General features: G+C 24.7%; 3 protein-coding genes across 3 annotated transcripts; 1 reads left to right on the top strand and 2 right to left on the bottom strand.

Annotated features, from left to right (window-relative positions):
- Positions 1–23,695: 23,695 nt before the first annotated feature.
- Positions 23,696–27,714, top strand: BP01DRAFT_387611 (inositol polyphosphate kinase VIP1; the record flags this gene model as incomplete). The annotated part of the gene is made up of 3 exons (XM_025577752.1): positions 23,696–26,138; positions 26,198–27,545; positions 27,606–27,714. The coding sequence occupies 3 exons, from the start codon at positions 23,696–23,698 to the stop codon at positions 27,712–27,714; spliced, it is 3,900 nt and encodes a 1,299-aa protein (XP_025426136.1).
- A 7,512-nt stretch (positions 27,715–35,226) lies between these two features.
- Positions 35,227–44,784, bottom strand: BP01DRAFT_387610 (uncharacterized protein; the record flags this gene model as incomplete). Its single annotated transcript, XM_025577751.1, has 2 exons — positions 35,227–35,367; positions 44,686–44,784. 2 exons carry the CDS (start codon positions 44,782–44,784, stop codon positions 35,227–35,229), a joined length of 240 nt encoding a protein of 79 aa, XP_025426135.1.
- A 5,485-nt stretch (positions 44,785–50,269) lies between these two features.
- Positions 50,270–50,431, bottom strand: BP01DRAFT_308960 (uncharacterized protein; the record flags this gene model as incomplete). The annotated part of the gene is made up of 1 exon (XM_025572361.1): positions 50,270–50,431. A coding segment is annotated over one exon (162 nt), but the record flags the coding sequence as incomplete, so codon positions are not given.
- Positions 50,432–65,225: the final 14,794 nt, after the last annotated feature.

Below are 65,225 nucleotides of genomic sequence, written 5' to 3'. Positions count from 1 at the left end.
CAGACTTACTTATAGGACTATTCACAGGGCTATTCATAAGACTATTTGTAGGGCTATTCACAGGACTATTTACAAGCTATTCGCAGGACTGTTCGTAGGGCTGTTTATAGAATGGTTGGCAGGGTGGTTAGTAGGGTAGTTAGCAGAATGATTAGTATAATAATTAGTAGAATAATTAATAGAGTAGTTTAGAACTAAAAGTAGAATAGCTGTACTTATAGTATATATAAATAATTACAGAAGAAAAGTAAATCTATTTATTCTATAAAAGAAGCTATAAATTAGATAAAAATTTAGTAAAATTTAGAAAATAACTATTAGAACTTATACTTATTTTTTCTATATAGAGATATATTTTAACTAAAGTATATTCTTTTATTAAAGAAAAAGAGTAAATTATTAATATAGTATTTAATTCTAAAAAAAAAAAATATTTTTTTGGAATAACTTTCCTAAACTAGAATAGAAAATTCTAAAAATAGATCTAGAAATTTAATAAATAGTTAGATTTTTAAATCATTAAAAAGTCTTAAAAAATATTAAGAATTAATTAAGTTATTAATTTTTAAACTTTAAATGCCAAAAATTGATATTTTCGTATGGTATATAATATTTTACAAAAATTATTAAGAAGTCTATAAAATATAGTATATATATAATTTTAAAAGATTACTAAAGTATTAATTAATCTAAATAATATAATTGTATACTTAAAATAATTATATTTTATATAAAATATTATCTTCTATTTATATTTTCTCTTTAATATAGATTTAGTAGTAGATATCTTTAATATTAATTTTAAAAAAGTATTTACTTCTGGAAATTCTATCTAGAATCTTTAAAATAAGTAGTAAAAAATAATAACTCTTAATAAAAATCTTATTACAATCTTTACAGTTTATATAAAGATATAAACTACTATTTTTTATAAATAAATAAAATAAAGATTCTAATAGAGCTCTTAGAGAGTTAAATATATTTTAATTTAAGATTCTTATTAGTATAACTATATAGAATCTTAAGCTAAGTTCTAGATAGAAAATATATTAGATTACATAAAACTATTTTACTAGTCTTAAGATTAATAATATAGTTTACAGAATTATAAAATAATAGTTATTAGAAAAAATCTATAGAAAATATATTTTCAAACGCTTAAAGCTTAATTAGTATTAAATTAGAATTTTAAAATAAACTATAAGATTTATTCTTAAATAACTAGATATTCTTAGAAAGCTTAATAATAATATATATTATAACTTAATTCTAGATTACTCTAGTAAACTAAGTAATAGAAAGAAGTAAAATCAATAATATACTAAACTACTGTTAATAATTAGAAGATAATAAATTAATATATAAATTCTAAAGTATAGTAATCAATAAAAGAATTAGATTCTTTTTAAATTAAAAATCTTAGTTAATCTCTATATAATACTATTTAAAAGTATAGATATTCTCTTTTAAATTAGTAGTAGTAATGGAGATCTTCTATATATAAATAGAAACTATAGTCTAATTAATAGTTTCAATTCTAAGAGCGATAACTAGAGTATATGAGAAATGATTTATCTTAGTAAACTAGTAGTTAGTAATATTTATTTTAATATAATTATTAAGATATATAAAGATTTTAAATTATTTTAGATATAGATAAAAATATAAAAGTAATATATAATCTCTACTATAAATAAAGAAATTAAAATTATAAAGACTATTTTAACTTCTTTATTTTTTTCTTTAATTTTAGAAAAATAAATAGATTTTAGTTAATTACATCTTCTTATTTTTAATAAAGTAATAATTTATAGAAAATTAAGTACTTTTATATATAAAATAATATAATTAGTTATTATTTTTTTTAATAGAACCTTTCTTAAAATTTTAAGTATTATTTATAGTTAATTTATTATTATAATCTTAAAACTATTTTTATAGCTTATAGTTATTAAATTAGTTATTATTTTATTTATACTTTTCTCTATTATTTTAAATATTATAATAAAAAGTAGTAAGAGCTACTAATCTATTCTATTCTTCAAATAAATAAAAAATATATTTCTAAATATAGTAATTTAATTTTAGAAGTTTAGTAAAGTATAATAGAATTCTTTTTTGTTAGTTTAATAAAGAAAATACTATTTTAAAATATTAAGATAAGTATAAAACTCTCTTAGATTCTAGTTATATTATTAGTATATTTATCTAGATTAAATTATTATATTAGACTAGAGTATTAGAGTATTTTAGATTAAAATAAGAATCTAGTTTTTAAATTAAGATTATAATTTTTTTAAAAAGTTATTTTTCTTTCAAAATCTTATCAATAATAAATTAGTATTATTTCCATCTATATACTAAATTCATATAATTAGTACTAGTAATAATCTTATATTTATTTAATAAATATTTTCTAGAGACTTTTTAAAATAAATATTTTAAATTAATAATCTATTTCTAATACTTCTAAAGATTAAAATCTAATATAAAGTAAAAAATATTAATAAACTTAATTTTCTTCTTATTTTTATTTAATTTAGATAATAATTAGTAGTATCTTAATAAGATTTTACTAGAGAAATAATTTTTGTAGAAATAAATTATTTTTTATTATAGATTATTAGTTTATTTTAATTGATATATATAGTTTTTAAGTTATTAAATCTTTTCAATAGTAAAAATAATATTTAATAATAATTTTGGATTAATTTAATTATTAATTATTTCTAGTTCTTTACTATCTTAATATAGTAGTATTTTTCTTAGATAATTAAGAAAAAAGAATTAGAATATAATAGAATCTACTTATTAGAATAGAAAATCTATTAACTAGATAAGAAATTAACTACTAAATACTATAGATTTATTTAATAATGAGAAAAATAATCTATATCTATAAAATAGACTAATTCTTAAGAAATTAGTAGTCTTCTATAGAGGAATTAGTATCTTATAGATATTAGGAAGATATAGGTTTTCTATTAATGACCTCACAACTCCCATAACCACTATAGTATGTCATCCCGATGACCTTACTCCTGATAGTAGTTGTTCTATCACAGTAGGGTGGTTGGTAGGGTGGTTCGTAGGGTGGTTCGTAGGGTGGTTTGTAGGGTGGTTTATAGGATGGTTTGTAGAATGGTTTGTAGAGTAGTTTATAGAGTGGTTTATAGAATAATTAATAGAGTAATTTGTAGAGTAATTTGTAGAATAATTTATAGAGTAGTTTATAGAATAATTTATATATATAAATAGAATATTAAGTCATATAATCTAGGGCTTAAAATATAGAAATTCAGGTAGAGTAGAACTACTAAGTCAGCTTGATAAAAGTAAAGTTAAACTATTTATATGAAAAAATACTAAAATTTATATTTTAAAAATCTATATAAATAAAAAAAAGGGATTTTAGGCTAAAAATAGTTTTAGACTATAGTAAAAAATCTAGTCTATTTATAAAACTTTTAATTTTCTTAAAATATCAAAAATTAAGTCTATAAAGCTTATATATATGATTTTTCTCTTTTTTCTAAACATCTTATCTATTTAGACAAGTAGAGCTATAAATATATCATAGAATAAAAGACAGAATTCTCCGCAATAGACAAGCCTATTTTTAGAAAATTATATAAAGAATTGACTGGGAAATCGACTTTTTAATTAAATTAAAACATTTTCGTATATAAGAGTAGTGATAGTTCATTATGTTGAGGGCAACATGTCTTTTCTTGCCAGGGGCAAATGTGGCTATTGCCAGTCTGTGGGTCGTTCCTGCTATAAGGGCTAAGATGGTTAAATAGCATGATGAACAAATAGCCTTGCAAGGCCAAAGGTGCCAGTTGATTGCCTTAAGGTATTGTTGCTAATCTGTCTAATCTGCAAGTCACCCGCTCCTCTAAATAGGAGGTCGTGGTCTGCTTGCTTAGTTATTATATAACTAGTATCTAAAATCTGTTATATAGATTTCTCTTTATAACTACTTATAAAGATTAGAAGAATGAATTTTGTTCTTATAACTATTCTTTTCTCTTTATAGGAAAATATTACTTCTTATAATAGTACTATTAAAATCTTCTCTTTATAAATATTACTTATAGAAAATTAGAATAGTAGAAATGATAGCTTTACTTCTTATCTTTATACATAGTATATTATATTATCTATTCCTCTAGTATATACTCTACTATCTACTAAACTACTTTTTTATAATACTCTAGATCTATTTTTCTTTTATAATTAAAATAATTCCTTTCTAGTAAATAGTATTAAAGCTTTCTTAATTTATCTATTTAGGCTATTTAATCTATTTTAAAGTTAAGACTAATAAAGCTAATCTTATAAAATAAAAATTTTCTATCATATAAAAAGACTCTCTCTTCTCTTATTAAGATTTTTTTAAGCTTTTCTCTCTCTCTCTTAATATAAGTCTACTTATATAATATTCTTCTCTTTAGTACTATAAGCTACTAGTAGAGTACTCTTATAAGCTTTAATACTCTTATAAGTTTTAGTACTCTTATAAGCTTTAGTACTCTTATAAACTTTAGTACTCTTATAAGCTTTAGTATCTTTATAAGCTTTAATATTTTAACTAATTTAATCTTCTTTATTAGAGCTTCTATAAATAATAACTTTCTTTCATTATAATATATATATCTTTTCTTCTTTTTCTTATAAAGATATTTTTAATATACTTTTATAACTATTTTTAATTATAAGTTATCTATTTCTACTACTAATATAGCTATCTCTACTTTAATCTAGGTAGATATTATAATTCTTTTCTTTTAGGCTTAGCTAATAGTAGTTAATATAGTATAAGCCCCCCCCCCCCTCTACTAAGGGGGTTGAAGAGACTACTCCTATCTCTATAACTATTACTACTACTACTTCTACTTCTGCTTCTATAAGTACTACTACTGCTCCTTTTATAACTACTACTACTACTACTACTACTACTACTACTACTACTACTACTACTACTACTACAATACATAGTCAAAAGTCTCGGGACACCCGCCTTCCGCATCAAAATACGCCTCTCTTCAAAACTCAATTATTCTACTATTTCTTTCTATATACAAAAGCTCTTTGGTGTTGAGGTTCTACAGCCTTAGTACTTTGTATAATAGTCCTTCGCTTTACAAACAGCTGTAATATATTATAGTATTAATAGAATAAGATTATCTAATACTATTTATAGTATACTATTCTAATACTTATAAAAAACTTTATTAAAGGTCTCTTTATTTTCTTCTTTATATCTATTAAGTTAGAGACTTAGATAATACTTATAAAGAGTTCTTTTTAAGAGTATTTAGATATACTTAATTAGATTTAAATTAGATAAATACAGAGACTAATCTATAATTTAAATTCTATATAATTTAAACTAGTTTTTGACTTTATCTATATAATAAATTAGTATATTATCTTATTAAAATATTATTCTAGACTTATAGATCAATTATAGACTATTTTTAAGAGTCTAAATATAAGAAACTTATATATAACTATTATAAGATATATTTAGATTATATTCTATAACTATATGCATTATACAGCTACTAATCTATATTCTAGTCTAAAATCATTTAATAATATATCTTATTATAGTATTATAAATTAACTAATCTATATCTATAGTCTTTAATAACTATTTAGAATATATATCTAATATCTTTTAAAGTATTTTATTTAACTAAATATTTATCTAAAAAGATTATATTATTCTAAGTTAGTTTTTTAACTTATTATCTATAGAATTTATACTATACTTTAGTATCTTAGAATATTCTCTTTTTAGTTATATACTTTATATACTTTATAGTAATAAAGAATATATCTAATTATAGACTTAGAGATCTTAATATCTATATCTATATATATTATAGAAACCAAGGCTTTTTAGCTTATTTTTAGTAATTAATAAACTATTAAAAAGATATAATAATATATAGAATAGCTAAGTTTTTAAGATCTTCTACTATAAGATAAAGATTTAACTTAGTAGTAATTTTAAAAGTATTTATATATATAATAAATTATTAAATATAATGTACTAAATTTTTAAGTTAATTTAATTAGTAATTACTTTATCTCTAGCTTAAGAAGAATTATAGAGTATATTTTAGATAAAAGTTTATAAGAATAGCTATAATTTATACTAATTTCAGTACCAAAAGACCTTATATTAGTAGTTTAGTGAGTGGTTGAAGTTGTTGATATTTCTAACGCGTCGGGCGCGGAAGCGGAGTGTCCTGAGACTTTTGATTACTTATTGTACTACTACTACTACTACTACTACCACTACCACCGCTGCAACCACCACTGCCACTGCTCCTGGCCCTGGCCCTATAATTATTATTACTGTTACCCTCTGCCTATATACTACAATATATACAAGGGGAAATAGAGTAATAAACTTAATAATAGTAAATATTATAGTAGTCTCTATAGCTTTTATCTCTTCTACTCTCTGAATCTCCTTTATCTTCTATAGATATATCTAGGGCTTAATAGAATTAGCTAATACTCTATAAGTAGACTACTAATAAAGAGTAGACTATCTTTCTCTTTATTAAGTTATCTTTTATAGTCTAGTTTATAGATTATTTAAAGATAATATCTACTATAATACTTAGTCTTCTTTTCTAGTTAGATTTATAATTTCTATTAGATTATAAGTAGATCTAGATCTATAAGTCTATTGTATAGTCTATACTATATATTAGATAGTTAAATCCTAGATAGCTAGCTATCTAGAACTAGCTCTATAAGAGTATTCTTATATCTTAGACTAGCTAATAGTCTCTATCTAATTAGATATACAGATACTACTATAATCTTTTCTCTAAAAGAGTATTCTATAACTATATTAGTAGAGAAATAGACTAGAAGTATAATAATTATTTATATATAAATAATAAGTACTATTTTCTTATAGAATAAAACTATATCTTTATATATTCTAGCTTCTAATCTTTATAAGTAAATACTATAACCTATATTAAGTATAAAGAGTATATAATTATAGATAGTATATTATTTATATATAATTATTAAGTCAATATCTATCTAACTTAAATTTCTTATATATTTATAGATAATATAGATTTATAGTAGATTTTTATATATTCTTATTATTATAATAGCCTTTCTATTTTCTCAATATCTTAGTAATTCTCTTATAGTATTATAAGATTATTAGTATTTCTAGATAATATTTATAGTTATTAGTGTTAACATCATTGACGAGAGGATTCATGATGTTTATTCTTGATATTGATGATGGCAAGACGGAAGGAATCGAGGTGCGGAAGTTCTCCTACACGGGCGGTCTGGAAGGCGGGGAGTTGGGATAAATAGTAGAATATTGTTATAGATGATCTGAATATTATATATACTATACTTTGAGACAGACATTCCTGTTACTATATATATATAATACTAGAAGTATAAATAGGAGAATAATTAAATAGCTTATTACTAAATATATAAGATAATATATTCTAATAGAGTAAAATAGATAGATAAATAGAAGAATAAATAAATATATTAATATAATAATTATTTAAGATATTTAAAAGTATATATAAGATCTAGAGTATTAATATTAGATAAGTAAATATATATATTATCTTTAGAACTATATTTATATCAGTAGATAAGATATTAAAGAACTAGAGTATAATATTAACTATAATAAATAATATAGAATTTCAGAATATACTTAACTTTTTTAATATTATTATTATTAGAAAAAACTTTATTAACTACCTTAGATAGCTTAAACAGGATACAACTAAAGAATCTGGATTATTAATATAATAAGCTAATTCCAGCTGTATAATCAAGATAATAGGATATATTTTCTATAACTCAGAGAGATCTAGTTAATATATATATTAACTAATAACTTTAAGAATATAGAATAGACTAATATACTAAGATAAAAGCTTCTTCTTTATAGTAGAGAATATAGTATATCTATAATAAAAATAAAGATATACTATATTATCTTAAGTAAAAGATAGAGATTTATAATAGTAGTTATATAAATACTTTATATATATAATAGTAAACTTAAGGACTTTCTTAATATTAAAATAAAAGAAAAAGTCTTAATATCTTCTAAATTAATATCTTAAATAAAATATTTTCTAGAATATCTATAATATCTTTTATTTATAGTATCTTTAAATAGAATATCTTAAGTATAGAGGGAGATAACTATCTTAATATATAGATATAAATAAGTAGAATAATTAGAAGTAATAGACTAACTATCTCTAGACTTAGTATTATTAGAAACTAATATAGCTAGAATAGATATAGATATTATATCTAGAAGAGGAATATTAAAGACTATATATTTAGAAATAGTCTTATATAAAATTACTTTAGCTAGATACTATAGCTAATATAGTAAGATACTAAATATAAGATAATATAATATATCTTTTATAGTAGTAGAAGATAAAGAACTTATAGTAGGGATAATAAATAATAGAATTAATATTTATAAAGTATATTCTTATATAATTCTATAATAGAGTATGATTTTAACTATCTAAATTATATATTTACTTTAACTGTTAGTCTATAGATAGATAATAGTAGAATAGAACTATTTTATATTTAAGTAAGAAAAGAGACCTCTTTAAAAAGTACTTATAAAATAAAAATTATAATCTAAAATAAAATAGTATAGTATATTCTAATTATAAGACTTTATATACTTAATAAATATAATATTCTATTATATTACTTTCTAGAATAATTTATCTAGAATAAGTTTAATATATTTAATAAATTTATAAACTATAATAAGTAAGAAGTTAAAGATATTAGAACTATCTAGAAAAAGAGATATCAAGAAGTCTATAGTAATAGTATAAAAAGAAGTAATTAGAATAATTAGCTAGAGTAGACTATATAGCTTATAGTATTAAATATTATTATTTAAGTATACTAGATATCTTAGGATATATTTATAATTAATATCTTTCTTAGTATATAGAAAGACTATCTAGCTCTAGAGTATATTTCTTATATTCTTAGTATTAATTATTATTATAGATAATTTTAAAGATTTTATAAATATATATATATAGAATATATAGCTATACTTTCTTAGATATAAAAAGATTATTATTTATAGTATATATAGAATAAGTATTATCTAGATAATTATTCTTAAGATTTATAATAGTTTTACTAGTCTTTAAGTTATATATAATATTCTTAACTATATAGAGCAAGTTATCTTTTATAAAGTATAGAAGATAAGTATCTAGATTAGATTTAAAATTAGATATAATTTTCTTTATATAAGAATCTTTAGTATAGTTGTCTATAATATAGTATTTAAACTTATTACTAATTTTAAGAATATAAGTAGAATATATAAATATATTAATTAGAATATCTTTAAGATCTTATAATTATATCTAGAGAATATAGAGAATATCTTTTACTTAGAATAAGTAAAATAATATATTAGCTATTATATTTAATTCTCTGGAATAGTAGTAGATATAAATTTAATAACTCTAGACAAAATAAGATTTATAAATAAAATATAGATTTAATTATTTAACTAAGATAATATTAAATATAGTCTACTTAGAAATTCTAATAGTAGATATATAGTTAGTATAGATAACTATATCTAATCTTAATATCTTAATTATATATCTAATCTTCTATAATATATATACAAGATAAGATACTTCTAGCTTAGCTAGTAGTTCTTCTTAGTACTGGTAAGTATTCTAGATAGAAATATAATAGATAAAGATGGTTTAGATAATTTATTATAAATAAAATCAGATTTTAAATAATAGACTATAACTCTTATATCTTTATAGCTTATATTAATATTAATATAAAAATATTTATTAGTCTAGAAATAAGCTAGATATTTTATATTAGTAAACTTATCTTATAAGAGATAAAACAACTATAGTTTCTTAGATATAGAATTAATAATAGTAGTTTTAATATATATTTTTATCTTTTATTTTTATTCTTATATAGTCTTAATAGCTATATCCTATAGTCTTATAAGAGAACAGCTTTCTAAATATAATAATTTATATAGTAGTATAGCCAGCTAGTAAGTCTAAGAAAATATTCTAATTCTATAAAATTTATAGAGAATAATAGAGCTTAAATAGCTTTAATCTTTAACTCTAGTATACAGAGACTAAGTATATTAATATACTAACTAAGTAGAATTATAAATAGAAATCTAATATAAATCTTCTTTAATTTAAGCTTTAAATTTAAGTCTTTAAGATAAATAAAGATAGTAGATAGATACTTAAGATAATTATTAAAGATATTAGAATAGATAATTATATTATTAATATATATATAAGTAAATATATAAAATTCTTATAATATAAGATTTATCTATCTTTATATAAAAGAAATTAAATTAATAAAGTCTATAATCACTATATAGAAGATCTCTTAACCTCTATATATAATAATAGTAAGATAATTTCTATAATCTCTTCTAATAGACTATTAGTAGAAGTAAGTAATAAGATTAAAAATACTAATATAGTAATATTCTTAGACTATTTATAGTATATCTTCTTATATAGAAATAGAGTAAAGATTAGATTCTATTTTCTTATTAGTACTGTAGAGGTCTATAATAATATATTCTTTAAACTAACTATTAGTAATCTTCTATACTATAAAGATAAAATATAATAAAGATATATATCTAATAGTATATAATATCTTATCTATAATATCTTAATCTACTTTAGAAACTTAATATATAGAGTTTAGAAATATATTCTTTCTATTCTTTCTTTAAAGAGAAATAGAGCTAATATTCTTCTGGAATTTTAGTAATACTAATATTTAAGCTATTAGACAAGGCCTATATATTATATAATATAAGTATCTTTTCCAGAGCTTCCTTTATCTCAGGATTCTTAGTAAAGATAATAATACTGTTTACTAGTATATTTATAAGGTATTTAGATTGATTAGTAATATATAAAGGTGGCTGGGTCGACTTTGACTATCCTAAAGATGGTGGAACAGATAGTCGCAAATCAGACGGTATGTCGGAAGATGGTACACTACAAGACGGTCTGTCAATAGACGGTTCGGACGGTGTACCAGGAGACGGTACGTCTGGAGACGCATTCTTGGTTGGCGGCGACTCAGCGTCTGGGGAATCACCGCTACGCCGAAAAACCGACTGTTTCGAAACAGGGACTCGAGACGGTTCAGGTGTGATATAAGTAGCGCTTACTAGTGACGATTTAATCTTAGTATCAAGCATCTTAGGTGACTTATTGTCTTTGGTGATCAGGCTAGGAATAGGATACTCTAGGGACTGTGTTATAGGGACAAGAGATACAGAGGGCAATGAAGGTATTCCAGTTGGTGTGTGAAACAGAAGATATAGAGGATGGAACAGATAAATATATAGTCAAATGTAAGTATACTCAACCAAGTGATTTATTAGGCTTAACAAAATCATCTAGAAGACGCCAGAAATAGATATTACTATTCTAGTCTGTATAGAATTAATTAGTAGGGAGATAATTAATCTAGTCTAGAAACTTAATAAGAACTTTATAAAGAACAGACTAATCAATATTCTAAGCTTATAGATATAATTAATATCTTAAGAATAAAGATAATTGTATTAAAAATATAATATAATAAATATAAGATAATATATCTTTATTAAGATATCTTTTAAGTAAACTAGATAAGTCTTTATAGAACTAGATAATTTAATAAGCTAGTTCTAATATTAGTAATACTATAGAGACAAAAGTATAATTAGTTCAGAATTCTTAAATATAATATATATAATATTCAGAACACAATAAATAGATATAAGATAAAAAATAAAAAGACAATATAATTAGAGAGAATTGATTAAATAATAAAGATAATTAATAGTAATATATAGATAAGATAAGTAGATTAAGTAATTAATAAGATAGGTAGTAGAGAAGATAGAAGATTATAGTAACTAATAAGAACTATAGGCGCAAGACATAACTATAAGAGGATAGATAATATCAGGTTGGGGTATCTAAGATAGTTAAAATAAATAAGTAATATAGAAAGACAAAAAACAGTATTAAATCCTTAGAATATACATAAAAGGCATTTGAATATTAACTAAGAATATACTACTATATATTAATATTATTAATAAGAGGATTTATAATATTTATTTTTGATATTAATAATAGCAAGACAGAAGAAATTAAGATGCGGGAAGTTCTCCCACACAGGCGGTTTGGAAGGCGGGGAGTCGGGACGAACAGCAGAATATTGTTATAGACGATCTGAACATCACACTTAGAACTTCTATTCTCTTATAAGATATACTTTTATAAATCTATATTTTTTATAATATAGTATTTATAGAGTAGTAAGATATAGAATATATTATATATCTATTAATTAACTAGTAATTCTATATAGTAGATCTACTTATGTATTCTTTCTACTATATAAAATAATTCTTAGTAATATTAATATAATTTCTTATATAATCTTCTTTATAGTATATTCTTTATAAATAACTATATCTTCTAATCTACTATAAATATAGTAGCTCTATAACTTTTATTATAAAAATCTTTCTAATACTTATAAGTCTATTTTAGATTTATAGTTATCTAATCTTTTACTTCTCTAATTTTATAGATATAGTCTATTAATTCCTAAGTTAGATTATTTAGGATTTATAAATCTAAAGTAATTATCTATAGATATTATATAGTTATTATAAAGAATAGAGAGTATTTAGTAGATATTTATAAAGAGCTATTATATATAAACTCTATAAATAATAATATCTCTATCTACTTATTTTAATTAAAGTTAATATAGTTTTATAAATACTATTCTAATAATTATTTAATATTTCTATTTATCTATCTATGTATAGATAGTAGATAGTACTTAGCTTCTATTTAATTATAAGAATATAAATACAATCTAACTAAAAATTTCTTATAAAAACTAATTCTTAATTAATAATTATTCTTATAGATATACTATATAATCCAAAAATCTTCTTTAGGAAGAATATTATAAACTTTTTTTCTAAGATTTATTTTATAAGTAGAGATAAAGTATACTATTTTACTAAAATAATCTACTATAATTATAATACTATTATAAATCTTTTATAAGTTTATACTCTTATAAATACTTATAGATAGACTTATAATAAAGTCTATTATTACTTTATTCTATAGTCTTACTACTATAGATAGTAATTCTAGTAAACTCTATTCTTTCTAGAAACTACTTTTCTACTCTAATATACTCTATAATAATCTTAGTAGTTTTTATAATAAATTAATTAATAGATTCTTATAATATATATTTTCTTCTATAGTTTCTTTTACTACTCTTATATAGAATTCTAGCTATTCTAAATTCTTTATAGTATCTTATACTAGTAGTACTCTAGCTTTTATATAAATAATCACTTTTTTCTCTAATTCTAGAAGATTATTTAATTATTATAAAATTATCTTTCTAAGTTGCTTATAGTTTTTCTCTATAGTCTATTTATTATAGTTGGATTTTTATAATAATATATTTACAGGGTTCTATATCTCTAGTCTATACTTAAGAAAGAATTTCAATACTATAAGATATTAGATCTACTATACTTATTTTTATAATAACTTCTTATTTATTATAAAATACAAGAGACTTTTATAGTTTATAATTACTTCTACTAAATATTCTATATTCTCTAGTTAGTATTACTATTTCTTAAATAATTTTATAATTATAAGAAGTTCTTAGTTATAAATACTATAGTTATACTTTATAAATATTATCTTCTATAAATAGAATACTATTAGTTTTTACTAGTCTTTTTAATTCTTCTATAATAGTATTCTACTAATTATAAAGACTAATATATTAGTTTTAATTTATAAGAGTTCTTTTTTTCTAAAATATACTATTATTATATTCTTTATAAATACTTCTTTTAACTTTTAAAAGCTCTTATAAATTTCTTGAAATAGAAAATTATATCTAGTTTTTCTTTTCTTTTTCTTATATAGTATCTTTATTAGATTAGTTATTAGTATTATATTTATAAGTATTATTTAATAAATTATTTATACTAATTTATAAATTTAATAAACTTTAGTATATCCTTTTACTCTATAACTTAGATTAATTATAAATTATTATAATATATTTTAATTCTATATAAATATTCTTCTAGTTAATTAAGAATTCTAGAAAGTTGATTTTTATTACTATAAAGAAATACTTACTTAGTTTTATATATAATTCTATTTTTTTAAAATATATAATATCTTATAGATCTATATCTTATATATTTCTAGACTCTATAAATAAATTATAATACTATCTAGATAAATATTTATAAAATTATTAAGATATTCTATAAATAAGAAGTTTATAAAACTCTAAAACTCTATAGATATATTAATTAGTCTAAATAGTATAACTAGATACTTAAATAGTTTATACTTTATATAGAATATTATTTTCTATTTATACTCTTCTATAATCCTAATCTTATAATAGACTTTATAGAGATTTAACTATATAAACTAAAGAGCTTCTTTAAGTCAATTTATATACTTATTAGTTTATAGTAGTAGATAAATATTCTTTATTATCTACTTATTTAATTTATAGTAGTTTATATATACCTATAAGCTTCTATTCTTCTTTTTTATAAATAGAATTAGTATATCTACTAGTAATTTAGAATATTAGATCTATTCTTTTATAAATATCTCTTATAGATAGTTCTATAAGATCTTTTTTTTATAAATAATATCTTATATATCTATCTTAGTTTTAGTTAGAAATTCTTATAGAGATTAATTTCTAAGTCTACTCTTAGTTAATACTCTAGTAGTATTATAGCTTTCTCTTCTATAAAAACTCTTTTAAATTTATAATACTAATCTAGTATTATCTAGTTTATTATTCTATTATAAATCTTCTATATTATTACTAGATAAGGATTTATTTTATTTATATTCTATTATATAATAACTATAATATACTATTATTATAGAAGTATAGCTTATATTTATGGAATATAGTATATAGTTTTTACTACTTTAATTAAGATATTCTAAGAATAATCTCTTCTATCTTTAATATTATAATAATAAGATTTATTTATCTCTTACATTTACTATATATATCTTCTAGTTTAATAGTAAAGATTATAGTTTCTTTTAACTATATTCTTCTATTACTAATACTATTTATAAGTATCTTTATAGATATCATTAATTATTCTATTTACTTTACTAGTATTATAAATATTAGATTAGTCTTTATACTACTATCTACTACTACTTCTTTATCTAGAAGATATTTTTTATTTTTATATATTATTAGCTCTTCTCTTAGTTATAAACTAAAGTATATTATAAGCTCTATCTTTTCTAGAGTTAGTATTATAATTTAGTTAACTAGTTATCTTATAACTAGCTTTTATAATATATAATACTCTATAATATAACTATTCTTCTTATAGTTAAAGTAGATAAATAATTCTAATAATTTATTAGATCTCTATAAGAACTAATTATTTAGCTTAGATTCTAAGGATTTCTTTATAGTAGAAGTAGTATTATAATCTAGCTTATAAATCTAATCTAATAGAAGTATTAATCTTTAGTTCTTATAGTATAATTTATTCTCTTTAAACTCTTCTTTTAAATAGTTTCTCTATTATTTATACTATTAGTTTAGTATTAGATATAACTATATAATAAGTATAATAAGATTCTATTCTATTATAGAGAATATAGACTATTTATAGATCTTTTACTATATTATAGACTAGATGTAAGGGCTAAACCAACCCTTCCAACCTTTGTGAGTAGTCGCGAAGGGAAATCTATATAGTAGGCCTCAGGCACCAGTCACGTGATAGCTAAGTAAGTGAGTCGCGACCTCCCATTTAGGGGGTGGGTGACTCGCGGATTAGGCAGATTAGCAACAACACCTTAAGGCAATCAACTGGCATCTTCGGCCTCGCAAGGGCTATTCGTTCATCACGCTATTTCACCTTCTTAGCCCTTATACTAGAATAAGTTAAAGAATAGATATAATTATAGTATATTAAGATCTAATATCTTATAATCTAACTTAGTCTTTATCTTTTTCTATTTCTATAGATAGATAAACTCTGGTTTCTCTTTATAAAATTTTATATAAAGAATTTTTAATTAAATTTTTTATTTATAATTTATAGAATTGTGAGGTGCGCTGGGAACGTGATATACTGCGTGGAATGTAGGGGTATCGTATATATTGAACTAACCGCTGAGGTCTGCTGCGGCGGCCCTCAGCGGCCCCAGTAAGGGGTGTGCGTCACGTGCACGCACCGTCGCTGCGCGGCGACCCGGGTTGCGGCCTGAGGCCGCAGTTAGGCTGCGCGGCCTGACAAGAATCTTCTAATTAAATTTTATAGAATTTATAGAGATTTAACTATTCTTTTTTATAGTATAACTTAATTATCTTACTTCTCTATAGATTATTTAGAGTATAGTCTAGATAGACTACTATAATATATATGTTGGAGTTTCAGTTCTTTTCAAATAGAATTAATTAGGGCTTTATTTAACTTTCACTTTTCCATACAAACTGAGTATAGAAGTGAAGTCAAAGCAAGGTCAAAGTCAAAGATAATTAAAATCAAAAGAATCAAAGATAGAATAAATAAGGAAATAAACAAGCCACTAATTTTAATACATATCTGGTCAACTGGTTCAGGATGATTCGGGATGATCCTCAGGAAATCATTAAACAAATCAGGCTATTTAAGCAAAAATCCTTTGTTTATTGATTTTCTAATTAGGAAATCAAAATATTTAGAATACAGGGGTGAGAATCCAGGGTAAGAATGCAGAGATAAATTAGCCAGGGATGGATTAGACTAGAATAATAGTTCAAATAGCTTAATTCAGGAATTAGGGCTAGGGTTTAGTAGTCAGATAAGCTACTAGTCTAACATACCCCTATAGTTTTATAGAACTTAGTAGTTCTATCAAAATTAGAGTAAATAGACGGGTAAATATACTACTAAAATAGAAAAAAGATGAATAATCAAGTTCTTACTATATTAAGTTAATTAATAAATTACTAGTATTTCTAACTTTTAAACTACTTAGTTAGACTATCAGCTTTTATTTTATTAGTTGCAATCTAATAAATATTAATAGTCTTATTTAGAGCTTTCTATCTAAGCCAGTGATTTGCAATATCCATATACTTTAGACTAGTCTGAAAAGGAAAGATGGGACTAGTCAGGATTTAGACTATCTAGGTATTATTATATAATATAGAAAGGTAGTGTTTAGGGTTAAACCCTATCTGATTGAAAAATCATCTCTACCAAAGCAGTTGCTTAGCTACAGTAGTTAGGGCTAATAGTTCAGCCTTAGTGGTGGATAGGGTTACATGGTGTTGTTTCTTACTCAGCCAGTTAATAGATCCATTAAATAAGTAAATAATATACCCTATTAAGCTAGTACAATCTAAATTATTATCAAAGCTGATATTACTAGTTATATAGAAAACTGCCTGATTAGGACTAGGACTATATTCAATAGCTAGATTCTTTATTCCTTCTAAATAGGAAATCAAGTGATCCACTACCCTGAGATGTTTAGGACTTGGATTAGTCAGGTATTCTACAAGCAGTTAATATAATTTAGCTATATCAGGCCTAGTCTAAACTACAGAATATAAAACTAACCCTACTTTTTACTGAAATTCATAGATTTAATTAACTAAGGCCTTGAAAAGTGGGTTCTTAGTCAATTTCTTACTTAGAAGTAGAGACTTAGGGCTTTTAAGATATCCTAGATTAAATTTATTAATAATTTTATTAATATATATTAATTACTTAATCTATAGCTTCTAGTTTAGACAATCATATGATATCTGGATATTTAAAAATAATATAGATTCACTAAGGTCCTTTATATTAAATAATATTATTAATTTTTCCTTAAATTTATTGAATTTCTCTTGATTTAATTAGTAGAATATACAGATCATGTCATCCATAAATATTAATAAAATCAGATAATTATTAATATAGATATATTAATCCTCTTTAATAGAGCTGAGCCCTAGGGCTTCAAGCTTTACTCTAAGAGTCTTTTACCAAAGAAGAGATAATTATCTTAGACTATATAGAGTCTTCTATAATAGATAAACTATTTATTTATTTCCTAATCTGGGAAGGAGGCCTATATAGATCTTTTTCTTAATTAAGCTATTAAGAAAGGCGGTGACAGCATCTAATTAGTATATTTCCAGATCAAATACTATAATTAGGGCTAGGATAATCCTCAGGGATCTAGCTGCAAGTGTACTGGTACAGGTTTCTAACTAATTAGAAGTCTATAAATCTCCCTAAATATATATCCGGGCCTTAAATCCAGCCAGTTGATCTTTTTTATTGAATTTGTAGGTCTACACCTATTTTAGTAGTAGGACTTCCTTATCCTTTGTATTATAGGTTAAATATATAATCCAGGTACCTAAGGCAACTAATTAATTAAATTCCACCTTTGAAGCTTGAATAAATTAAAATAAATAGAGGTGACTCATTAATCCCCTCCAGTTGATAGATAGTAGTAGAAGCTGGGATTTATTAATATTAGGGATTTCCCCTTTATTAATACAATTGACTATTATTTAAATAGCTTAGAGAACTAGTCTCTTTTAGGAATAGTCTAGATTAGGTAATTCAGATCTCTATCTTTTTAATCCTCTGATTAGTTCTACATTAAGGAAATTAATTTTATTAAAAGCCTTTTGATTAATAGTGAAATTATTAATAAGAATTATGGGCGGTGAGGCAGGCGGTGAGTCTTTAGAAGTAGGAGGTATATTACCAAGGACTATATCCTCCAAGGATTCTGCATAGTTATATAATTCCTCTGGGTCATGGGGTCCCTCTGGGTCATGAGATCCCTCTGAATCATGGGATTCTTCTGGATTATATAATTTCAGCTCAGAGATATCCTCAATTTCTAAGTCATCCAATGAAGGTGGTTCTTGATCAATTAATTCAATATCTAACTATTCAATTTGGATTAAATTAATCACCTGGGTGAGCTGTTGTTTTATTAATATACTTTCTAATTCAGAAGTTTATTTATAGTTTGACCCTTCGTTAAACATAATATCACGTGCAGATATTACTCAGTTGAGGGTAGGAATCTATATTTACTAGATATTTAAAGCTCTATATTTAATAAGGAATCCAATAAGGGCTCTAGGCCCTAGTTTATCCCCTTTTGGTAGATTACTGATTTGGGTATAGACACATGATCTATACTTTCTTAAATAGAAAAGGTCTGGTTTCTCTGGTAATTATAAGAGTCATTGTAGAAGGCTTTTCCAGACAGTTCTATAGGGGGTTTCCTAATCGAGTTATTTATTTGACATCCTATTTAGGATATATATGGCTGTTTCCATGGTTTCAAGCTAAATAAATAGTGGCAGGCCTGAATTAATTAATAAATATCTTATTTTAGAAGTAATTAGAGCTCCAGCCCTCTCAGAAAAAGGATTCTACTCAGGCTGGTATATAGGCGAATAATTAATAATTATTCTCTTAGAGCTAGCCTAAATTAGAAAGATGTTGAGATTCCTATTCTAATCTAAATAAAATCACTTGGGCATGGTCTCATATTGATTAATTATATAAATAATTATATTAATAATTAACTATGAGATATCTGATTTGGAAGTTAGGGCTTGCCCTAAGTAAAATTTTAAATAGAAATAATAGAGATGACTAATATATCTCTATTTATTCTATATAGTAGTCATATGAATCAGGTCCTAATATAGGGTTTCAAAGGGCTTGGTGCCTGGGTTGATTTTCTGTCTTGAAATCTAATGATTTAATTGGCTGATTCGGCAGGTAGGGTATTTCTGGATTGGTTCTAACTTAATATTAGTTAATTGAATGCTCTAAGTCTTTTAACTAAGGTATCTTAGGGCTTCTTCTTTTAGATACTCTAATCTATTATACCATTCTTTCATGGTTCTATTCAAAATATAAGGCTTTTCGGATATTCTGATTAGCTGTTTAATCATTAAATTAAGGGTTATTAAGAATTTAACTAATTATTCCTATTAAATAAAATATAGCCTATGAATTAGCTTAATATAGTAGACTAGTATTCTATTAGCTGTTTCCAAAAGAGCATATTTTCTATTATAGAATAGTCCGGTTTCCTGGGCCTTCCAGCCTGACATGATATTATAGTAGAATCCAGAAACAAAGATAATATCCTTTAATTTAAAAATAATACTATTCCCCTTTGGGCAGGTAAAGTAGAATAGGACTGTTTCATATCTCTAAATAGTATTAGAGGTATTTCTAATATAGATATAATTATTATTAACTAGTCTGTAATTAATAAATAATTCTAATGAATTATACACATAATTATTAGATGTAGTATTAAATACCTATTATTTTAATAGATTTATTAATATATTTCCTAGTTTAGAAGTCTATTAATATATTAATAGAATAAATTTAGATAGATATTCCTCTATTTATTGATTTTTAAAGATTTCTAGAGTAATAGAGGTTATTTAATAAGCTTAGTAAGTTTTCTTATAGATATATCTGAATTTCGGGTTCTTACAGGCTTGCCGAAAGTGGTTTAGTACATCTAGATCAGATAACTATATTAAATTTCAGAGGTCTTTATTAATATATTAATAATTCTGAAAGTTATGGTTTCTATTATTCTTTCCTAACTTATAGAGGTAGGATTAGCTATATAATCTCTCCTTTCAGGGCTTTATTTATATATTTCTATTTTCGGTAGTTTATTTACTATCTTGTTCTAGTATATTACTTTAGTCCTGGAAGGTGGTGTAACTTACTCTATTTTACTTATTAATAGATTATCTGTTCTGATAATTTAACCAAATCCAGTCATGTGCCTTACAGATTAGTTCAAGGAATTTAGAGATTTCTTTCTAACTATTTTTAATTTTAATAAGCCTGGACTACTATATTAATATAAAGATACCTATTATTTTATAAATTAATTTAAGAAAGTTAAAAAGTACTCTAATTAGCTCCTTAATCTTACTAATTTAAAGCTCTACTACTTTAGAATAGATTAATTCCTATCAACTAATATAGCTCTTAATAGAACCCTTTGTTAAGGTCCTAAGGTAGTGATATTAATTTATAAGATCTTACTTCCTTAATTAATTAATTAGTACTAGGCGGTTTCGTAGGGCTTAAAGGATTTAATAGGGCTTTTCTAAATTAAGTATAGTATACTAATTTTGCTTACTTAATATAGAATTAATTAATAGACTTAATAAGGCTAGTTCTGAAGCAGTTTTATTAAATTCCTTAAGATTCTGATAGTAGTCCTGCTTGGCTTCCTAATATAGTAGATAGTCTGATTTATTTAAGTTGATTATTAAATTTACTAATGATTTTATCTGTTTCATACTAATAGCACTAGGCCGGATTGGGTAGGTAGGCTTGGTTTGCAGTTCTAGATTTACTAATTCCTATATTTCTTTATTGATTACGAATAGTCGAATTTAATTAATCTATAGAATCCAGTCATATGACTGATTTAATTATAGGATTCTATCAGATTACTAAATAATCTGATTGTTTATATTAAATAGAACTAACTGTAGTTGATTCAATTAACAGGGGGATTGAATAAATCAAAGTAAGAGGTCTTCCAGGCTTATAACTATTAGAGTTTCAGTTCTTTTTAAATAGAATTAATTAGGGCTTTATTTAACTTTTACTTTTCTATATAAACTAAGTATAGAAGTAAAGTCAAAGCAAGATTAAAGTCAAAGATAATTAAAATCAAAAGAATCAAAGATAGAATAAATAAGGAAATAAACAAGCCACTGATTTTAATATATATCTGGTCAACTGGTTCAGGATGATTCGGGATGATCCTCAGGAAATTATTAAATAAATCAGGCTATTTAAGTAAAAATCCTTTGTTTATTAATTTCCTAATTAGGAAATCAAAACATTCAGAATGCAGGGGTGAGAATCCAGGGTAAGAATGCAGGGGTAAATTAGCCAGGGATGGATTGGGCTAGAACAATGGTTCAAATGGCTCAATCCAGGAATCAGGGCTAGGGTTTGGTAGTCAGGTGAGCTGCCAGTCTGACAATATATCTTTTAATTTAAATTCTGATTATTTATTTTTATAGTTAATTTCTAATATATAATAAATATATAGTAGATAGTATAGTTATAGATACTATACTAGTTCTTATTTATAAATAGATTAATATATATATTAGTTCTCTTTATCTCTATGGTACTAGAATTAGAGTTATTTAAGATTCTTTATAGATACTTTTTTATATTACTAATTTCTAGTTATTCTTATAATTTTATAATCTATTTAAGTAAATATAAATATTTATAGAGTTTCTAGATTGGAATTTATTCTTTATAATTAAAATATAGTGCTCTATAATTAGATTAGAGTAGTTACTTCTAGTTTAGCTTTATATTCTATATCTAATTATTATTTACTAGACTAGGTTATAGAGTATTAAGTAATAAGATTATAAGAACTAAGATAGTAAAATAATATAATAAATAAATAGTCTTATAAGACTAAAGATACTAGTTGATTATCTTAAGATATTATTACTAATCTATCTAATCTGTGAGTCACCCACCCCCCTAAATAGGAGGTCGCAGTCTACTTACTTATCTATCACGTGATTGGTACCTGAGGCCTGCTATATAGATTTCCCTTCGCGACTACTCGCGAAGGTTGGAAGGGTTGGTTTAGCCCTTACACCTGCCCAGGGTGTTGTCTGTGGTGTTGGTGCTTACGGTTATAGCGGCTTCCTGTATCCTTGTCTCCATTAATGGAACAACTATCTTCCACATAACAAATCATCCATATCATTTACTCTATCTTAGTATAAATCTTCTTATTTTCTTTTTTAAAAAATAAAATACCATAGTACTTATTATAATAAATTAAATAATTTTTATTAGTTTTCTACTAGTTTTCTTATAGTAATTTATATAGAAGTCTTAATTCTTCTAGTTTTTCTAATAATAATAGAATCTCTTATAGAGGTTTAAAAGTAGGCTTTCTTGTATATAACCCGTGCCCGTCGGGCTGCTTACAATGGCGGGGATGCTTTATCTCAGCGTACCAATCCGTCAAGTCACCTACTTGATTGGTGTTATCGTTAATTGGGTAGGTACCCAATCGTACTACGGCACTTTATTAGCATTACACACAATGGACTATGGCAGTTATGTCTATGATGTCAAGAGAAGCTGAATTACTCATGACCCGTCGCAGTGTGCGGGTGTCAAACTCTGTTTTCAAATAGAAAACACAAGGCAGCCAACAGACTTACTAATTCGTCGTTACAGGCTACCACCACACAAGCCAGGTCATCAAGTATCTTACATATATGTACAGTTCATACCTCCACCTAATGAGTGGATTTGGAAAATCTTGGCAGTAGCTCGGTAATCACTGTTACCTCGCCTTTCCTATCTTCGTGCGTTAGTCGTGACGCCTCTCCAGACCAAACAACTCGCCAGGCCAAGAGCCTTTATATCTGAAGCCGGCGTCTTCCTGCAACGATGGACCCCGAGGCTCAAAGCAATGGTCATGTCAATAGACTCGATCCTTCTGATTACGGAACAGCTGGCACCTCTGCGGACTCAATTGCTTTAGTGTGCTCTGCAGTCACCCATCCCAGTCATAAGAAGACCGGTTCCTGTCCGACAAATGTCCTCGCAACATCTGCCGCAAACAAGGGCAGTTCAATCTACACGCAAACGGTTCCCGCGAATTCGCGCAAGTCGGATCTTATATTGGACTCACAATCATGTGCCCAGGAGAATTACGAAAACCGGCCATCAAGCGGGGCGCCTAGAAGGCTCAGTGCAAGCACAGCAGCAAGTTCTTCCACAAGCGAAACCGAACCTTCATTACCAAAACTAGGCAGGATCGGAGTTTGTGCTTTGGATGTTAAGGCCCGCAGCAAACCCAGCCAGAATATATTGACCCGCCTGCAAGCTAAAGGTGGTTTTGAAGTGATTGTCTTCGGTGACAAGGTTATCCTTGACGAGGCTGTAGAAAATTGGCCAATATGTGAATACCTCATAGCATTCTTTTCGGATGGATTTCCATTGGACAAGGCTATCGCATACGCAAGACTTCGGAAGCCTTTCTGCGTCAATGATTTGCCTATGCAAAAGGTACTATGGGACCGGCGACTATGTCTCAGAGTACTAGATCACATGGGTGTGCCTTCACCTAAAAGAATGGAAGTTAACCGCGATGGTGGACCCATACTTGAATCCGCCGAACTCGCTCAGCATGTATATAGGATGACAGGCGTCAAACTTGAAGGGCCCAGCGACGGCACTGGCGGTGGGGCGCCCCGGTCAATGAAGGTGACAATGTCGGAAGATGGTGATTCCTTGATTGTCGACGGCAAAGTCATCAAGAAACCATTCGTTGAGAAGCCGGTGAACGGCGAAGACCATAATATTCACATATACTTTCCCAATGACCAGCAATACGGGGGTGGCGGCAGGAGACTTTTCCGCAAAGTCGGAAATAAAAGCTCCGAATATGATCCCAACCTCATTACTCCAAGATCTATTACGGAACATGATACGAGCTACATATACGAGCAGTTTCTGAGGGTCGATAATTCAGAGGATGTCAAGGCCTACACCGTTGGACCTGACTTTTGCCATGCGGAAACGCGGAAGTCACCTGTAGTCGATGGGCTTGTTCGGCGCAATACTCATGGAAAAGAAATCCGATATATCACGAAACTGAGCAGGGAAGAAGCATCTATTGCATCAAAGATATCGAATGGATTTGGTCAGAGAATTTGTGGTTTTGACATGCTCCGTGTTGGAGAGAAAAGCTATGTGATTGATGTTAATGGCTGGAGTTTCGTCAAAGACAACAACGACTATTATGACAAATGCGCTAGCATCTTGAAGGATATTTTCCTTAGCGAGAAGCGCCGGTATCAAGGCTTGCAGGAGCCTTCCGATTCTCTGCCTCAGGAATCAGGTCACAGCTGGAGGCACTCCATATCACAAAGGACCACGTTGAAAACACTATTGAAATCTCCCAGCTCATCCAAGCTCCAAGGGCCTCAACAGAGCCTCAGCAGCTCTGAGACAGGATCAACAGAGTCTATTATTAACCGGCCCACCACATCTCCTTCTGGTGAGAGCCTGGACAATGGAAACAGTCACAAAAGCCACATCTCGAGGGAGAAAATTGCAACAACAAAAGCCTACGACCCGCAAAACTTGAAAGCGTCCATAGTATCAGTTGATTCATCTATCGATGGCTGCCCACCCCCACCTCCTGCATCCAAACACTCTTGGAAGTTGAAAGGAATGGTTGCAGTGATAAGACATGCTGACCGCACACCGAAGCAGAAGTTCAAATTTACTTTCCACAGTCAACCCTTCATTGATTTACTGAAGGGTCATCAAGAAGAGGTGGTAATCAAAGGCGAGGCGGCGTTGGCTAGTGTTTCAGAAGCTGTGAGAATTGCTATGAAAGAGGAGCTTGAAGATTTGGATAAACTTAAACTACTCCGCACATCCTTGGAGAAAAAGGGCGGTTGGCCCGGGACCAAGGTTCAAATCAAGCCAATGTTCCGCAAGAGAAGACCCGAAGAGTTGCGGGGACAGTCCACTTCCACTCTCCCGGTAACGTATCCTGATGGGGAGTCTTCTCAGGAAGAATCTTCGCAGCGCGCTTGTCACAACCAGACTCCATCTGAAGATAGATCTGGTCGGCCTCAAACGCGAAGTGACTCAATCTCTGGCGCTACATTTTCGAGGTTCTCTGCCGCAGAGAACGACCTCATTCTCGATAAACTTCAGCTCGTTATCAAGTGGGGAGGTGAACCAACCCATGCTGCACGCTACCAGTCGCAGGATCTGGGGCTCAATATGCGTGATGATTTGAAATTAATGAATAAAGAGGCATTGAACAATGTTCGTATTTTCACCAGTTCCGAAAGAAGGGTGAGCACTAGTGGTGAGTTGAGACCATATCATATGTTCACGCCTCAAATCATACTTACTCATGGTTCCTAGCTCAAATTTGGGCCTGCGCCTTTCTTGATCAAAAAGAGCTTCCCGAAAATTTCATACAGGTACGAAAGGATCTTCTGGATGACTCCAATGCGGCGAAAGATCTCATGGACAAGGTCAAGAAGAAATTAAAGCTGCTTCTGCGGGAGGGTTCAGCACCTTCACAATTTACATGGCCCAAAGACAATATTCCCGAGCCATCAGTAGTTCTGGCAACTGTGGTCGAGTTAATGAAATATCACCGAGATGTTATGAGACATAACTTTCGGATGATTGACAAATTGTCACCGAAGTCTCCATCATCCGTACTCTCCGATAAACAAGATGAACACTGCACCCATGAATTGGATGCCCGTTATGAGAACCCTGCATTGGCTTCCATTCAAGGACGCTGGTGTACGGGGGAAGACCCAATGCTCTTCAAGGAGAGATGGGAGAAGCTATTCGCCGAGTTTTGTGACACAGAAAAGGTTGACCCAAGCAAGCTTTCTGAGCTATATGATAGCATGAAATTTGATGCTCTACACAATCGACAATTCCTAGAATGGGTGTTCATGCCACCCGATAACGATGACACTGACGACGAACACGATGCTCATAGCTGGATGAAAGTCACGCGAGATGACCTGACCGGAGACACCAAATCAAGCAAAGATGGCGCAAGCCATGAAAAAATTGATCATTCGTCCGAAACTCCATCTTTTGCTCATCGGTTTGGCTGGAAAAAGCGCATGCATGCCTTTGAATCAATGCCACATTTCAGAGGCCTCGATGACACGTACGACCACTACTTCAAATTATATCCAGGATCCAGTCCCTCGAAGTGTAAAATGGATGGAAGACTATCGAAGTTGCGAGAGCTATACAAGTTAGCCAAAGTTCTCTTTGATTACGTGACTCCACAGGAGTATGGAATCACAGATACGGAAAAGCTTGAAATAGGTTTACTCACGTCTTTGCCACTTCTACAGGGGATAGTAAGAGATCTCGAAGAAGTTCAAGCGTCCCCTGATGCGAAATCTTTCTTCTACTTCACCAAAGAATCTCACATCTACACCCTGCTCAATTGCATATTAGAAGGAGGGATCCAAACCAAAATAGCCAGGACAGCTATACCCGAGCTGGACTATCTTTCACAAATCTGCTTCGAACTCTATGAGGCTAAGGACCGCGAGTCTTCAACCAATTCCTACTCCATTCGCATCTCGATCAGTCCTGGGTGCCATGCTTTTGATCCTCTAGACGTTCAGCTTGATTCCAGACATGCCATTGGCTGCGCTCCTAGAAGAAGCCTGACACCTCACCAGGATTGGAAAGAAGTTATTGAAACACTCAAGGCGAAGTTCGATACGTAAGTTTCTTTCTAGATCTATACCTTGCAGCGGCAAGGATGCTGACCGTAGTGCTTCAGTGTCAGCTTACCGAAGACTTTTATTGCTGTGAATTTGAGTGACAAACATGTTTCTTCCCGAGGTGTCTCACCACCGGACGAGACCGAACAGTATCTAGTTCAAACCTGAAGGCCCGACATGAACATAAGGCATATTTGCTTTCTACTCAGATATATCTGTGTTCTGGCTCTCATCATACTGAGCATAGACCATGATTCTTCCAATATAAGGCATGTGTTATCTGAGTTATTCTGGATTTGCCGCTAGGCAGCAAACAATATCTCTTATCAAAAGCAAACGCTCGCCTTCCTCGCAAGCCTGAAAGTTTTTTCGTACAAATGCAGTTTTCATGACGATGGGAGCGTCTTGACTTAGCCTTCCCGTGGCGACAGGGTTCCTCTGTCCTGTGTACTGTACCGGCGGGTCCGCTCCTTCCTCAACATGCCTCTGATCTCCAGTGCGTTCGACGCCTCCAGCCCCACCTATTCATGAATTGCGGATGACAATAGCACAAACCTTTGCTTGAAAAGCACTGAAGCACTGACCTAGTAAGACCCAATTAACTCGAACAGTAGTTATGAAGCTACTGGGTAAATCAGAAAAGAGCCCCTTAGCTCAACAGGAGTTTCTTGTCAGCTGGCGGTGACTTGGGCATACGGCTGCAAAATGGGTTCAAAAACAGTTGCGGTGTTTTGTATTGTCAGAAAACTGTTGTAGCGAATAGCTTAGGGGAATAGCCTTCCGGTATGGTGGCCGGTGGTCTTGCCAGATAGTTCTGCCTTTGGCGGATATCTCGTGGTTCTGGCCACCTCGTTGGTTCTAAAAATATTCGGAACAAATTCAATCATAAGGACCCTTTGTTATTTTTTTATATAGTAGTATATTCAGTTTATTGAGAATATAATATATATTACTAAAATCTATACTAATCAAATCATTATATTCTTAATTCTCTATACTATCTTCTTTCTTATTACTATAATAAATTACTTAATAGTCTTAATTTCTACTCTAATTTAGTTATTAATTATACAATTATATAATATCTTATTCTTATTAAATTACTATTATTATATCTTATAACTATTAGACATTGTACTATCTATTCTTTATACTGTAGATTATTTAATTATTATCATATTCTCAAGTTTACACCTAATTATTTTGTTAAAAATAAAGTCGATCAGTTAGGTATAGAATAATAGCAGTCCCTATTTTTCAAGACTAATCTGTCAAAGCTGTGGTAGGGAGACGTTCCTTATATCATGATGAAGTTGTTTTTTTTCTCCAAGATCCCGAGATGGGATGAACTAAGATTCCACTCTAAGGTAGAATATTATAATAGAACTGACTTATTATCTTCTACCATTATATATACTAGTCTTTTATCATAGTATTCTTATTATAGATATATATAAATAAAGATATAGAGTATAGAAATTATATAAGATATATTAGATTATTAATAATAGTAATATTTCATATTTATTAATCTTTTTATTAGTAGTAATATCTAATATATATATCTACTAATTATCTTTAGATCTATATCTAGATTAATAGACTAGATACTCTAGAATAGACATTCAATACTAGTCTTTATAGATAAGAGACTTATTAATAATTACTTTAATTTTCTAGTAATTAGCTTAATTAGAAAATCTTTTATTTTCTACATAGAGTAGTTTAGAAAGAATATAATTAAATCAATTAATATTAATAGTAGACTCTAGCTAGATAATAGATATTACGAGATAAATAGTTTAGAATAATAGTAGCTTTAGTTAATAGATGTTGAGCTCTCAGGTCCTTCCTTCGGGTTCCTGTGGGGTCAAACCTTTCCCTTCCCATTATCTCTTTCTCGAGGGTCCCTTTGTATCTATCTGGAACAACAGATTAATGGATGAATAATGATATAAGACATGAGCTCTGATAATAGTAGTATACTCTTAATTCTTAGTAGAAGATAGTATAATAGTAATTTTAAATTTAGAATTCTATAATATAGAACTATTAATAAGTTAAAAGATATATTCTAATATTAAGTTAGTATTAAGTGAGTATACATCTATTAGTTAGTATTATAGTAGTTAATAAGTTTAGAATCTTTATAGTAATAGAATAGATAAAAATTTAGAGAACTAGTAAAATAATATTAGATAAGAATTATAGCTTAGATATAAGATGTATTAGAATTTATCATAAAAAATGATTGGCTTACTAATTGTATATATAATATCTAGATATTATATTAAATATAATCTAGATTAGTATACTATTATATTTCTAATATAACTTAATATCATTAGACTATATAATTTCTATATATTTTAATAAAGAACCTTTATAGTTAAATAGTATAGAAGAGATCTTATAGAATTAATATACTAAAATACTTAAGATAGTCTTTAATATATAACTTCTATAGAAAATAAATACTCTTATTTATATATATAATAATAATCCTAAGAAAATAAATATATAGATTATTATTAATAACTTTAATAAGTTTACTAAGTAGTTTTTTGAAAAAAAGGGTTAACTATAGAGATATTCTATATTAGTAGAAGAATATTATTAATATAAATAAGTATAAAGAAATACTTCCTAATAAATACTAAGTAGTCTATATATAAATACCTAGAGCTATCTATAGTAAGAAAATTATAGTATATTATGCTACTTATATAATATCTGCTTAAGACTATATAGTAATTTAATAAGTATACTATATTTACTATTCTTCTAGAAGTCTTTTAAGAATTTAATATATATTAGTTTATATAATTTAGTATTAGGAAATATAGTATGAATATTACTACTATATAATATCTAGTTAAGTTTAGCTATAAGAATAATAAAGATTTTAAAACTAATATTTCTTATAATAACTATATAAATCTTACTAATTCAATTATTTTTTCTAGTATATTAATAAAAATCTTTAACAATAAGATATATCTTATATATACTATTATATTTAGTCTTCTATATCTATTTAAAAAAAGAAGGTAGATTAGATAGACAAAATAATATAGAAAATATCTTATTTAATTTATTATCTTATAATAAATAGCTTTAATTAGTAGATAGCTAAATAGCTATAGTATTAAGATAAATAATATATATAAGATAAATATTAATAAGAAGTTAAAATATTATATTAATATATAAGTTAAGATTCTTATTAGTATTAATAATATATAAGTCTAATAATATAAGAAGTATTTATAAGGATTTATAGATATATATCAATAATTACTTATTTCAACTTTAAGATAATCTTAAATTTTACTATTAAGAATAATAGATATCTTACTATAAACGAACTCTAGATATATATTCTATATTCTATCTTATCTAAAATTTTCTATACTATTTATAATAAGTAAGAATATATTAGTATATAATTTAATTATATATAAAGATTAAAAACTACTAAAGAACTATATTTATTATTATTCTATCTATAGATAGAATATAATTTCTAGATACTTATTATTTAAAATACTCTAACTAATCTCTATACTAGTACTATTCTATACTATAATAATAGATTTATTATAGATTTACTAAGATTCTTTATATATAATAACTTCTTATCTTAATTAATAAATTTGCTAAGTAGATTGAATTAATTCTAAGTAATATTAAATAGTAAGCTGATATGAACGATTTTATTAGTGGAAGATAGCTGTTCAATTCATGGAGATGAGGATACAGGAAGCCGCTATAACTGTAGACACCAACACCGCCAACAACACCCCAGGCAGGAACGACAGTGTCACCAGTGGATAGACTGACGACGGCTATATTTATCTCTAATGAGAAAAGATATATTATCCTTAATATAATAGAGTGATAAGAATATAATTAAATATTAATATAGATAAATAATTAAGCTAATAAACAAATACTTAAAGTAAATAAGAATTAGAAGATATAGATATAGAAGATAAGAAAATAAGAAAATAATATTAAAAAGAAGAAAGTTAACTATATTAAAAGATAAAGAATAAATATAGATATTAATTAACTTATTCTTTATAGTTATAAATAAGCTTAGAAGAATTAAGATTATATTTATATATCTACTAGTTATATTCTAGACTATATCTAAGCTAATAATTAAGATACTCTATATATATAGATTCTCAACTATATTAATATATATACTTATTAAGGATTTATTTGACTTTCTACTTATTAGTTACTTTATTAACTACAGAAGATTCTTAGAGCTATTAATTAAAGAGATTAATAAATAAATTATCTTTATCTCTAGTATCTTTATTCTTAGAAGCTAATTCTAACTATATAATAGATATAATAGAATATATATAATATATTTTTAGTAGTTCTACATAATAGAATAAGTATCTAATATTATTAAGAATATAGAAAGAACTAGACTACTAGTATCTAAGCTTCTTTTAGAATATCTTTTACTAAAATAATAGAAATATTATATTTCTTATAAAGATAGAGATATACTTTATTATTAATATTAAAAGATATAAGTATATATATATAATTATACTAATTCTCTATATATATAATAGTATACCTAAGAATATCTTCTATATTAAGATAGAGAGATATAAAGTCCTACTTCTTCTATTAGTATAGTTAACTAAGTATCTTAAGTAAGTATTATAGTTTATTAAAACTAATAATATATATTAGATAGTAAGATATTAAACTAGTAGATAAATAAATAGAACTATTAAAAGATACTATAAGAAAAGAAAGTTAAGATAATTATAAAAGATCTTTAGTTATAGTATATTAGAATATAACTTTAAGTATCTAAATAGTATATTTAGTACTTCTATTAGTTTAAGAATAGTATATAGTACTAGAAAATCACTATAATAATAAATTAGAATATAAACTATAAGATAGATTAGTTATAAATTAATAATTATAGTTATTAATAAAGATATATAGAATCTTTTAGTTATATAACTATAGATATATAATAATATTTTTACTTTAGTTAAGAATTTTCTACTTTATATTACTAGAGATATACTCTATTCTTTTAGTAAACTTATCTACTAGAATAAATCTACTAGAATAAGTAACTAGTTATATTTTTCTTTATCTATAAGAGGTAGATCTGTAATAAAATAAAGTATAATAGTATAGAAGAAAATATATAGAAATATTATAAATTAGAGTTTATTATATAGCTTATATTTAGAGATCTTATATAAAAGATATATTAGACAGTAAGTAAGATACTAATAGAATAATTAATATTCTTAACAAAATATAGAACTCTTTAGTATATTAAGATATTTATTAAGGCTAATATAATACTAATTATTATAGACTATAGTAAAGATATCTTAAGATAATAAATAGAAAAGATAAAGCCAAAGATTATCTATAATAATATTTATTCTATTATTTATCTTATAGATAATATATTTAAGTATATAGAGTAATTTATTATCTTTAATATATAATAAAATAGCTGGGTTTTTAGATGTAGTATTACTATATAAGATACTTAGTATTTTATTTATTTAAGAATTATATATATAACTATCTCTAATATATCTCTTAAACTTATTAGATAAATAGAGTAATATAATAATTATTCTAAATTATACTTTAATATAATCTACTTAGTCAGAGTATTTATTTAGATTAATATTATATAGATAAGGTTTACTATTAATATATAGTAATCTAGAGAGTGCATCTATAATAATATTTATAATACCTAGATAATAGTATATATAGATATAGTACTGCTAGATGAACTATAAGATATATATAAGATATTTATTAAGCTTGTTAATATCAACTATATTATATATAGATTCCTGGATATATAGACTAATTATAAATATATAGTCTATAAAAATAATTAGAGGTTTATTTATATTTATACTCTTAATTATAGTATAGAGTTTAAAAATAATCTATATAAGATAAGTAACTTTTATCTTAGTAAACTAGTAATAAGTTTCAGTAGATTAGAAAAGATAAGATATACCGAGAATAGATTATATCTTTATATATAAAATCAAGACTAGTTTTTACTTCTTAGTATCTCTAAATTCAGAAATAAAGTAATTAGAAGTATAATATACTATAATACTATATTCTTCTTTTAATATATCTAGATTAATGAACAACTGCTTATTAGAATTAAAATAAATAAGTATTTAGAAATTTATTAAATTATATTATAAGAAATTAAAGAAATTAAGCTTTTTCTTTATTAGGTCTAGCAGTATATATACTGTATAGTTCTTTTAAGAATAATCCTTAGTTAGACTATCTCTTAATAGTACTATCTTATATACTTAGAGGGGGGCTGTCTTCTGTATATATTAATATATCTAATATCTAAAGCAGCCAGTAAGATGAAGATACTATTTTAGTTTAATAAAAGTATATAGAAAGATTAAGATATATAAAGCTTTAAGCTTTAACTTAGATATAAGTAAACTAAGTATATTAATATAAAGACTAAGTACTTTAGTAGATAAAAATTCTATAAATAATTTCCTAGATTTAATCTTAAGATTAACTGCCTCTAGATAACTAAATAGAGAATAGAGATATTATAAATATCTATTAGAATTAAGATAGTTAAGATAGTTAATATTACTATTAAATATCTTAGAGCTAGTAACTAAATTATTAATATAGACCTTAATAAAGAATAGATCTTTAAGAAATAGTTCTATATATCTTTAAATATAGGAGATACTATTCATTTATTCTATTATAATAATATTAAAGATCTCTTAGCTATAGTAACTAATAATTACTAAATAGTCTTACTAATTATAAATAACCAACTATTAATAGAAGTATTTAGCAGTATTAATAATACTTATATACTTATATTTATAAAGGAGTTTATATATTTACTCTTTGTAAGAAATCAGATAGATATTAAGAATAGTCTTGGTATTAATACTATATGGATTAATAATAATATATCTCTTATATTTATATTTTTTATTAATCTTTATATCTCTCTAGATAATAAAGATAAAATATTCTAATAGTATATATATCTTAGTATATTCTATTATATTGTGCTTATATAATAGATTAAAGATATTATTAATTATTTTTTAATTATAAGGACTAATATAGAAAATATAAGCTTTACATACTTATATTTTCTAATCTTTATATAAAGAAATTAATATCTATTTATCTTTAGATATTAAAGCAATATCGAGGTTATTACTAGATGGGGTGGCCTAAATATTATACTAATTAACTATAGCTATGAGATATTTAGTCTTGCTAGGCATCTTACTATTATATATAGTAATATTATTTAGCATGATAATAACATCTTTTATAGCCGGCGACACGAGCAAGAGGGTGGTAGATATAGTATATGGAGGAGCCGATACAGAAGAATCAGACTGTATATTAGGATATTCAGATATTGGGTCCAGATATGTAGCAGCAAATGCATACGCGTCAGCGAGATCGTGATCGACACAGCGACGGTACGTGGAATTGTCTGTATCGGCGACTGAAGGCACAGAGTCCATTTGTACCGACGACTCAAGGACATCGGCGCGGGCAATATGGAGTGAGGGGAAGGAGCAGAGAATATGGAAATCACATTCAAGAGGTGGAAGACGCCAGAACCTATTCCACGCCAATAAGGAAGGCACTGTCAATGACGCTTTTGGCAAGCAGGACCGTGGTGTTGACCGGCGAATGCAAGAAGGAGTGGACGAATGTGTTGCTGGTGAGGAGAGAGAAGACGACTGAAAGCTTACTGGAAGCCTAGGAATTGGTAAAGTTGAAGCTGCTTGTAAAGCACGAAGCAGGGCTATTTGTAGGACATGAAAAAGAAGATGTGTAGACATAATATCAAGAAGATGAGGATTCTTGGATACACCAAGAAATCAAATATTAAAGACGAAGGCGTAGGACATGCTACTAATTAATACAAATAATTTGATTAGTGGAAGATAGTTGTTTAATTCATGGAGATGAGGATACAGGAAGCCGCTATAACTGTAGACACCAACACCACCGACGACACCCCAGGCAGGAACGACAGTGTCACCGGTGGATGGACCGATGACAGCTACATAAGCTAATTAATAGAAACTTATAGTTATTAAATATTTCTAGATATATAACTAGAGAATTCTATATTACTTTATTTTAAATAAAGATTCTTAATTTATATTAATATTTAAAAAGATTTATTCTTCAAGGAAAATAATATTATTTTATTACTATCTATTCTTAGATAAATAATTAAAGTAAATAGATAATTTAAATTATTAAGACTATACTTTAATATAAAATTATATAGACTAGATATTATACTAGTTAATAGTCTATATTTATCTCTTCTATTATTTTGTTTATTATAATATTATTCTAAATAAAATATTCTATAAATTAATATTTAGTATTATTCTTTACTAACTATAGTACTTACTAGAGTTAGTATTAGAGTTTCAGTTCTTTTCAAATAGAACTTATTAGGGCTTTATTTAACTTTCACTTTTCCATACATACTGAGTGTGGAAGTAAAGTTAAAGCAAGGTTAAAGTTAAAGATAATAAAATGGAAAGAATTAAAGATATAATAAATAAGAAAATATATAAGCTACTAATTTTGAAATATATCTAGTCAACTGGTTCAGAATAATTTAAGATTATCCTTAGGAAATAATAGAATAAAGTAGACTATTTAAGCTAAAATCCTTTATTTATTTATTTCCTGATTAGGAAACCAAAATATTCAGAATATAGAAGTAAGAATACAGAATAAGAATATAGAGATAAAATAGTTAGAAATAGATTAGACTAGAATAATAGTTCAAATAGCTCAATCTAGGGGATTAGAGCTAGGATTTAGTAGTCAGATAATCTACCAGTCTAATATATCTCTATAGTTTTAAAGAACTATATTATTTTATTAAGATTAGAGTAAATAAATAGATAAATATACTACTAAAATAGAAAAAAGATAAATAATCAAGCTCTTACTATATTAAGTTATTTAATAAATTACTAGTATTTCTAATCTCTAAATTACTTAGTTAGACTATTAGCTCTCATATTATTAATTAGAATCTAATAAATATAAATAGTCTTATTTAGAGCTTTCTATCTAAGCTAGTGATTTATAATATCTATATATTTTAGACTAGTCTACAAAGAGAAGATAGAACTAGTTAGTATTTAGACTATCTAAGTATTATTATATAATATAGAAAGATAATATTTAGAGTTTAATTCTATTTATTTAATAAATTATCTTTACTAAAGTAGTTATTTAGCTACTATAGTTAGAACTAATAGTTTAGTCTTAGTAGTAGAAAGAATTATATAGTATTATTTCTTACTTAGTTAGTTAATAGGTCTATTAAATAAGTAAATAATATACTCTATTAAGCTAGTATAATTTGAATTATTACTAAAGCTAGTATTACTAGCTATATAAAAAACTATCTAATTAAAACTAAGACTATATTTAATAGCTAGATTCTTTATTTCTTCTAAATAGAAAATTAAGTAGTCTACTATTCTAAAATATTTAGAACTTAAATTAGTTAGATATTCTATAAGTAGTTAATATAATTTAGCTATATTAGATCTAGTCTAAACTATAAAATATAGAACTAATTCTACTTTTTACTAAAATTTATAAATCTAATTAGCTAAGATCTTTAAAAGTAGATTCTTAGTTAATTTCTTACTTAAGAGTAGTAACTTAGGGCTTTAGAGATATTCTAGATTAAATTTAATAATAATTATATTAATATAAATTAATTACTTAATCTATAGCTTCTAGTTTAGATAATTATATAATATCTAGATATTTAAAAATAATATAGATTTATTAAGATTCTTTATATTAAATAATATTATTAATTTCTTCTTAAATTTATTAAATTTCTTATAATTTAACTAATAAAAAATATAAATCATATTATCTGTAAATATTAATAAAATTAGATAATGATTAATATAGATATATTAATTCTCTTTAATAAAGCTAAGCTCTAGGACTTTAAGCTTTATTTTAAGAATCTTCTATTAAAGAAGAAGTAATTATCTTAGTTTATATAGAATCTTTTATAATAGATAAACTATTTATTTATTTTCTAATCTAGAAAGAGAGTCTATATAGATCTTTTTCTTAATAGAACTATTAAAAAGGATAGTAATAGTATCTAATTAGTATATTTCTAGATTAAATATAATAATTAGAGCTAGAATAATCCTAAGAGATCTAGCTGTAAGTATACTAGTATATATTTCTAACTAATTAGGGGTCTACAAATCTCTCTATATATATTCAGATCTTAAATCTGGTTAGATAATCTTTTTTACTAAATTTATAGATTTCTATCTATTTTAGTAGTAGAACTTTGTTATTCTTTATATTATATATTAAATATATAATCTAGATATCTAAGATATCTAATTAATTAAGTTCTATCTTTAAAGCTTAAATAAATTAAGATAAATAGAAATAACTTATTAATCTCTTCTAGTTAATAGATAATAATAGAAGCTGGGATTTATTAATAGTAGGGATTTTCCTCTTATTAATATAGTTAATTATTATTTAAATAGTTTAGAGAACTAGTCTCTTCTTAGAATAGTCTAGGTTAGATAATTCAAATCTCTATCTTTTTAATTCTCTAATTAATTCTATATTAAGAAAATTAATTTTATTAAAAGTCTTTTAATTAATAGTAGAATTATTAATAAGAACTATAGATAGTAAGATAAATAGTAAGTCTTTAGAGATAGAATATATATTACTAAGAACTAGATTCTTTAAGAACTCTATAGTTATGTGATTTCTCTGGGTTATAGAATTTCTCTGGGTTATAGAATTTCTCTGGGTTATAGAATTCCCCTGGATTATATAAATTATCTAGATTATATAATTTATCTAGATTATATAATTTTGTCTTAGAGATATTCTTAATATCTAAGTTATCTAATAAAAATAATTCTTAATTAATTAATTTAATATCTGACTGTTTAATTTAGATTAAATTAATTATCTAGATAAGCTGTTAATTTATTAATATACTTTCTTATTTAGAAGTTTATTTATAGTTAGACCCTTTATTGAATATAATATTATATATAGATTTTATCTATTCAAGTGTAGAGATCTATATTTACTAGATATTTAAAACTTTATATCTAATAAAAAATCTAATAAGAACTCTAGGCTCTAGTTTATTCTCTTTTAGAAGATTACTAATCCAGATATAGATATATAATCTATACTTTTATAAATAGAAAAGATCTGGTTTCTCTAGTAACTATAAGAGTTATTAGAAAAGGCTTTTCTATATAATTCTGTAGGATATTTCCTAATTAAGTTATTTATTTAGTATTCTATTTAGAATATATATAGCTGTTTCTATGGTTTTAGACTAAATAAATAGTAGTAGATTTAAATTAATTAATAAATATCTTATTTTAGAAGTAATTAAGGCTCTAGTTCTCTTAGAGAAAGGATTCTACTTAGACTAGTAAATAAATAAATAATTAATAATTATCTTCCTAGAACTAGTCTAAATTATAAAGATATTAAAATTCCTATTCTAATCTAAGTAAAATTACTTAGATATAGTTCTATATTAATTAATTATATAAATAATTATATTAACAATTAACTATAAGATATCTAATTTAGAAGTTAAAGCTTATTCTAAATTAAATTTTAAATAGAAATAATAAAGATAACTAATATATTTCTACTTATTCTATATAGTAATTATATAAATTAGATCCTAATATAGGATTTGAAGAGCTTAGTATCTAGATTAATTTTTTATCTTAAAATTAAATGATTTTTTTAGCTGATTTAGTAAGTAGAGTATTTCTAGATTAGTTCTAGCTTAGAATTAGTTAATTAAATACTCTAAGTCTTTTAACTAAGATATCTTAGAGCTTCTTCTTCTAGATACTCTAATTTATTATACTATTTCTTTATAGTTCTACTTAAGATATAGGGCTTTTCGGATATTTTAATTAACTATCTAATTATTAAATTAAGAATTATTAAGAATTTAACTACTTATTCTTATTAGATAAAATATAATCTATAAATTAATCTAATATAGTAGACTAGTATTCTATTAGCTGTTTTTAAAAGAATATATTTTCTATTATAGAATAGTCTAGTTTTCTAGATCTTCCAGTCTAATATAATATTATAGTAGAATCTAGGAATAAAGATAATATTCTTTGATTTAAAGATAATATTATTTCTATTTAGATAAGTAGAGTAGAATATAACTATTCTATATTTCTAAATAGTATTAGAGGTATTTCTAATATATATATAATTATTTTTAACTAGACTATAATCAGTAAATAATTCTAATGAGATATATATATATAACTATTAGATATAATATTAAATATCTATTATTTTAATAGACTTATTAATATATTTTCTAGTTTAGAAGTCTATTAATATATTAATAGAGTAAGTTTAGATAAATATTTTCTTATCTATTAATTTTTAAGAATTTTAGAATAATAGAGATTATTTAATAAGTTTAATAAATTTTTTTATAGATGTATCTGAATTTTAGATCAATATAGTGTCAGGCCGCGCAGCCGAACTGCGGCCTCAGGCCACAACCCGGGTCGCCGTGCAGCGACGGTGCGCGCACGTGATGCGCAGTGCGGCCTCAGGCCGCAATACACACCGCAGCCTCGCTTAAGGTGCGCGCATATAATGTATATCTATTGCTGGGGCTGCTAAGGGCAGCTACAGCAGATCTTAGTAGTTAGTTTAATATATACAGTACTTCTATATTGTATATAGTATATCATATTCCCAATATACCTTATAATTCTAACTGCTTAAAAAAAGAGAAGAATTTAATATATATAAGAATTCTAAGGGAAGTAGCTTATAGAGTATACTATACTGTTCACAGTATATCCAAGTTAATATATCTATAGAAGAGCCAGGAACTATAGTAACTATAGAAGTTATCTATAGATTAATTTAACTTAATTATCTACTAGATATAGAAGACTATTACAAAGCTATATTAAATAATAAGAAGAAGACTAGAGCAGATCTATAAGAGATAGTAAATATAGATATTAGACTACTAGAAAGTAATATAGATATATCTCTAGATAGTATAGAGTATTAGATATAAATAGAACTATAAAGAGAAAAAGAACTTAAACTCTATAGACTAAAGATACTATAGTAAAGTAATATATAAGAGAAAGCTATACTATTCCTAGACTCTAAATAGTCTATAAGATTCTATTCTATTAGAGTAGAGAAGCCATAGAAATCTATAAATCTATATCTATAGACTAGTAGTTTTCTAAAGAAAAGACTAGAGATTAAACTATTTATAGAATATAGTATATAGAAGTATATAGATTAGAAGCTTATAATAGAAGTATACTTTAAAATATTTAGTAAATATTATAGCTTAGAAAAAAAAAAGATATATAGATTACTTAGCTATCTAATATTATAATAACTCTATAATTAGAATAAGATATAAATAAATATATCTACTTCTTATATCTAAGTAGAGTTTAACTAAGTACTACTATATATAGTAAATAATCTAAAATTAATAAAGAAAAAGACTATTATTAAATATATATAGATAAACTAACTATATTACTAGTTAGTATATATATTTATATAGATACTAGCTATAGTAGAAGAGTATCTTTCTTATATAAATAATAATAAGTAAAAGAAGACTATTCTATATACTAAGATATTATCTAAATTATATACTTAGATAAAGTAATATAAGTACTAGAAGCCTAGAGACTATAAGATCTATATAATATATCTCTATATAATTAAATAAAATATACTAGAGAGATAGTAGATAATTACTATAGATAAATAATAAGACTAAAATTACTATATATAATTAATAATAAGATTAGCTGTAATAATATAAGATAACTTAGAATATAAGAAGAAGTATAAATCTAAAGAGAATCTTCTATTAAAGACTATTCTAGTAGATATAATCTACTATAACTATAATAGAAAGGACTATTAGAAATATAAGTATAGAATACTAGAGAGAGATATCTATAAGAGAAAGATCTATATTAGAACTATCTTTCTATAGTAGAAAGACTAACCAGGCCTATATATAGTAGATTAAGACTCAAAAAAAACTAGAAATCCTAGTACTTAGTACTATATAAGTACTAGGTATATTTTAAGTATACTCTATAATTAAGATCTTGATCTAAAAGATACTACTTAAAGAGAAGAAGAAGCTATAATATATATAAGTTCTAATAGACTCTAATATAGAAGTAAACTTTATAAACTAGTACTAGATAAAGAAATTTCTTCTACTAAGTAATATAGTACTCTATAGAATAAATATAATAGATAATTATACTATAATATTCTATAAGAGTTACTAGCTGCTGGTTCTAGTATATAATTCAGAGAGAATTAACTATATATAGTAGAACTAGAAGTTCAAAGTAGTAGATCTCTAGAATTATTATATAATTCTAGAATAGTCCTAGTTAAAAACTGTAAATCTAGCTATAGACTAGAAATTATATATATAGATATACCATAGAGGAACTAACAAGGACCTGTAGATACTAATTTCCCTATATATCTATATAGCTAATAGAGATAGAATCCTATATCTAGTAGCTATATAAATAGGATAAAGCCTAGAAGAACTAGAAATTATACTCTATACTATATAAAGGCCAGAACTAACTATTCTATATTAATATAAGGGGTTTGCAGATGTCTTCTCTAAAGAAACTGTAGTAGTACTAGTTCTGTATAGAAACTATAATTATATAATTAATTTAGTAGAAAGTATTATTCTCTTCTATAAGTATATCTACTTTCTATTAGTAAAAGAACTGGAAGTACTGTATATATATCTAGATAATATATTAAGAAGAGATAGATAAGACTATTAAAGAGCTCTACTAGTATACTAGTTCTATTTATTCTAAAGAAGAATAGTAGTCTAAGACTCTGTATAGACTACTATAGATTAAATATAATAATAATTAAGAATAGTTACTTACTCTTACTACTAAATAAGATTTTAAATAGACTTAATCTATATAATACTTACTACTACTTATATATTAAGAAAAATAAGTAGAAGACTATATTTATAATATACTATAGATACTTTAAATATTAGATAATATTATTTAACTTAGTAAATATATCAGCTATATTTCAGAGCTATATTAACTATATACTATTAGATCTACTAGATATATACTATATAGTATACTTAGATAATATTATAATCTTCCTAAATAAAAAAAAAGAGCATAATATATATATATATATATATAATTCTAGAGTAGCTATAATAATTTAAGTTATATATAAAACTTAGTAAATATATATTCTATACTAATAAGATCAACTTTCTTGGATTTATAGTATTAATTATAGAAGTTAAGATAAAAAAAGATTATATCTAGATTATAAAGAAATAGTCAAAATCAAAAAATCTAAAGAAGATATAAGTCTTTCTAGGATTTATAAACTTCTATTATAGATTTATTAAAAATTATAGTAAAATTTCTATACTATTTACTAACTTAATTAAAAAGAATATACTCTAGTAGTACTCTATTATAGGAAACATAGCTGTAGTATTTAAAAAGATGAAGAAGGTCTTTATAAGTAGACTAATACTATACTATTTTTAATTATAGTTATATATATTATTCTAAATAGATACCTCTAGATTTACTATTATAGGAATAATCTTACTATTATTTAAAGATAATAAATAATATCTAATTATCTACTAATTATAAAAGATAATAGATATTAAGACTAGATATAAAATATATAATATAAAACTACTTATAATTATTAAATATCTATAATACTAGTACTACTACTTTAAGAGTAGTATATACCTAGTATATATTCTAATAGACTATATAAATCTAAAATAATTTATAACTATTAAAGAGATATAGATAGACTAGATAGATAAAGAAACTAACCAAGTATAACTTTATAATTAAATATTATATAGAGGAAAGAAACCCAGCTAATATTCTAAGCTAGTAAGTAGACTATATATAAAATATAGAAGATAAGATAACTAGAATAGTCTTATATAATCTCTAAATATAATTAGAGAATATACTACAGTATTAAATAAAATCAAAGCTACTATAGATAGAGAGATATCCTATAGAAAAGAACTAGATCTAAAGATCAAGAACTTACTAAGAGTAGTATAGAAGACAGATCTAAAGTATATAAGCTAATAAGATAGAGATCTATAATATAGAGATACTAATAGTCTACTATACTTTAAGAACTATATATATATTCTCTACTCTATTATACTATAAGTAGAAATTCTATATCTAAACTATAATAACCTACAAGGTAGGTATTAAGAATATAATTAAATACTAGAGAGTATAGAATATAAGTACTATTAGAAAGATATATCTAAAATAGTACAGAAGTATATAGAAGAATATTATATATATTAATATATTACTACAAGCCTTGGTGATCCTCGCTTCGCTCGGATTGCTAAAGGGTGGGCTGGGCTGCCTTACCGGGCTGGTGGCAGGCTAGCTCGCAGGCTTGCTCGTAGGACTATTTGTAGGGCCGTTGGCAGGGCTGTTGCAGGGCTATTCCTCACAGGCTTGCTCGCAGGGCCGTTGGCAGGGCCGTTGGCAGGGCTGTTGGCAGGGCTGTTGCAGGGCTATTCCTCGCAGGCTTGCTCGCAGGGCCGTTGGCAGGACTGTTGGCAGGGCTATTCCTCGCAGGCTTGCTCACAGGGCTGTTGGCAGGGCTATTAGCAGAGCTGTTCCTTGCAGACTTGCTTGTAGGGCCGTTGGCAGGGCTATTCCTAGGCTTATTAGTAGACTTGTTTATAGACTTTCTTATAGGACTATTTGTAGGGCTATTCCAGGGCTATTTAAAGCTATTCATAGGACTATTTACAGGGCTATTTATAGAATAGTTGGTAGAGTATTTGGTAGAGTTTCTTGCAGGCTTGCTTGTAGGGCTGTTAGTAGAGCTGTTAGTAGGGCTGTTCCTTATAGGCTTGCTCACAGGGTGGTTGACAGAGTTTCTCGCAGGCTTACTTGCAGGGCTGTTAGCAGGGCTGTTAGCAGGACTGTTGACAGGGCTATTCCTCGCAGGCTTGCTCATAGGGCTGTTGGCAGGGCTGTTAGCAGGGTTATTCCTCGCAGGCTTGCTTGTAGGGCTATTCGCAGGGCTATTTGTAGGGCTATTCACAGGGCTATTTGTAGGGCTATTCGCAGGGCTATTCACAGGGCTATTCGCAGGGCTATTTATAAGCTATTTACAGGACTGTTCGCAGGGCTGTTTATAGGATGGTTGGCAGGGTAGTTAGCAGGGTGGTTGGCAGAGTAGTTAGTATAGTGGTTGGTAGGATAATTAGTAGAGTAGTTTAGAACTAAAAATAGAACAGCTATACTTATAGTATATATAGATAATTATAGAAGAAAAGTAGATCTATCTACTCTATAAAAAGAAGCTATAAATTAGATAAAAATTTAGTAAAATTTAGAAAATAACTATTAGAACTTATACTTATTTTTTCTATATAGAGATATATTTTAACTAAAGTACATTTTTTTATTAAAAAAAAAGAGTAAACTATTAGTATAGTATTTAATTCTAAAAAAAATATATATTTTTTCAGAATAACCTTCCTAAACTAGAATAGAAAATTCTAAAAATAGATCTAGAAATTTAATAAATAGTTAGATTTTTAAATTATTAAAAAGTTTCAAAAAAGGTTAAGAATTAGTTAAGTTATTAATTTTTAAACTTCAAATGCCAAAAATTGATATTTTCGTATGGTATATAATATATAGATATAAACTATATAAGTTACTAAATCTACTATTAGTACTATAAGATTCTATAGATTAGATAAGCCTTGATTTTATTACTAGACTACTCTCTATATAGTAATAAGATAATATTTATAATATAATACTAGTTATAGTAGATCTCTATACTAAGTATATACTATATATCCTCTACTTAAAGAAAATAACTATAGAGAATCTAGTATAAATAGTAATTAAATAATTTATATTATATTATAGTATATCTAAGAGTCTAGTTAGTAATAGAGAAATAGTATTTATCAGCTACTTCTAATCTATACTATATGTTGGCCGTCCTTAGGAGGTCGCTATCAGCGAAGGCTATTCATGGGTCAAAGATGGTTGTTCATTGCTATCTACCTAGTCGCGCTGAGATATGGGGGCGACCAGCGAGGACGGGAAGTCGCCTAATGGGGAAATGGCGACACTCCCCCCTCCTAGATAGATAAGCCTACAATAACTATAAAGACAAAGAAAAAGAAAAAGGAAAGTAAAAGATATTAAACCGCTGCTGTGGAAAACACAAGACTAATAATAATAAAGATAGGCGCAGTATTAATAGTAAGATTAAAGAGAAATAGTACCAGACCACCAAACAAAGTCAGCAAGGATAGAAAACAGTAATACAGTAGAATCAATTTGAGATCTTGTTTAAATATCGGCAAAGATATTCTAGTAATAGCTATTTATAGAATAGTTTATTAGCAAAAGTTGTATTATAGCAGCTAAATATCCATATCTTTATAGTACCTAGAAAGGCACAGGCCTTATCTATTAAGATTATCGAAATCAGGATTTCCTTGCTAGTAAGATATCTCTCTAATACTATAACTAGTAGGCCCCAAGTATAGCCCTTAGTAAGTAGATTATTATATCTATATCTATACTAAAGTAGACTATTTACTGCATCTACTATTTTGATATTATATATAGTTAGCTTATATATTACTATAAATAACTTCTTAATTATTATAAGGATTAGTATCTTCTATATTAGATAATAGTCTTGAATCTATTTAGATAAGAGTTTAGAGTCAAGTTTCTTATTAGTAAAGTTTATCTTTATATTATTATTTTTATTATTAAAGAAGAGATAAATAAATTTATCTAAATTAGAATTATTATCTTATATAGATTTATAAGTAATAATCTACTTAAGTTTAGTAAGATACTTCTCTAGTACTTTAAGATAAGTAGAGTAGATATATACTCTAGAAACTATATAATACTTTATCTTAATCTTCTTAATAGATTTATTTATCTAATTATATAATATAGTCTTTGTTAGTATTAGTAAAAGTTCTATTTACTAGATATTAAGATTTTATACTAAGATAATTATTTTTATTTTATTAATCTAATCTTCTAGAAGATTAAGAATTACTTTAAGAACTTCTTCTTTTTAGTTAATAGTTAATACTTACTATTATAAGACTGTCTTAGTGAATACTTATAGTATCTATTTAAAGTTATTATAGAATTATTTTATAACCTCTAGCAACTTTCTATTAATATCTATCTCTATATTAAATATAGAAAGCTGTTAGTATTTATTTAGTTTATAGATAGTTATATTTATACTACTATGATTAACTATATAATAGAGGTTTACCTAAATCTATTCTTATATATAGATATAGATAATAGAATTATTATATATTATAGTATTTTAATACAAGTTGTATCAGCTCTGAATCTATTCTACTAAGAATTAGAGAAGCTTAGATTCTTTAAATACTAGGACTTCTTCTAGAGGTAGAAAGTTGTTAGGGAGTTTATTTATAGATATTATACTATTAATATTAATAAAATATAGTAGTAATATTTCTTTATTAATATTAAAATTATAGTAGTTAGAATTAATACTAGGGATAAGCTTTTTAGTCTTATTATTACTTTCTTTATCTTTATTATTATTCTTAGTCTTATCTATCTTAGCTCTTTTTGCTCTGAAACCCATCTTATTAGTTTTAGATAACTAAGGAATTAAGATAAAAAGTATTTTATCTTCTAAAGTATAGTATTATACTAATTCAAAGTCTGAACTAGAATTATTAATAGTCTAGGGGCACAAGTAAGATAGTACTTAGTAATCTAAAGCTATATTTATATTACTTAGAGATAGTCTAAGACTATAGATAATACTCTTAACTTAATAGTATTAGTTTTATATATAAGAGAATAGCTTCTGCTTCTTTTTATTTTAATAAATATATAAAGATATTAGGAAGTAAGAAAAGTAGTATATATTTAATAAAATAATAGAGATATAGTAAAGTAAGTAAAAGATAATAGTATAGAGAACTAATAAGAAATAGTAAAGATATTAAAAAGTATAGTAGTAGTAAGAAGTATTAAAGATAAGATAAAAATAAGAATAATATCTATTATTACTAGTAACTATAGTAGTATATTATCTTTTCTATAGACTCTGATTAGGGGTAATATTAGTTATAATTATTAACTAACTCCTGTATATTCTATAAGTTAGTTTTCTTATACTAAGTATTATATTTATTACTATATCCCAGCTATTTAACTAGATACTTAAAATAAGTATTATAGAAGTAGTAACTAAGAAGAGCTTTAATTTTATATAAGTTATCTATAATAGATTTAGATTCAGATAGTATATATTTAAATAGATCTCTTTAGAGGATTAGGATATTTATTAACTATTATAGATAAGATTTAAGATAAGTTATACTAATAACTAGATAAATATAAGATTCTAGTAGTAGTTTTAGATAATATATTAATATAGACTTTTTCTTAAGAACTTTAAATAATCTAGTAAAGATATTATTAAGCTTCTTCTTTAGAATTACTAATATCTTATAATTCTAATATAGATAAAGCTTTACTAAATTATCTTTCTAAAAGATTATATCTTAGTATTAGGTATTATATTAATACTTTATATTTATCTAAGTAATCTATAAAGCTTTAAAGGCGGTTGTCCTTACAGAGAAATTTTAGGGATAATCTTTGGATTATATAGATATACCAAGATTTAATATAGTTAGTAATTCTATACTATATATAAGAATATATAGGGAGAAATAAGTTAAGGTATTTTTATAAATATTTAAAGTTACTTATATCTATAGAAGTAATTTTAGTTAATCTACTATATCTATAAGTAATATTATTATATAGTAAAGAAAGATCTCTACTATCTAGTTTATTCTTTTACTTTAGCTATCAGCCTGGGTGTAGTTTATTATTATAAAGTATTATTTTATACCTAATAGAGTAAATAATACTATTTATAATTTAGATAAGAATTTAGAATTCCTATTACTAATAAGAACTTTAGAAATATCCTAGTCTCTAAGTATAAGTCTCTTAAGAAAGAGTCTAGTCTATTATATAGTATTCCAGTTATAATAATTAGAGATAATAGTAATTCTTTTTATATATTTATATATTACTATAAGTACTATATTATAGTCTTTGTCGCCTCTACTGTCTAGTAGAGTAGTAATAATATTAATTATTAGTATATAAAATAGTATTAGGGGTAATAAAATAGGTTATAGTTATTTATAGAGATAGTATCTGGATACTTTCTTATTATTATATTTATAGTAGTGAGTAATATATTACTTAACCTAGTATTAGTAATAGAAAAAGATTAAGCTATGGAGATTTTTAATAATATAGTTCTTACTAAGATAACTAAGTATATTATAGATATTCTTAAGGGTTTTCTTAAGTATAATTAATAATATATAAAGTAAATTCTAAGAGTTAAAGAGTAATTTATCTTCTATATAGAAGAATAAATTAATCAAAGTCTTAGTTTTATTATTCTTCTTAACTTAATCTATGATTTTTGACTATTTCTTATTATTAGGGTAGATATCTCTTACTCTTTATTTAAAGTTATTAGTAAAATAAACTAATAAGATTATAGATTTACTCTATAGTATATTAAGATAAAAGTTATTATTATTAGTTATTCCTATAGTAAAAGATAGCAATCTAAAAAGTATATCTAATATAATATATAATTTTCCTGGCTTATAGACTACTAGGAGCTGAAATTACTATAAGTACTATATTATCTAGATAAAATAAAGATTTAAATAGATTATTAATATAAAGATTAATAAGATTTACTTTAGAAAGAATTTAATTATCTAGTAATCTATATAGACTACTATTTTTTATACTACTTAGATAAGGTACCGGTATTTTCTTACTATCTATAAAAGTCTAGATATTTCTAACTCTATTAGCTAGTAATTTTACTCTGTAGTACTTAATTCTCTACTAAGAAAAAGGATTAATTATATTATATCTATAGAGAAGACCTCTATTAATATCTACTTTAATTAATATTTTAGGCTTAAGAAGTTATCTAATAATATATAGAAAAGTATAACTTCTATTCCTCTTTACTTAGATATATTGATATCTATACAGAGTATTTAGAATTTATTAAAATATACTAGTACTAGTTTTTACTAAAGTATATTTTTAATAGCTTTAAAGGACTGGATTTCCTATTTAGTTGATTTAGTTAATAATAACTTTACTACTTAGTTTTGTCTTACTATCTTACCTAGTCTATCTGGAATAGCTTTAGTTAGAAAGATCTTTCTTTATTATAAAGAATAAATTATCTCTATATAAAAAGAAATATAGTCTCTCAGCTGATTTATTAGTCTAATAAAATAATTTAATTTAGTTAATATTTTAGAGAATTATAGCTTTGAAATAGCTGTTATCTTAGTATTAGTAGTAGTTATTTTAAATATATTAATATTCTAACCAAGGATTTTAATAGAAAGGAAGGCTAGGAATAACTTATTAGAAGATAGTATTATATATATCTCTTTATATTTACTAAAAAATTTCTCTAAATATACAAGGTATTGTTTAAACTCTATAGAGAAAAGAATAAAATTATTAATATAAATATAAAGAAATTCTTATATTAAATAAAATAAGTCTTCTACTTATTATTATATATAAGGAATTAAGTTTAGGTATTCTATTAGATAAATCTTAAGAAACTTCTAACTATAGTATATAATTACTTCTATAAATTTCTAATTATTAGGATAAACAGACTATTAATAAAATATTTTGATTATATTAAGTATAGATAGATATAATATACTGATAAGTATAGTAATTATATCTATCTAGGTTAGTACTAGATATATATTGGGAATAGTAAGTGTATTTAATATATGAATATTAATAACTAAATAGAGTTTAAGTAACTTTTTACTAGTATTCTTAATAACTACTTTAGTAATAATAAAGACTAGTATATCTAATAATATAAAGTTTTTAGATTACTCTATACAGTTTATCTTTAGAAGCTTATTAAATATATTATCTACTACTTTCTAATATACTAGGCCTAATTTATAGATTTTAGTAGTTTTACTAAGCTTATCTTCTCAGCTATTATATAGAGAGATACAGAGCTAGTAGTCTATTAAAACTTTTATTATATTCTAATTAGTCTAGACTTTAGGATATTTATCTATAAGATCTTTAAGCTCTTTCTACTATTTTATTATATTATATATAGTTATACTGTCTTTTAGTTTTCTTATTAAAGGGAAATTAATATTAAATTTTAGTTTAGTTTATATCTCTAGTAGTACTAATATAAGTAACTAGAGTACTTTCTACAACTCTAGTATTATATAGTATACTACTATAGCATCAAATTCTGAAATATAACTAAGTTATATATAGTAATAGATAGTGACTAGCTATAATAAGGGATTAGTAGTTATTATACTTATAAAATTAGTATTAATAATATAAGCAAAGAAAATAGTATTAGTATACTATTTAGATTTAAATATATAGTTATAATTATAATTAAGATATAGTAGTTGTACTAGCAGAGTAACTTTACTATATACTAGAATACTAATCCTCTTATTAATAAAGACTAGCTAATTTTAATAATAGTTTAGTTTTAGTATAATTATTAAAGAAAGTATTATCTTCTAATAGTATACTACTGAAACTAATTAATTTTTGAAATTAATATTAAATCTATACAGCCCAAGGGTGTTGCCACTAATAAGAATATTTACTTTTAGATTCTAGATAAGATATATATCTACTATAACTTAAATTAATACTAACTTATTATTAATCTTTATAGGTAAGAATAGTAGTAGTAAGATATATCTAGTACTATTAAAGACCTAGTTAATATTCTAAATATAAATTAGATATTCTATTTTTATAACTAGAATATTCAGGAAATTGGCTGTAAGTCATCTTTTATTAATAATTAATATAATACAGTCAGAGTTAAGGTATATAGTATCTATTTTATTATTAATATAGACTCTAATAGTTGCGTACCGCTAATTCTTAAAGAATTATTCTGGTTTTAGAGGAATAAAGAAATTATCTATCTTAATAACTAGGATATTAAGATTAATATTTATATAGAATATATAAGGATTATAGTTTATAATATATATATATAGTATATTATTTAAGGTAAATAATATAAAGTAGTTAGAGTATTAGGAATAGAATATATCTTATTATTCTTAGTAATTAGAGGTATTAAGGACCTTATACTAATTATTAGAGTAATAAGTATTATTATTATTATTATTATTATATCCCTAAGTGCCCTGGGATTTATTATATACTCTATTAAATTAGCTATAGTAGGAATATCTACTATAGGAGCTGTTGCTACTATTACTATTAGTATTATTATAATATATCTTCTAGGGTCTGCCTCTGTCATGGTAATGATTATTCTGATAAAGAGGATTAAGAAAACTATAATTATATTCTTAATTCTAGTTATAATAATCTTTTCTACTATCTCTATAATTAGTTAGATTATTACAATGATCATCTTAATTATTATAGAGATTATTATATTTAATATTATATTAATCCTATTAGTTATTCTGATTACAGTCTAACAGCCTATAGATATCTATTTAGATTCTATGGTATTGGGGGCCATCTTAATTACCCAGTCTATAATTAAATCAGTCATATAGATAGTCATACCTATTATATTCCTAGGGGAAGTAAGCCTTGTGGGTGTGATTCTAGGTTCTATCTCTTATACTTAGGATCTATTTATTCTTCTAGATAGTAAAGTAGATATTTATCTTATTACTAAATTCCTTAAGTATAGTACTATACTTTGGTTTCTTAATATATTTATAAAGCTTAGGATTAATATAATATTATACTCTAATTATAATATCTTACTTATTTAATATACTATATAATTATACTAGACCTGATATTTCTATAATATATATAGTTAATAACTAGTTATAATAAATATTATATACTATATAATAATAATTATTAAGTTATTCTTAAAGTTGACTATTAGAAACTTTCTAATATATCTTAATTATAGTAATCTAGTAATTAATATTCCTAGAATTAATAAGACTAATTTAATATATTTTATTAATTTACTATATCTACTAGGTATTTATATCTCTATAGAATAGAGTATTTATATTTTAACTTATAGTTACTATATTCTTTAAGTATAAAGTAACTTTCAGAAATATATAGAAGACTTAAGTAGTATAATAATAAATCTTATTATTATATTTAACTGGGTCCCTGTGTCCCTAATTAAAAGATATATTAGAGTAAAAATATCCTATGTCTAATATTTACTACTATATATTATTGACTACCTGCAGACTGTTCTACTAATATAGGGGAGGTTCGAGGTTATTATTAATATTTTATCTAAGGATAGGTAGAGTAGGAGAAGCTATCTAATTATTATTCTAATATTCTTTAGTATAATATTCTTTATTCTATTATCTATAATTTTTATATTCTTAATATCTTGTCTTATAAGTATTAAGTACTATTATTATTACTTATATAAGAAGTTAGGTAAAATCTATCTTCTAGATATTAGTTATTCTCTTAGTTATAGTTTAAGTACTTATATTAGTATATATAATATTAACTTATATTAAAGTATCCCTATAATTACCTTATATCTGAGTAACCCTATATTAGTATATTAGATACTTAGAAATCTATAAAGTTATTAAAGTAATTTCAGCTGCTAGTATAAAGATAATACTAATAGATATTATAATAGTAATAGAAAGATTAAGTAATAGATCTATTAATAATAGTATAGAAGAGTTAATCTCTATATTAATCTATTTAATATTATTAGATTATTCTACTACTCTTAATATTAACTATCTTGGTATAGGAGTATTACTATTAATAAAACCTTCTAAGATTAGTTATAGTATAAAAAATAGTAGTAAACTAGTACTCTATAATAGTCTTAGTATTACTAGTATAGATATTTCTAGTACTAATTATAGTTTTAATATAGTTATTTTAATAAAAGTCACTAGTATAGATTTAGATATTAATAATATTAGTCTAGAAATTAATTATACTAAAGTTAAGGTAGTATTTAAGATAAGAAAGATATTAATATATAGAATTATATCTTTTCCAGCTTCCTTAAATAATATCTAAGTTATTAATACTAGTAAATAGATAAAGAATAAGAGTAGTACTATAACTTTAAACTTATAAAGTACTATTCTAAATAGTCTTCTTATAGTTTATTTAATAGAGTAGATATATTTATCTTTACTAATTTCTTAACTATAGTAAATTCTTTCTCTTTAAGTTATATCTAATAGTGAATTCTTGATAATTAATCTTACTATAGTAATGATATCTATTAGAATAGCTATAATAAATTTATATCTAGTATTAATAAAATATAATAAGTAGTAGATAGTTAATATAATATTTTCTAGATATATTAATATATGATTATTATATATATAACTCTATAGACAATTATATACTTATAACTAACTAATAGTTCTAAGTAAAAGAGAACTCTAGTATATAATCCTAGGATTACTAATTATATCTAGTTACTAGATTGCGCGTCTAGTAATTAGATATATAGGGATATAGTTAAAATAAGTAATAGTAATAAGTAAATAATATAATAAGTAAAAAATAAGTAAAAGATAAGAAATAATTTAGAATATAGTAAATAAGATAAATAGAGGGATAAGAAGTACTAGTAATTCTTACTATAGATATTTTACTAGACTAAGAATCTGTCCTAAATAAATCTACTAATCTAGATATTCTTAATATTAACGAAACAAGTTATATTGATTCTGGATATACTAAGAATCAGAAGCAGGATATGCTACCAATATTGGCTGTTCTTAGGAGGTCGCTATCAGCGAAGGCTATTCATGGGTCAAAGATGGTTGTTCATTACTATCTACCTAGTCGCGCTGAGATATGGGGGCGACCAGCGAGGACGGGAAGTCGCCTAATGGGGAAATGGCGACACTATACTACTATCTAAGTATATACTATTATCTCTTAATAGTCTACCACCCATAGATAGATAGATAAATAGAATATTAGAACTAGATACTAGAGTACTATCTATAAAAATATATAAACTAAGAATAGAATAACTAGCTATAGTAGCTACTACTAGTATAATTTATCTATAATATAGTAAAGTATAGTACTACTAGAATAACTTAGTAGAGACTTTTATAGAATATTATTTAGTTCTATAAATTATATCTAAGCTATAGGGCCCCGCAGTATCACAGAGTATAGTAGAATATATAGAGAAATTATATAAAAAATATATATTATTATTAAGTAGACTAGAAAAGACAAAAATAACTATAAAAGAGTAGTATAATAAAAAGTATATACTACTTAAACTTAAGGTAGATAGCTATATTATAATCTATATAAAAAATATAATTAGTATAAGACTAAACTATAAACTAAGTAATAGATAAATTAATCTAATAGAGATTCTAAATATCTAGAGTAAAAATATTTATAGAATATAACTATCTCTATAGATATATAGACTATATAATATATTCTATATATTACTACTTAAGCTATATAAGAAAGACCTATAAAAAATACTATAATTAGAATCTATTCTAATTAATAGAAAGAAAGAATATAAGATTAAGTATATTCTAAATAAGTATATTATATATAGTAGAGTAGAATATCTGGTAGTATAGAAGAGATAGAATCTAGAGAACTTAATATAAAAATTAGAAAGTAATCTAGTAGATACTATTATACTATATAAATTTAAAAATATACTATATAAAAGAGAATGTCTAAGATAGAGAAATTAAAGTACTATAGAACTATAAGATAAGTATAGTATAGTTAGTAGTTAATATTTAAGCTCTAAAGAGTATATATATAGTATAAAAAACTAAAATAATAAAAAAAAAAAAAGAAAAAGAGGAAAATAATAATCTCTACTATATTTAGTAGCTATCAACCTACTAGATATAGAGAAGCCAACCAATAATAATACTTGCAAAAAGAGTATAGAGAGGTAGTCTAGTATATAGACTATAGATAATAGTAAGACTACTAGTATAGAGGAAGATAGTAGTATAGATAATAGAACTAGAATAGTAGTAAGAATAAATAGATATAAAGTTTAAACAGTACCACAGCTATCAGTAAGATAAATAAGATATATATAGTATTATAGATCTATAATAGATATATTCTTATTTATAGTATACTACTAGATACTCTGTCTTACTTATCTTACTAGTAATTATAGTCTATACTAATTAAATAATAAGATTTTCTAAGAAGAGATCTACTAGTAACTATATAAAGTTAGTATACTATTAATAATAAGAGGAATAAGAGATACTTATAGATATATATCTATTAGAACCTTGCTTATATCTATAGTACTATAGATAGTAGATCTCCTCTGCTACTATTATAATAAGAAAGTATACTAATCCTATCTATATATATTAGTAATATACTTACAGATACTCTTTGTATATTAAAGAGAAAAAAAGAATATAATTAATAGAGACTATCTTAGATAAGAGAAGTACTAGACTATAATAGAGATAGTATAGATATACTATACAGAAGAGTATAGTTAGTATTTTTAAATTCTTTAAAGAGATATCAGCAGCCGCCTTAGCAGAGGGGCTAGAGATAGGGGTAGTACTTATAGTAAGGAAGAAGACAGCAGCATAGAAGATATAGATATATATTATATAGATATAGATAGTAATAAGCTTTTAATTAGTAGATATAATTTTAAATCTATATATAAGAATTAGTAGAGTCTAGACTATTATCTAAGAAGAAGAATAATAAAGTATAATAGAAAATATAGAGAAAAAAGAATTAAGATAAAAAAGTATATAAAATAATCTATATAAAATACTAACTATAAGAACTACTAACTTTAAGTATTAATATCTTAATATATAAATATAATAGACTATAGCTAGTAATATTAATTAATATAGAAAAGTATACTCTTTGAAATAATTAAAGTACTAATAATCTATACTATCTAGACAAGGAGTTATAATAGTTTAAAAGAAAAGACTCTAAGTTAGTATAATAATCTATTAAAATATATAAATAAATAACTTAATAATAGATAAAGATCTTAGAGTACTAGATATATTAATTAATATAGAATAAATAGAAGAATAAGATAATAGAAGAAAAAAGACTATATAATAAGAAATATAGAAGAAAATATAGCTAATAAGAAACTAACTAGTATAGTATAGTATAATATATATAAACTACTAAGATACTAAGCTTTAATATCTATAGTAGATATAATAGAGAAATAAGTAGTTATAGAACTAATAAAGTAATAAAGATAAATAATAAATTATAGAATATAATAAAATAATATAGTACTTATAATTTAGATCTTATTTAATAATTATAGAAGAAAGAAAAGAAGATAATAGTATAGATAATATATAATTCTTCTATATTAGAAATAATAATCTAGTAATACTAGTACTAGAGAAATTAATATACTAGTACTACTATACTATATAACTCTACTATAAGTAGTATAGTAGTCTATTATAATAGAAGTTGTGTAATAAGATTCTTTATAAGCTATAGAAATACTATATAAATACTAGAGAAACTAATTAATATAGAATTAGATAATAAAATAAATAATTAAAATAGTATATATAACTAGTCTTAGATATAGAAGAAATAATATAGAAAGATCATAACTATTAATAAATAGTACTATATAGAAATATACAACTATATATACTAGACTATAGGGCGCGGTTTAGTAAGAGGAAAGGTAATTATCAGACTATACAGTTAAACTACAGCCTCAGACCACAACCTGGGTTGCTGTACAGTGATGGTGCATATATATAATATACAGTGTGGCCTCAGGCCGTAATACACGCCGCAGCCTCGCTTAAGGTGTGCACACGTGACGCACACCCATTACTAGGGCCGCTGAGGACAGCCGCAGCAGACCTCAGCGGTTAGTTCAATATATACGGTACCCCTACATTCCACACAGTATATCACGTTCCCAACGCACCTCACATATAGACTTATTAAAAGTAGTTTAGTATATCCAAATTAGATAACTATATTAATTTTTAGAGATCTTTATTAAAATATCAATAGTTCTAGAAGTTATAATTTCTATTATTCTTTTCTAATTTATAAAAGTATAATTAGCTATATAATCTCCTCTTTTAGAGCTTTATTTATATATTTCTATTTTTAGTACTTTATTTATTACTTTAGTCCTGGAAGATAATATAACTTAATCTATTCTATTTATTAATAGATTATCTATTCTAGTACTTTAACTGAATTTAGTTATATATCTTATATATTAGTTTAAGGAATTTAGAGATTTCTTTCTAATTATTTTTAATTTAATAAGTCTAGACTATTATTTAAATATAGAGATATCTATTATTTTATAAATAGATTTAAGAAAATTAAAAAGTACTTTAATTAACTTCTTTATTTTATAAAGCTCTACTACTTTAGAATATAATAATTTTTATTAATTAATATAGTTTTTAATAGAACTTTTTATTAAGATTCTAAGATAGTAATATTAACTTATAAGATCTTACTTTCTTAATTAGTTAATTAATACTTGTCAGACTGGCAGCTCACCTGACTACCAAACCCTAGCCCTAATTCCTGGATTGAGCCATTTGAACCATTGTTCCAGCCCAATCCATCCCTGGCTAATTTACCCCTGTATTCTCACCCTGGATTCTTACCCCTGCATTCTGAATGTTTTGATTTCCTAATTAGGAAATTAATAAACAAAGGATTTTGGCTTAAATAGTCTACTTTATTCAATAATTTCCTGAGGATTATCCCGAATCATTCTGAATTAGTTAACCAGATATGTATTAAAATTAGTGGCTTGTTTATTTTCTTATTTATTCTATCTTTGATTCTTTTGATTTTAATTATCTTTAACTTTGATCTTACTTTAACTTTACTTTTATACTTAGCTTATATAGAAAAGTAAAAGTTAGATAAAGCTCTAATTAATTCTATTTAAAAAGAACTAAAACTCTAATAATTATAAGCCTGGAAGATCTCTTATTTTAATTTATTCAATCCCCCTGTTAATTAAATTGACTATAGTTAGTCCTATTTAAAATAAATAATTAGATTATTCAGTAATCTGATAGAATTCTACAATTGAATTAGTTATATAACTGGATTCTATAGATTAATTAAATTCGACTATTTGTTATTAATAAAGGGATATAGAAATTAGTAAACCCAGAACTACTAACTGAGTCTATCTACCTAATCCAGCCTAGTACTATTAGTATAAAATAGATAAAATTATTAGTAAATTTAATAATCGACTTAAATAAATTAGACTATCTACTATATTAGAAAGTCAAGTAGAACTACTACTAGAATCTTAAGAAATTTAATAAAACTACTTCAGAACTAGCCTTATTAAGTCTATTAATTAATTCTATATTAAGTAAGTAAAATTAGTATACTATACTTAATTTAGAAAAGCCCTATTAAATCCTTTAAGCCCTATAAAACCACCTAGTATTAACTAACTAATTAAGGAAATAAGATCTTATAAATTAATATTACTATCTTAGGATCTTAATAAAGGGCTCTATTAAGAGTCATATTAGTTAATAAGAATTAATATATTCTGAAGTAGTAGAGCTTTAAATTAGTAAGATTAAGAAGCTAATTAGAGTATTTTTTAACTTTCTTAAATTAATTTATAAAATAATAGGTATCTTTGTATTAATATAGTAGTCTAGGCTTATTAAAATTAAAAATAGTTAGAAAAAAATCCCTAAATTCCTTAAACTAACCCGCAAGGTATATGACTAGATTTAGTTAAATTACTAGAACAGGTAATCTATTAATAAGTAAAATAGGGTAAGCTATACTACCTTTCAGGATTAAAGTAATATACCAGAATAAGATAGTAAATAAACTACTGAAAATAGAAATATATAAATAAAGCCCCGAAAGAAGAGATTATATAGCCAATCCTGCCTCTATAAGTTAGGAAAGAATAATAGAAATTATAACTTTTAGGACTATTAATATATTAATAAAGATCTCTAAAATTTAATATAATTATCTAATCTAGATATACTAAACTGCTTTCAGCAAGTCTGTAAGAATCCGAAATTCAGATATATCTATAAGAAAACTTATTAAGCTTATTAAACAACCCCTATTATCCTAGAAATCTTTAAAAATTAATAAATAGAGGAATATCTATCTAAATTTACTCTATTAATATATTAATAGACTTCTAAACTAGGAAATGTATTAATAAATCTATTAAAATAATAGGTATTTAATACTGTATTTAATAGTTATATATATAATTTATTAGAATTATTTATTAATTATAGACTAGTTAATAATAATTATATCTATATTAGGAATACTTCTAATACTATTTAGAAATATAGAACAGTCCTATTCTACTCTACCTACCCAAAGGAAAATAGTATTATTTTTAAAATAAAGAATATTATCTTTATTTCTAGATTCTACTATAATATCATGTTAGGCTGAAAGGCTCAGGAAACTGGACTATTCTATAATAGAAAATATACTCTTTTAGAAATAGCTAATAGAACCTTAGTCTACTATATTAAGCTAATTTATAGACTATATTTTATTTAATAGAAATAATTAGTTAAATCCTTAATAATCCTTAATTTAATAATTAAATAGCTAATTAGAATATCTGAAAAGCCCTATATTTTAAATAGAACTATAAAAGAATAGTATAATAGATTAGAGTATCTAGAAGAAGAAGCCCTAAGATATCTTAGTTAAAAGACTTAGAATATTTAATTAACTAATATTAAGCTAGAATTAATCCAGAAATACCCCACCTGCTAAATCAGTCAATCAAATTGTTAGATTTCAAGATAGAAAATCAACCCAGGCACCAAGCCCTTTGAAACCCTACATTGGGATCTGATTTATATAACCACTGTATAGAATAAACAGAGATATATTAATTATCTCTATTATTTTTATTTAAAATTTTACTTAGAGTAAGCCCTAACTTCTAAATTAGGCGTCTTACAGTTAATTATTAATATAATTATTTATATAATTAATTAATATAGAACTATACCTAAGTGATTTTATTTAAATTAGGATAGAAATCTTAATATCTTTCTAATTTAGACTAGCTCTAAGAGGATAATTATTAATTATTTGTCTATATACTAGTCTAAGTAGAATCCTTTCTCTAAGAGAACTGGAGCTCTAATTACTTCTAAAATAAGATATTTATTAATTAATTCAGGCCTACTACTATTTATTTGGCCTGAAACTATAGAAATAGCTATATATATTCTAAATAGAATACTAACTAAATAACTTGATTAGAAAATCCTCTATAGAACTATATAGAAAAGTCTTCTATAATAACTCTTATAGTTATCAGAGAAACCAGATCTTTTCTATTTAAGAAAGTATAAATTATATATCTATACTTAGATTAGTAATCTACTAAAAGAGAATAAACTAGGACCCAGAGCTCTTATTAGATTTCTTATTAGATATAGAGCTTTAAATATCTAGTAAATATAGATTCCTACCCTCAACTAAGTAATATCTATATATAATATTGTGTTTAATGAAGGGTCTAACTATATATAAACTTCTGAATTAGAAAGTATATTGATAAAATAACAGCTTATCTAGATGATTAATTCAATCTAAATAGAATAGTCAGATATTAAATTAATTGATCAAGAACTATCTTCATCGGATGACTCAGAAATCAAGGATATCTCTAAGCTGAAATCCTATGATTCAGAGGGATCCTATAACCCAGAAGAACCCCATGACCCAGGGGAATCATATAACCATGTAGAATCCTTGGAGGATATAGTCCTTAGTGATATACCTCCTACCCCTAAAGACTCACCGCCTGCCTCACCGCCTATGGTTCTTATTAATAATTCTACTATTAATTAAAAAGGCTTTTAATGAAATTAATTTCTTTAATATAGAACTAATTAGAGGATTAAAAAGATAGAGGTCTAAATTACCTAATCTAGACTATTTCTAAAAGAGACTAGTTCTCTAAGCTATTTAAATAATAGTCAACTATATTAATAAAGGAGAAATCCCTAATATTAATAAATCCCAGCTTCTACTACTATCTACTAACTAGAGGAGATTAATAAGTTATTTCTATTTATCTTAATTTATTTAAGCTTTAAAAATAGAACTTAATTAATTAGATATCTTAGATACCTGGATTATATATTTAATATAGAATATAAAGAATAAGAAAGTCCTACTACTAAAATAGATATAGATCTATAAATTTAATAAAAAAGATTAACTGACTGGATTTAAGGTCTAGATATATATTTAGAGAGATTTATAGACCCCTAATTAGTTAGAAACCTATACTAGTATACTTACAGCTAGATTCCTAAGGATTATTCTAGTTCTAATTATAGTATTTGATCTAGAAATATACTAATTAGATACTATTACCGCTTTTCTTAATAGCTCTATTAAGAAAAAGATCTATATAGGTCCTCTTTCTAGATTAGAAAATAAATAAATAGTTTATCTATTATAGAAGATCTTATATAATCTAAGATAATTACTTCTTCTTTAGTAGAAGACTCTTAGAGCAAAACTTAAAGCTCTAGGACTTAGTTCTATTAAAGAAGATTAATATATCTATATTAATAATTATCTAATTTTATTAATATTTATAGATAATATAATCTATATATTCTACTAATTAAATTAAGAGAAATTCAATAAATTTAAGAAAAAATTAATGATATTATTTAATATAAAGGACCTTAGTAAATCTATATTATTTTTAAATATCTAGATATTATATAATTACCTAAACTAGAAGCTATAGATTAAGTAATTAATTTATATTAATAAAATTATTAATAAATTTAATCTAGAGTATCTTAAAAGCTCTAAATCTCTACTTCTAAGTAAGAAATTAACTAAGAATCTACTTTTTAAGGTCTCAGCTAATTAAATTTATAAATTTTAGTAAAAAGTAGAGTTAGCTCTATATTCTATAGTTTAGATTAGGCCTAATATAGTTAAATTATATCAACTACTTATAGAATACCTAACTAATCTAAGCTCTAAATATCTTAGGGCAGTGGATTACTTAATTTCCTATTTAGAAGAAATAAAGAATCTAGCTATTAAATATAGTTCTAGTTCTAATTAGATAGTTTTCTATATAGCTAGTAATATTAGCTTTAGTAATAATTTAGATTATACTAGCTTAATAAGATATATTATTTACTTATTTAATAGGTCTATTAATTAACTGAGTAAGAAATAATACTATATAACCCTATCTACTACTAAGACTAAACTATTAGTCCTAACTACTACAGCCAAGCAACTACTTTAGTAGAGATAATTTTTTAATTAAATAGAGTTTAATTCTAAATACTATCTTTCTATATTATATAATAATATCTAGATAGTCTAAATACTAACTAGTTCTATCTTTCCTTTTTAGACTAGTCTAAAATATATAGATATTATAAATTACTAGCTTAGATAGAAAGCTCTAAATAAGACTATTAATATTTATTAGATCTTAACTAATAAAATAAAAGCTAATAGTCTAACTAAGTAGTTTAGAAGTTAGAAATATTAGTAATTTATTAACTAACTTAATATAGTAAGAACTTGATTATTTATCTTTTTTCTATTTTAGTAGTATATTTACCTATCTATTTACTCTAATTTTAATAGAACTACTAAGTTCTATAAAACTATAAGAGTATATTAGACTAGTAGCTCATCTAACTACCAAACCCTAGCCCTAATTCCTAGATTAAGCTATTTAAATTATTATTCTAGTCTAATCTATCCCTAGCTAATTTACCTCTATATTCTTACTCTGGATTCTTACCCCTATATTCTGAATATTTTGATTTCCTAATTAGGAAATTAATAAATAAAGGATTTTGGCTTAAATAGTCTACTTTATTCAATGATTTCCTGAGGATTATCCTGAATTATTCTGAACCAGTTAATTAGATATATATTGAAATCAGTAGCTTATTTATTTCCTTATTCATTCTATCTTTGATTCTTTTGATTTTAATTATCTTTGACTTTGACCTTGCTTTGACTTCACTTCTATACTCAGTTTGTATGGAAAAGTGAAAGTTAGATAAAGCCCTAATTAATTCTATTTGAAAAGGACTGAAACTCCAACAATACTAGATAATTCTATAGAGTTTAAAGGATTTAATAGGATTTTTCTAAATTAAGTATAATATACTGATTATGTTTATTTAATATAAAATTAATTAATAAGCTTAATAAGACTAGTTCTAAAGTAGTATTATTAAATTTCTTAAGATTCTAGTAGTAGTTCTACTTAACTTCTTAATATAATAGATAGTCTAATTTATTTAAGTTAATTATTAGATTTACTAATAATTTTATTTATTTTATACTAATAGTACTAGATTAGATTAGATAGATAGGCTTAGTTAGTAGTTCTAGATTCATTAATCTCTATATCTCTTTATTAATTATAAATAGTTGAATTTAATTAATCTATAGAATCTAATTATATAACTAATTGAATTATAGGATTTTATTAGATTACTGAATAATCTGATTATTTATATTAAATAGAACTAACTATAGTTGATTTAATTAATAAAGGAATTAAATAAATTAAAAGAAGAGGTCTTCTAGACTTATAACTATTAGAGTTTTAGTTCTTTTTAAGTAGAATTTATTAGAACTTTATTTAACTTTTACTTTTTTATATAAACTAACTATAGAAGTAAAGTTATAGTAAGATTAATATTAAAAATAATAAAAATTAAAAAATTAAAGATATAATAAATAAGAAAATAAACAAGCTACTAATTTTAATATATATTTAGTTAACTAGTTCAGAATGATTTAAGATTATCCTTAGAAAATAATAGATTAAAGCAGACTATTTAAGCTAAAATCATTGTTTATTTATTTCCTAATTAGGAAACCAAAATATTCAGAATACAGGGGTGAGAATGCAGGGTGAGAATGCAGGGGTAAAATAGCCAGGGATGGGTTGGGCTGGAACAATGGTTCAAATGGCTCAATCCAAGGGATTAGGGCTAGGGTTTGGTAGTCAGGTGATCTGCCAGTCTGACAGTTAGTTCTAAGAAAGATTAAATACTCAGTAATATTAATTTTAGAATCTTAATATCTCTATATAGAGATTATTATTTCTAGATGTACTAATACTTATAATACTTAGAATATCTAGACTACTAACAATAATATTAGTATCTTTAACTTTTTCTATTGTTTTTATAAGGAATAAACAATAGG

Source organism: Aspergillus saccharolyticus (genome assembly GCF_003184585.1).
Source record: "Aspergillus saccharolyticus JOP 1030-1 unplaced genomic scaffold BP01scaffold_81, whole genome shotgun sequence".
Classification (NCBI taxonomy): Eukaryota; Fungi; Ascomycota; class Eurotiomycetes; order Eurotiales; family Aspergillaceae; genus Aspergillus; species Aspergillus saccharolyticus.
This window is presented reverse-complemented; position numbering and strand designations above follow the sequence as displayed.